The 72,089-nt window shown below is 27.3% G+C and overlaps 10 protein-coding genes and 1 non-coding gene across 14 annotated transcripts in view; 5 read left to right on the forward strand and 6 right to left on the reverse strand.

The window, feature by feature from the left end:
• Nucleotides 1-1,619, forward strand: part of LOC112602149 (alpha-N-acetylgalactosaminidase-like) — a 3,033-nt gene extending 1,414 nt beyond the window's left edge. Inside the window, exons 5-9 of the mRNA XM_025350096.1 lie at nucleotides 118-279; nucleotides 367-564; nucleotides 736-900; nucleotides 1,259-1,334; nucleotides 1,428-1,619. Coding sequence (XP_025205881.1) covers nucleotides 118-279; nucleotides 367-564; nucleotides 736-900; nucleotides 1,259-1,334; nucleotides 1,428-1,492 — 666 coding nt within the window. The 3' untranslated portion in view covers nucleotides 1,493-1,619. The remainder of the gene's footprint in view (nucleotides 1-117; nucleotides 280-366; nucleotides 565-735; nucleotides 901-1,258; nucleotides 1,335-1,427) is intronic.
• The window catches only part of LOC112602148 (oxysterol-binding protein 1), a 15,658-nt gene extending 11,048 nt beyond the window's left edge, over nucleotides 1-4,610 (reverse strand). Inside the window, exon 1 of the mRNA XM_025350095.1 lies at nucleotides 4,152-4,610. Coding sequence (XP_025205880.1) covers nucleotides 4,152-4,306 — 155 coding nt within the window. The 5' untranslated portion in view covers nucleotides 4,307-4,610. The remainder of the gene's footprint in view (nucleotides 1-4,151) is intronic.
• An 8,545-nt stretch (nucleotides 4,611-13,155) lies between these two features.
• LOC112602164 (lysosomal acid phosphatase-like) lies at nucleotides 13,156-17,495 on the forward strand. Of its 2 annotated transcripts, XM_025350120.1 has the most exons (7): nucleotides 13,156-13,571; nucleotides 13,814-13,906; nucleotides 14,685-14,927; nucleotides 15,947-16,126; nucleotides 16,231-16,360; nucleotides 16,784-16,989; nucleotides 17,138-17,491. In XM_025350120.1, the coding sequence occupies exons 1-7, from the start codon at nucleotides 13,413-13,415 to the stop codon at nucleotides 17,288-17,290; spliced, it is 1,164 nt and encodes a 387-aa protein (XP_025205905.1). In that variant the 5' UTR covers nucleotides 13,156-13,412; the 3' UTR covers nucleotides 17,291-17,491. The 2 variants fall into 2 exon arrangements, with proteins under 2 accessions (XP_025205905.1, XP_025205906.1); XM_025350121.1 differs by lacking the exon at nucleotides 13,156-13,571 and having other exon boundaries at nucleotides 13,818-13,906; nucleotides 14,672-14,927; nucleotides 17,138-17,495.
• Nucleotides 15,336-24,227, reverse strand: LOC112602163 (adenosine 3'-phospho 5'-phosphosulfate transporter 1). Of its 2 annotated transcripts, none has more exons than XM_025350119.1 (9): nucleotides 24,184-24,227; nucleotides 23,533-23,714; nucleotides 23,240-23,436; nucleotides 22,931-23,155; nucleotides 22,716-22,866; nucleotides 22,432-22,643; nucleotides 22,242-22,367; nucleotides 21,828-21,995; nucleotides 15,336-15,359 (listed from the first exon to the last, which is right to left on the reverse strand). In XM_025350119.1, exons 1-8 carry the CDS (start codon nucleotides 24,210-24,212, stop codon nucleotides 21,834-21,836), a joined length of 1,284 nt encoding a protein of 427 aa, XP_025205904.1. In that variant the 5' UTR covers nucleotides 24,213-24,227; the 3' UTR covers nucleotides 15,336-15,359; nucleotides 21,828-21,833. The 2 variants fall into 2 exon arrangements, with proteins under 2 accessions (XP_025205904.1, XP_025205903.1); XM_025350118.1 differs by lacking the exon at nucleotides 15,336-15,359 and adding an exon at nucleotides 21,608-21,699.
• Nucleotides 20,863-21,951, forward strand: LOC112602165 (transmembrane protein 80-like). Its single transcript, XM_025350122.1, has 2 exons — nucleotides 20,863-21,736; nucleotides 21,860-21,951. The coding sequence occupies exon 1, from the start codon at nucleotides 21,310-21,312 to the stop codon at nucleotides 21,730-21,732; it is 423 nt and encodes a 140-aa protein (XP_025205907.1). The 5' UTR covers nucleotides 20,863-21,309; the 3' UTR covers nucleotides 21,733-21,736; nucleotides 21,860-21,951.
• A 2,936-nt stretch (nucleotides 24,228-27,163) lies between the features above and the next one.
• LOC112602175 (YEATS domain-containing protein 4) lies at nucleotides 27,164-28,329 on the reverse strand. The gene is made up of 4 exons (XM_025350133.1): nucleotides 28,227-28,329; nucleotides 27,882-28,160; nucleotides 27,450-27,630; nucleotides 27,164-27,390 (listed from the first exon to the last, which is right to left on the reverse strand). The coding sequence occupies exons 1-4, from the start codon at nucleotides 28,254-28,256 to the stop codon at nucleotides 27,218-27,220; spliced, it is 663 nt and encodes a 220-aa protein (XP_025205918.1). The 5' UTR covers nucleotides 28,257-28,329; the 3' UTR covers nucleotides 27,164-27,217.
• Nucleotides 28,330-31,640: 3,311 nt separating this feature from the next.
• On the reverse strand, nucleotides 31,641-33,545 carry LOC112602189 (uncharacterized protein PF11_0213-like). The gene has a single exon (XM_025350148.1). It carries the CDS (start codon nucleotides 33,543-33,545, stop codon nucleotides 31,665-31,667), a length of 1,881 nt encoding a protein of 626 aa, XP_025205933.1. The 3' UTR covers nucleotides 31,641-31,664.
• Nucleotides 33,546-33,689: 144 nt separating this feature from the next.
• On the reverse strand, nucleotides 33,690-36,072 carry LOC112602184. The gene is made up of 3 exons (XM_025350141.1): nucleotides 35,980-36,072; nucleotides 33,794-34,398; nucleotides 33,690-33,722 (listed from the first exon to the last, which is right to left on the reverse strand). Exons 2-3 carry the CDS (start codon nucleotides 34,340-34,342, stop codon nucleotides 33,690-33,692), a joined length of 582 nt encoding a protein of 193 aa, XP_025205926.1. The 5' UTR covers nucleotides 34,343-34,398; nucleotides 35,980-36,072.
• Nucleotides 36,073-39,800: 3,728 nt separating this feature from the next.
• Nucleotides 39,801-49,251, forward strand: LOC112602146 (integrator complex subunit 3). 2 transcript variants are annotated; one of them, XM_025350094.1, is made up of 16 exons: nucleotides 39,801-41,199; nucleotides 41,415-41,582; nucleotides 42,279-42,544; nucleotides 42,617-42,885; nucleotides 42,954-43,099; nucleotides 43,156-43,387; nucleotides 43,533-43,612; nucleotides 44,205-44,397; nucleotides 45,310-45,480; nucleotides 45,727-46,000; nucleotides 46,354-46,557; nucleotides 46,631-46,869; nucleotides 46,944-47,151; nucleotides 47,224-47,408; nucleotides 48,611-48,960; nucleotides 49,027-49,251. In XM_025350094.1, the coding sequence occupies exons 1-16, from the start codon at nucleotides 41,107-41,109 to the stop codon at nucleotides 49,099-49,101; spliced, it is 3,153 nt and encodes a 1,050-aa protein (XP_025205879.1). In that variant the 5' UTR covers nucleotides 39,801-41,106; the 3' UTR covers nucleotides 49,102-49,251. The 2 variants fall into 2 exon arrangements, with proteins under 2 accessions (XP_025205879.1, XP_025205878.1); XM_025350093.1 differs by having other exon boundaries at nucleotides 39,802-41,199; nucleotides 46,628-46,869.
• Nucleotides 49,252-52,772: 3,521 nt separating this feature from the next.
• Trnag-ucc lies at nucleotides 52,773-52,844 on the reverse strand. Its single transcript has one exon. It is a non-coding gene; the product is annotated as a tRNA-Gly (tRNA).
• Nucleotides 52,845-52,958: 114 nt separating this feature from the next.
• Nucleotides 52,959-55,560, forward strand: LOC112602150 (GATOR complex protein NPRL3). Its single transcript, XM_025350097.1, has 6 exons — nucleotides 52,959-53,757; nucleotides 54,119-54,343; nucleotides 54,402-54,576; nucleotides 54,636-54,800; nucleotides 54,878-55,045; nucleotides 55,114-55,560. Exons 1-6 carry the CDS (start codon nucleotides 53,087-53,089, stop codon nucleotides 55,513-55,515), a joined length of 1,806 nt encoding a protein of 601 aa, XP_025205882.1. The 5' UTR covers nucleotides 52,959-53,086; the 3' UTR covers nucleotides 55,516-55,560.
• The last annotated feature ends 16,529 nt before the right edge of the window (nucleotides 55,561-72,089 follow it).

The following is a 72,089-nucleotide window of genomic DNA, read 5'->3' on the forward strand; positions in this document are numbered from 1 at the left end:
TTAACCGAATCACACCACAAATGGAACTGATACCAGACAAAAAAGATAATGTGGCTTGGCACTTAAATACTTAATATTAAATTAATATCAATTAATTACTTTAATACTTTAAAAAAGGTAAACTATACACTTGTATCACAATCATGTAATTTATGGAGAAACTATGGAGATATACAAGAATCGTATGATTCTTTAATTGACGTGCTTGATACTTTTGCGGTGAAACAAGATATTTGGGCTCAATATGCAGGTCCAGGACATTGGAATGACCCAGATATGGTAAGATTTCAAAATGGTTACAAAATAGTTTATCTCAAATTCTCGACCAATAAAAAAATATTAATACAAAATTATGTTTCTTTTAAGTTATTAATTGGAAATTTTGCATTGAGTCACGAGCAAAGCCAAACACAAATGGCACTATGGGCTATTTTAGCTGCGCCTTTATTTATGTCAAATAAGTTATCTACTGTCGAACCAAACTTCAAGAAAATATTACAAAATACTGAAGTGATTGGTATAAATCAAGATAAACTTGGCATACAAGGCAAAAGAATCTATAAGGTTGCATATAATTATACATATTTATAAATGTTGAAATAAACAAAACATGAAAATCATTCAATTAAAAAAACAAACAATAAACATTTGAAACAATTATTATTATGATTAATTTAATAGCAAAAAAACTACATATAATTATATTATTTAAAAATGATCAATAATGTTTTTTAGGATCAAGGAATCGAGATATGGTCAAAACCAATTGAACCAAAAGAGAAAGAATACTATTCCTATGCAATAGCTTTTGTTAGTCGTCGAACAATGGGAACACCATTTCCATACAATATTACATTAAATAATTTAGGATTAAATAACCCAATTGGATACAAAATAAAGGTATAATGATTTATTCAATACAATAATGCATAGGTATATACTAGAGTAAGTAATAATAGTTCATAAAAGACCCTTCATTACTTCAAAAAATATAATTTTATTACTTATTATTATTAGTTACATACTATTTTGGGTTCAAAATTAGTAAGTTTTCTTATTTGATTGTATTAAGTAAAAATTATAAGTCCTTATTTTCAATCACAAAACAATGTTGACAAAAGCAAAACAAACATTTGGAATTAATAATAACTATTTAAATGAAAAAAAAAAATAATTAGATAAATTTATAATCTAAAAGTTAATTACCTACCTAATAATATACCTATATATTTTTCTTGTTTCATGTATCTACCACAAGAATTTATTTGACAATATCACTACAAAAGAAATTGTAAAACCAGATTCAATTCTTAAAGTTGTAGTAAACCCATCAGGTAAATAAACATAACTACTAATATTACATAATTATTTTCAACAAATATTTTAAACATTTAAATTAAATATAAATTGTTTCTATAATTTGTCAGGTGTGGTCTTGCTAAGATTTAATATTATTTCAAAATTTGAGTACATACATGGTCGATACATTTGATGACTTCTTCATAACAGGTGTATGAATACCTGTACTGGAACAGTGTACATCATAGTTATAAGTTAAATTGGTTGTAAAATAATAAATAACATTGATAAAATATTTATACTACCAACAAATAATAAGAAAAATTACAAATTGGAAATAATAAATATTTTGAACAAAGACAGAATTATTTGTTTTCAAATGATATACTTTATTATATATATATATTTAAATTTGCCCCTAAACAATAATACATTTTTGGATAACATAAATTACAGTGTTATTTTGGTAATGAATATTATCATATATTTTTATAATTTTTAATTTTAGCCTGTAGATAGTAGGTTACTCCACTTTTAAAACTGTATCTACAAATTAACATAAATAGGATTATAACATAGGTACAACTACCTTGTTCTGTTTTCCAACAAAATTACCTATTTGGCTATTTTAAACCATTTAATAGTATTTATACCACTAAGCTATTCACATAATTCTACTGAACATTAACATTCACTTATAACTTAATATATTATGTAATAATTATAAAATAATATTAGCACTAATTTTGGCAAAAATTAGTTCAATATTCTGTATTACTAATAGAATAAAATAAAATATCTTTAAAAATGAGGGCTGACACATAATTTTCACTCTGAATATTTTTTATATGCATTAATATATCACTAAACTTAAAGATAAAGTGTTTATTACACTAATCTACTCAATGGTAAAATACACTCGAAACTTAATATACAACAAAATAACATACCCCGTTTTTAATATTATATTTTATATTGCAGTCTATAGTTTTTTTATAACTTAAAAGTTCTTTGCTAAATAGAAATGCCATAATTATTTAAATATTAAATTAATTTTATATTAATATTTAATTCACTACTTCAAATTCTTTAAATAATTGTAAAATATAAATTTAATTTTTTTAACAACACAATATTTTAATCAAAGTATTAGTTTCATGTTGTATATAATTGTTTGAAGTAGAATGGTAACTTATTTTCCTATCTAAATATTTATAGAAATTAACAATTTTTATGAAAATTTGGCACTAATGTATGTTTAAACTAAAAAACTACAGGAAAGTATTGTTTTAATATCATACAACATATTATATTGTACTTCAGCATTTAATAATTATTCATTTGTGACAATGTATTGAAATTAAATAATTACTTAACAAAAAAATATAAAAAGATACCAACCCAATTTCTATAAATTTATAACTGGTCAAAAAATATATTGACAAATATAAAAAAAAAATTATTCTTGAATACCTACCATAAAAAAATATTAACTTTTACAATGTTTGATAAAATAGAAGTTTTATAATGTTTTATTACTATCAATTTATACTTAATAGATAAATACATAATAAATAACATAAAAACATGGACAATATCATAAAATATGGGTAGTTATTTTGTTGATATAAACATATAACTCAGATATAATATATCAATTGTATAATATTTCACTTAAAATACACCTATGTAAAACATTTTATATATTAGGTATGCAAATAATATTTGACACCCATTGACATTGTAATATATTTTATAATAAAACAAAATAACTAGAAACTTTAAAATTATTGAATGATAATTTATATAACAAGGAGATGAACCAATTAAGTTTTTTAGTTTAAAAGACAATTGTTTAATATAGGTATATTTGTATTCAATTATTATATTAAATACATAATTATAAAATATCATCAATCAAATTAATTTTCAACTAATTAGTAAAAAGTACCAAGGTTTTTTTTTTTTTTTTTTGATATACAACATAAAATGTAATAACTAGGTCAATACTATATTAATACTGTTTATCTATTTTATAACAATAACTCTAGTTTTCAACAATTAATTCATTGAGTTTTAATCGAGGTTTTAACTAAGATAAACATAATATTGATTATAATTAGGTACTATAATATACACAAATATAATGTGATGTGTAAATTATACAAAGAAAATTTATTAAAACATCAAATATGAAAATGTTTTAAATTATTAAAATACTTAAAGTTATTAATTTTTAACTGATATATTAGATACTTATACTTATTGTATTTATGGATTATGTACATATTATATACCAAGATCTAAGTAGATCCAAAGTAGATACCTACCAACTTCAAATAATATATTGATCCATGTTAGTTATTGTACCTAATTTTCTCTTTCAAGATTCTTAAACTAAATAAAAAATCACTTAGATATTTTCAATTAAGGCTAATGGTTGATATTGTTGAGAAATCTTAAACTTTTAAAAAACAATACAGGAATAATCAAAATTATTATCTGTACTAGGTAATATGAATAATAGTTGTGTATATAGGCACATGAGTACAAACAGCCGTTTAAACGAGCGTTTGAATATAACTAAACACAATTTATACAACTGTAAACTAATTGAAAAAAAAAAGAAAAATAATAGTGACTTTTGTAATTAAGTAGCAAATCACAATGAAATAATGACAGGCTAAAATACTGAACAGCTCTATAGATGTAAGAGACTTCTAATTTACAACATAGGTACCTAAAAGCCAACATCTAAAAGCACATATTGGTCTAGGTTATCAATCTGAATATAGTAAGACACCGTGCCAATAAGTTCATTGTAGCAATCATAACATAGTCGTAACGTTTACCTGTAGTAGGATAGTACACCGTTGGACAGGACGAACCACCGTTTCTGATATCCTTTGATGTAATTTGTCCACTTGAACAGCCAACCTTTCATTTCCTCGTCAACTATCGACAGCGGAGGCGGCGGCGTCGAGCTTTTCGCGTCAGCTGCAGCCATCGCAACGAGACTAGACCACTATCAATAAAAATGATGACAGAAACGGTGGTAGTGGTAGTAAATGTCCAACATTTCTCTACTCTCTACCGACAGACTACAAGAGCACAACTTAAACGGACACAAACGAGAACAGCAGCAACGACGCGCAGATATATATTTTTACTTTTTATGTAATAATATTAATAAAAAATATTTTCAGTTTTCACTAAAAGATAATTGTTAACCCTTTGCCCCGACTACCGTCACATAAGTTGACGATAACGAAAGAATCGAACAGCTGACAGCACGACAACGACGACGCTCGGTATCGCCGAAGTGTCGAACTGAGCAGCTATAGCTAGGCCCGGCAATCACTCGCATCAGTGCGGCCAACGGTCTTATCTATTCGTCGCTAAGATATTTATTATAAATATATTACATTATTTCCTAATTCCGTGGTTGCCGGATTAACGAATGACGACTATGAGTAATGAACGAATGAACGTTATCGAAAATATTTTCGTTTTTCATTAATTCACAATTCACTATACTCACTATTCATTTTATGCCCTAAAAAAATAAAACCACAAAAACGCATTATCGAAATGGCTGTAAATACATTATTATTGCAAATTTTTACGTGACCAATCAGCTGCTGCAAGTGCAGTTAGCGCCCAAGGGCTAGATACGTGTACTTAACTTATCTTCATTAAATTTCCGACACCAAACGGACGTACGGAATCAACACCTAAGACTTGCGTCATACATCATAAATATTTTTTCCCAACATTTTGAACTTATACAACAATAGGGAATTAGTGTTAACTATATACCCACATTGCTGCATAATCATTGTCACTCATTCGTTAAACTACACAATGATTAATAACAGTTCATGGCGGCCCCTCAATAGTAAATTGGGTGATAACGAATTTGCTTTTCGTAGGGAACCATACTTGGGTTCAATGAGTGGTGTACAATAAAAAATTACAAATAGGTTTTATGGCCATTGGTAACCCCTCTGGCCAACAAATCTGATTGCAACAATGTTATTCCCATATTGGATAATGACAACCCGATTTCCATCGCCCTCCAATCATCTAGAAATTCTGAAGATAGGATTTACCAAGTACCGCAGCATAAGTCAACTGCCAATAAAATATGAATAAGTACTGCATCTTACCCGGGTATGTCCAGAGAACTGTATAGACTATAGACTTCAAGTAAGTTTGGTGTTTTTACGAAGATGCATCCAATGAGTAGTAACAATATTATAATAGACAAGCATCATCGAGGACTCAACGAATCCGATCTACATAATTTTTTAACTACCCATGACCATAGACATACACATACTATAGTATCAAACCGACTATACAAAAGTAAGAGCAATATCACTCTTTCCTACCACCCCATTCCTCCACACAACAATAAAATTCCAAAATAATCATTTTATTATTAGTATTACCTAATCATTAAAACCTTTACTCGTTTATACCTACCTATATCATTTCAACAAATTATTATTTTCTGAACCCATATGTCATACCTCATAATTAATTAAACTAAATATAAATATTAAAGTAATCTACATATAAAATTACCTATTATTGTTACAACTACTATAGGTACTAACTACTAATGGTACTATATATTAGGTGTTGGTTTTAAATTAAAACACAAACATTCAATAAAAATAAAATCATCTAATAAAACCTTATAGAAATAGATTAGTTGTAAACGTCTACTAAAAAATCAAACTAATAACTTTATCTATTCAGTCATTGGCGTGTTGTGATGGAATATTCCATACCAATATGAACTTTAGGTGTCAAGTTCAAATTCAATCCATGAAAGAATAATTTAGTTTTGTTAACCTGACGAACGATTTAGAATTATTATTTTTATTTCCTTTATTGGCCATTTTATTGAAAATCTGAATTTTAGATTTATTAATGATAGATTTAGATATTATCTCAATAAAAGGATTGATTCCTGTTAACAAAAATAAAAATAAAACAGAAAAAATATTAAAATCAGTATATTAATGTATAATATAATGATGAATAATGATACCTACCTATATCTATATGAACAAATTCTGATCTGGAGATAAAAAAAACTAAACGGTAATTCTGGAAAATTAAATGGATAAATATAAAAAATCCAAATCCCAAAACTTTGATGCACAATGATTTATTTCACTTGAACATTAAAATGTTACCTAGGTACTATAAATTTTTACAACATGATCATAAGTCATAACAAATAACATCAGTCGAAAAATCATTTCTTCTCTACGAAGATTGAAAAATTACCAAAGTCATTTTTATTTTTTATGATAGGAGACAAGCTAAATGGATAAGTATTTTTAATATTCACCGAGAAATACCCACTAATATCGTTGAAGTCGTCAATGTATTATATTCTCGACAAAAACAAAGGCGGAAGAAATTGAACATTTAGTCATCATTCACTACAAAACCACATTATTACCACTTTTACCGAAAAAACTGGTAGCCTAATAAAAAACGAAAACCAAGGGCTATAACGGTAAGAACAAAAATAAGACGTTTATAATGTTTATATCGTTTTCTTATTCCTTTTTATCGACGAAAGTTCGACAACATTGTGTTGGGTATTCCGGTTACGTGTCTCGAACATAACTGCAGCGCTATCTACCGCTTTTTTCGTTTTGAAACTGTCCACACGACTATCGCTCGTTCTAAATTCCGGCCGCTAGATGATGTTGCCATATTTGATTTTTGTTTTTAATGAAATGAATGCAAGCAATATCCGATTGAGCTTTGTTTAATTTTATTTCTTGCTTAGCGCGAGAATATTTTTTTATTGGACACCACTAGATTTACCAAATTTCAACAATAGAGCAAATCTTGATCATATCTAATAAATAAAAAATATATTACTGGTACATCATAGTAATTTATAATTAAATACCAATATTTTTTTCTTACTCAATATTAAATAAATATTAACTGTCTAATTTTAAACACGAACAAAACTTTTTAACTCTGTTGAGTTTTGCTTGATATGTGATGTTGTCAAAAAAACGTTTCGCTTTATTGAATATTTTACATACGATGAGTTTTTCGAAAATAAATACAAAATTATTGAAGCAAATATTATCATTTTTATCAATCCTTATTGATATTAATTGATCTTCTTGAAAACAATTAATTAATTTCATACCGATTTTTTTCCGATGCTGAATTTTTGAAAATATATAGAGCAGCAGAGCACGATCAATGATGCTGTTATAAATTCAGTTAGTGCTTTGAAACCCGCATCTTTGTTGATATCTTGATAATTTTTATATGTAAAATAATCAATTGATTTTGATTATTCATATTTTTCGTTGATTCTAAACCAGTTTTACTCATTTCACAGTTAAATTTGTCTATACATTTGAATGCTAAATACTCCAAAGAGTACATAACCAAACAGTTTTCTAAAGTAATGAATTTGTTTTTTTTTCTGTTTCGTGTACTTTTAACTTTTTGGGTGATAAAATGGGAGGTAATGAAGAAACAGATTCAGAATCAGATAATAAATCATTCATACTTTCAATTCTCATCGCACCATTATCATTATATACTCTAGGTACGCAGTACACTAATGTCATCACTCATCAATAACATTGTCTTCTGACTTCACACTTTGTTCCTAATGATTAACAAAGCAAAAATATATACGTACTGCTAAAGGAAGTATGTACTTAATATTTAATTTTTATTTATTAATTATTATAACCTTCTTTCAGCTAGAATATGAAAAATAAATTTTCAATTAAATCCTGATTTAAACGGTTTGTTAGTAAAATGTTATGTAATGTTTGATTCTTTTCTTCCTCGAAAAAACTTAACACTCCATTTATAGTTAGATTTTTAAAATATTCAGAAGCCTTTGATAACAAATCTTTAACTATACTATTATCTGTTAATGCACTATTTTATGGATTATTACTATACAAAGTTCTAGTGCTAAGACAATCAAACGTTTTTCTATAAATTCAACGAAATCTATAAATCAACAAAATTCGTTTTAACATGATTTAAAAGAAAATTCAAAATTTAGATTTTATTAAATATCATGTATCTGTAAATATTTTAAGAGAGATCGCGAAGAACTGATTTTGCTTTTTTCGAGGATACGGATGGCTCGTCAAAATATTCTTCTTTATCATCAGCTTTGTTTAAAATCTCATCATCATTATGAGAACCACAGTCAATCTACTCGTCGTCGATAGCAATAAATGTGTAATAGTCATTATTCTTTAGCAGACGTGTAACACTGTAACTCATACATATAACGACGACATGAATTGTATCTTATATTCTTATAGCATGATATTAATAGCCAATACAAACTTGTAAAATTCATTACATTGCGAGAGCTTTGGTCAAAAAAGCTTCGTTCTATCGAAGGAACAAAAATACATTTAATTTTTTGTTATTTCACGAGATTTTCAAGAGGACGACAATTTTATATGTTGTATTGAGCTTCGTATACCGCGAGTTGACTGTGTATAAATAAATCGATTTAGTTTTTAATTATAATATATAGGTATTCCTGAATTTATTTTTCGTATTTCTAATATATCTTTATCTTTAGGAAATCTAAATATACTTAAATTTTTTAATTTTCTGAATACCATTAGGAATTATCGCTTTTAAAAAAATATTTAAAACACTATAAAAGAAATAAAAATATATGGATGAATAGTGCCGATAAATATCACAATCATGCATTCACACGTCGACACTCTATATTAAACTAACTAGTAACTAGTAACTACTACAAAGTTCAAAGCACAAAAAACGAAATACAAATTAAAATCTTAACTCATTTAAAATATACATAATCGGAAATATCGCTTATTGAACATTAAACGATACACTCAGCTGTAAAATTAAAAATAAATCCATCGATATTAAATAGGTAATATTATTTTTGTATTGGAATTTGTTAATAAACATATTGGCCAATGACCATGACTCGTGAATCATGAGTATTATTAGTTTTTACTTTGTAGTTAGTCAATTATTTAATATTTAATGAAGACCGCACGGCTATAAAATTGTTAATTACCGTTCCTACCAACCGATTACCGCAAACCGAAACAATGGTCAAAGGAAATATACTCAATCCCCTATTGACAGCTGACTACTACAGGGCTCTATGATGGTCGACGGCACTTGGTCGTTCACTACTTTTTGGTTTAGATTGGCAATCTGCTTACTATAATATAATCAATGTCAATACTAAACGAAAATACAGTATTTAAGCTATACTAAACAAAATTATCTTATTTTGTGGTCACTGATCAGTTGCTGTCTTTTTGCTTAGCATAATATATATATATATATATATAAATATATTAGATACTGCTTTTTTGGTTAATATCCATGGCTGTGTTTAAGAGACAGTTCGTAGGAGGAAATAACCCCTCTTGGAATAATATGTTAGGAGGCAATATAATTTTTACGGCGACGATCAAAGATTTTTCAGTAAAATTATAAATTATATGTATATTTATGTATTATCATTGATTTAGTCCAAGATTTGCGATTTTTATGTAAAATTTGCATTGTCATAAGAGTTTTGGAATTAATGGGAGTAAATTGTGACTGGTTAAAAAATTGTTGAATGTCAATGTTTTTAGTAATATATTTTTATTTTGTTTTTTTAAACACTGAATTATAGTGCGTTTTCGTTTTAATTGTTATATTATATTATTTAATTTTTCTTGAAGCATCAAATTTCTTATAATGATTTTTGTTGGACTTGTTAAACAATGATAATTTTAGGCTTTTTAGTAGGACTTGGTAAGTGAGTAAGTTCCGATACATAGGATTTTGTATTTGGTGTAATTTCTGACTCTGGGTCATCATTAAATATCAATTGTGAAGTTGAAGTGTGAATTATTCCTGTGTGATATTTACGTTTCGGTGTCAGTACATTTAGTATTTTATTTATATTTTTACCTGAAAATATTGCCATTGACTTATTGTTTTTAGTCGGCATAGTATTCAGTAGAATATCAACATTTCTATTCGCATCTGTAAAATACAAATATGTGTTCACAATTACTGATTTTATTATTTAAATTTATTGTTTTAACTATGTATTTAGTATTTATCAATTGTATATATTTTCATCAGTAGTGTTTTATCGATGTCGAATCCGTATACATAGAAGAATGGAAATGATTCGAACAAACGCATTTTTTTCTCAATTTTTTTGGGCTCATCCCTTCTAAGTCTATGTTTTCTAGATTATATAAATATATAATTATATAATAGGTACAATACTTGTGGTTTTTAATTTTAATAGTATTATTTTGTAACTGTTTTTATTTTAAATACTTACCTGAACTAATTATCTATTGCTTGTGTAATTCAATATTGACTGGAAATGGATGTAAAATATTTTTCGATGACCTTCTTGTCAAATTACAGCCAAAATAGACACATTTATCTTCTGATATTTATATATATATTTTTTAAACAATTTATTTTATATCAATTAAATAAAAAACACAGGACAGTACACGGTTATAGAATTAAATATACATATAAATACTACCATTAGCCGGTGGCTGTTGAGTGTGAACGGTATTAATCATTAATGTTATACCAAAACAAACACTATTTGTATTTTGATAACTTAAAAATAGTAACAAAATATTTTAATTCGTTCAAAAATAAACTACGAGAATGGTCTTGGAGATCGAGAAGAATATTGAGAAAACTACTCACAATTTAATAGTAAGATGAATTGGTATATCCATATTCCCTTTATTTTTCAATATAGTTAATACCTATTTATGCAGTATTTAAAATATTTAATAATTAAATATTTTTAATGTGATTACTATTACATGGCTAATATATAAAATATTATTGTATATATATATCAGCATAATATTACATTGCTTATTTGTATTTTATAATGTAACATGCTTATAACAATCATAACTTTTTGTCAATTATATATCATAATAGTATAATCAGTATAGGTATAAGCTATAAACGTATTATAGACAATTTTTAATATATATATTAAACACTAAGCAGGTAGTCACTGACTCAAATGATAAAAATCCAAAGTCTAGTACTTAGTTGTGTATTCTCGCCTTCTCGGTTTCCTACTTTGAATTTCGATGTCGATTAATGTCACAACTCAGTTTAATTAGTCCCCACTTCTATGAACTTCTAGTGAGTATAGCGACATCCGCCAAAACTAATAACTGCGCAGAGCGCCTCGTGGTGACACCTGCCATTTAAAGAGCAGCGTAATTATTTGTATTGCAGTGAGTTATTGTTTATATCTACTATTTATAATCAATGGTATTATATAACTAAATTGTGTAATACTGATTCCCAATCTATAACCTCGAATTAAATTTATACTTCAGTCTCTGATGACGGACCTCAACGGACATAGCCGTTTTCAACCAAAAACGTACTCTTCTCTTTTCGGCTGATTCACTTTTCAACTAAACTTAAAATAGGTCGATTCCCTTTTCGACCAAAACAAAATTTAATATGATATATGTAAAAAACTAAAATAATTGTTATATAATTTTCATAAAATTAGAGCAATTATTATATAATTATATGATTTTGAAAATGATTAAAAGTGTAAAATGTATAAAATTTTGTAAAATAAAGTGTAGAAAATTATTTAAGATATAAGAATAACTATATATTAACATTATTTTTATGTTAATATTATGTCATAGTATGTAATATGTATAATTTTATAAAAAAAATAAAATTTAAATCATATAAGTAGGTTTGTGACATATTATCATAAAAATGATGTTAATATATAGCCATTCTTTTATTTTAAATAATTTCCGCATTTTATTTTATAACGTTTTATGCAATTTGTACTTTTAATCATTTTCAAATTTATATAATTATCAATTTCCCTAATTTTACAAAAAATTATATAACTACCAATTATTTTATTTTTTACATTAATTACATAAAATTTTGTTTTGGCCGAAAAGGGAAGAATACGATTTTGGTCGAAAAAGGAATCGATCTATTTTAAATTTAATCGAAAAGTGAATCGGCCGAAAAGGGAAGGGTACATTTTTGGTCCAAAATGGTTTCGCCTAGCTCAATACGAACCCACTCTTCTTGTTGCCACCGTTTCACCGACGGAAATTTAAAATCTCATTATTATGTGCCTTCAATTCCCTTAAATCCATTATTTGTATACATCAATCAATTATAAAATAATTACACTAGAACCCCTCTCATCCGCCCTCGACTGGTCCGCCGCTCCGGTTGATCCGACTATAGTATTATCGATATGAATACTATGTAATTTAAAAATACAATTTGGATTTTCTACTTTATAGAAAATATTATATAAAATTAATTGCTATAGTTTAATATTTCCCTTATCACTTGTCTTCTTTAGTACTCCGACCTCTCTCGTATCGTTTCTATTGGTGTGCGTATTTTGAAATATTGCAGCTAAGTCTAGAATGTCATTTGCTAAATAAAAATCTATAACTGAATTTTTTTCTAAGAAATGTAAAATATAATAAATTTCTGATATAATCTTGTATGTAATATGTAAGTAAAAAAATGTTCTGTATATTCTGATAATCCGACCTTTTTCGCGTTCCGACCACACCGCCCCAGTCCCGAAGGTGACGGATTAGAGAGGTTCTACTGTATATATACATATAATCATTAACCATCATAGTTGCTTCTCTAGTTTTACTTAGTTATTAAATTATCAGTATTTAGATACAAAAGAGGATAACCTTCATCACCTGTATGGTATTATATGATAAAAATGTATTAGTATTCAGTTTGTTACCGGTAGGCAGTGCTACTAAATACTAACGCAATTATAATAAATCTGTTGAATGTACCTATAATATAAATTTATTTTTTAATCTGCGAAAATGTATGTTCCTTTCCTTGTATACAATTCGAACAAACGCATGATGCTTATCTTGAATACTCACATGAATAGTACTTGCGAAATTTTGTGAAGATAAAGAAGAGCAAATTTTACGTGAATCGACTATAAATATTATTTTTTATTAGTTTTTTATACTTTTATAAAATTATTAATTATGGCAATAGATTTCAAAAAAGTTTTTTTTTACTTTGGCTTGTCTATCTTTTTTGTCGGTAGTGCCATTTGCATAAACAATTTTCGATCGGGACGACAAACCAACAACGTCATTGAACCGGGAATATTTTCAGATCCTACACTCAAATTTGTCAACATAGTATGTATTAATAATTTATACTGAGATGACCAAAATGTATACCTCAAAACTAAAAATATTTAAAATTTAAAAAAATAAAATTTAAAAAAATAAAATGAGAAGGTACTTTACCGTTTTATTTAAAATATATCATTTAAAAATTATATTATTTTAATATATTAAACAAAACAAGATATTAAAAATTAAATTTTATAACTTGTAAGTACATTAAAAAAAAAAAAATCAATGTACATCTTTTACAGTTATTTCGTCATGGAAATAGAGCGCCAATATTCAAGTACAAAACAGACCCACACAAAAATGCTTTTCCTGAAGGAAACGGAGAATTAACTAAAGTAGGTATAAACTAATGATCATTGCAATGTTATAAAAATATTTGTATGTGTCGATAGAAATTTAAAATATGCTTTTATATTATAATATACGTTGACATTGATTTGTGTTTAGATTCTGAACAGATTAAAAAATAAACCTATTTTATTTTAACGATGAATAATGATATTATTTATTTTGTTATAATTCAAAAAAATATTCATGGGGGACATACAATTTTTATATATACTATGAATTATACTACACACAAATTTCCAAATTATGTAGATTAATTTAATACAAAATTAAATCATGCATTGAAAATGATAATGTACATAAACATTTTATAAGAATTTCAAATATTTACAAATATTCACTTTTAAATTACAAAAAAAAAAATAAATAAATAAATAAAATTGATTTTATCAAAAACTGATTTTACATAAAAAATTCCCATTTTCTTTAATTTTTTCAGTTTTTACCAATTATTTTGAAAAATACTTATTTTTAATTAGACCTTTCAAAAATATAAACTATATTTGATTTACTATCTAAAACCACTTTCAAACCTGAAAATCAAGTATTTTATTGACTACTTATTATGTAGGTACACGGTAGGTACACATTACAAAAATGAAAAAAACACATTGTATTCGAAAAATCAATAGATTTATGGCTTGGTTTAAAATCTATAAATTCAAGATTGATGTAGCCTACTTCTTTCATAGTCACAATTTAATGAAAACGTATAGATTAAAAAGCGTTTACTGTGTCATTTTCTCAAATAGTGTTAATCAACAGAAAGGAAAGCAAAATATGTACAAAAAAGGACAAATATTTCGACGCTTATACAATGGTTTCTTAAGTGACTTATATTTGGATAGTGAGATCTTAACCAAAACTACTAACAAAAGACGGACTTTCATGTCAGCAGCAATGGTTTTAGCTGGAATGTATCCACCAAAAGACTATCAAAAATGGTCAGACACGGAAACTATTTGGCAGCCTATTCCTATTTACAACGATTCGCCAGACCACGGAACAGTATGTATGCTTTTATATTAATTACTTTAGATCAAAGACGGATTCAGAAATTGTCCATGGGGGGAGGGGGCGTATAAACAGCAAAAAAAAAAGCAAAAAGCTTGGCCCAATAATATCTTTTTTTATTTAATTTGGGAAAGGGCAACCATTCGACTCCTCAACCTTGGTCTGTCCTTGCTTCATATATGCGTACAATAATTCTATTCAAAATTAATATATGTTAAAATGAGTAAATTATATGATGCAATATTTTTATTTTGATAAACTTACTGATGAACACATATACTTTTTTAAAACATGCACATATTGATGTCTCGCAGAATTTTGGATATAAAGAACAAAAAATTAACTTGTTAGCTTGTTAACTTGTAGTAAATAGTTGATCACTAGCTACTGCACGGACGGTCGGTAATTGGGCCACATTTTATTTACCTGAAAAAAAAAATAAATATTTGTTTACCTTTTACTACTCGGAGATTGGACTATAAATAAATCTATGTTTTTATAGTGTATCTAGAGATTGGATCATAAATGTATAATACTGCAGGAATATACGAATATAATATAACGTTTATTGATTATTTTTACTCCTTCTTCGTATTTTTTAATTTCATTGGGATTATAATTTTTTTCGAATTTTATTAAAGTTCGTTTTCTGGCTTTTAATGTTCTTATACGCTTTTAATATTAGTATAAACTTATAATTTAATTGTGGCCCAATTCCCGGGCGGCCCTACATGCACTAGTGTAGTCTCATCGCAAATAGTTCATACTTTTTCCAATAAAACCTTATCACTCATCAAAAATATCTGTAATTTTTTCAAATCGTCTCCTTCAACCCTTTTAATAAATTAATTTTTCCATGTTTAATCACTAGCAGAGTTAAAATAGAAGTCTTAAGAGGCAATTATCAGTGCTGAAGGGCAAATTGTTCGAAATAATAAGCTACTCAAGATCTCAGTGTTCTGTATATTAAATACCTAGGTAATAATTAATTTATACCATTTATTTTTCTGCAGTTGTTTGATGAACGAGGAAAATGTCTAGCTTTTGATTTTATGATGAATAAGTTATTTATTCAAATAGGCAATCTTGCCGACGAAAATACAACAACATTATTGTCGTATTTGTCTGAAAAATGTGGACAACCGATCACTAATACGAATATAATAAGGCTAGACGACCTATTTTTATGTCAAGTATGTATATATAAAACATAAATTTAAATACATTATGTAACTATAGTGTGTTTAAAGCACACTAGGTACTAGTAATTTATTTTTATATGGTGTTATTCCTAAAGATGGCTGAAGGCTTACCACTGCCGGAATGGATTAAGCCTTACCACATTGAAAAAATAAAGTCAATTTCTAGAAATAAAAAAATAACAAGAATGTGTTTTGAAAATAGTAGATTTCAGAAAATTATTATAGGTGAGTAAAATTGTTTATTGCGATAATCGAATATGATTCATATTCAATATTTATTCATTCAATCTAAAATGACCTGATCCAACATATATGATCCATTTAGTATAAGACACTTATTATTTTAAAAACCACTAATATTTTTGAAAATATATATTTAAAAAAAATTTAAGTCATTACAAAACATCATTAAAAAAAAAAAAATGTCTTACAAATATTAATTGTTATAACTTTTAATTATTTACTCAAAAATGACAGCTAGCATACATTTTTTATTTTATATTCCAAAACAGTATTTCGATTTATCAAAATCGAGTTTTCGAACAAGTAACATATTAATTATTGGAAACATTAAAAGTTTTAACAATTAAAAAAAAAAAATTAAATATTAATTTTGAAACATATTAATTTTTTTTATACGTGTTAAAGGATCTCTGCTAAATGAAATTGGCTTAAACATGGAATCACGTTCAAATAATAATGATACAAGAAAAATGTATCTTTATTCAGGACACGATATTAGTGTAGCAATGGCAATGAGCTTTCTAGGCAATACAAATATTGACATGCCCAATTTTGGTGCTTCGTTACATTTTCATTTGTATTATGACGAAATTAATGAATACACTATCAAAGTATGATATTATAATTGTTAATTAATAACTAATATTTACAGAATACTTAACTGTTAAACGAGTATTCTACTCGCTAATTTCTATTTTATAGATTATAGTTTATACCATACAGCTATTATCTACTATCACTAAATTAAACTTTTTATAGGTGTACTTTTACGATCGTTGGGACAATGAAAAAGGAATAGAAGTTCCAATATCTACTTGCGGTAATCCATGCAAATTTAAGGACTTTAAAAATATTTTAGACAATAATTTTTCTGGAAAATTTGATGATGAGTGTCAACAATTAGAAAGTTAATCTCATTTATTATTATTATCATTTACATTTAACCGTATCTATTAAAGATTTGTTTTGAATAATCTATGATTATTTTAGACACTTATCTAATTCTAAAAAAAAAGAATAGTTTTAATATTTTACAAAACTTTGTCTAGTTTGTATTATTATTACCTATCGGCTATCTGTCTTCTATGTAGTTAAAACTTAGATTTACACTTTTTTTTTCATGCTATTTAAATAATTTAATAATATACGTATAAATGTATTATAACTTTGATGTTTTAGAAATTATAGATGCATGAACTACGACGTATAAAATGAAATTGGTTACACATGATTTTTTCTTTTTTTTTATCTTATTAAAACACTCAACTATTTAACAAAGTCAAAAATTTTAACATTTTTATCAGTCATTAATCATTAATAATTGGCTAGATAAAAATAATTTTGCTTTTAAATTTAAAATACAATTGAATATATAATCAGTAGCGGGTGTAACATTAATTTACTAATCGGTGTTTTCTTTTGATTTTTTTTTTATATTGATACCAATTTAACTTTTATCGGTTTACATTTATAATGTATTATGTATTAGAATAAAAATAAGTACCTATTAAATTAAATTTTAATCTATATTCTATATTTCTATAATATCAATAATATGGTCATCAAAAATATGTTAACACTCGTCACTATAAATAATTTACGTGTACGTTTATATTTATTGGTGGACAAACAATTCAATTATTATAAACAAATGAACTCATATCATTACCGCTTCAATAAAGCAAATGTTTATACAACGTAAAGTATTTTATCTTAGTATTTATATTCTATAAACAATTAGATAAACTATAGTTTATAATAAAAAATAATCGTCGTCGTCATCGATGATTTTCTGAGAGAAAAATAAGTACATACTACTTTGCTACAAATAAATTAATACATAATATATCGTTCAAAATGTTGATATATTAAAATAAATTTAAGAAATTATGTAATTTTATTAATAAATATTTAACACAATTTTGCCGCCTGTGCGACCGCATAGTTTGCATTTTCTTAAATCCGGTCCTGTATATTATAATACACTAAGTACCTAATAAACTACTCAAGCGCAAAATAGGAGTTTACTAAATCGTACATATTATGTAATAAATAAAAATTGGATAATATGCTTTAATGTAATAATAAATCATCGTATTGCACAAATATCGATTCCGAGTGGTTAGATAAATAAGTATAGGTACTTATCATCAGACTCGTCAGAGGCATGCAGATTGGGATAAAATCAGCTTACTGTTTTGCAAAATAAAAATCGGCAAGTAAGGTAAGTACAAAATAACTAAGTAACTAACACCTAGCTATAAAAACATTTAACCTCCTAATTTTTAGTTTTCAAATTTGTCATTTTTATATGCATTTAAATAAAAGTATCTAAAAGATGTTTGTATTTTTTTGTTGCGTAATTTAAGTTTGACTTTTTTAAATTGCACTATGTACCTATATTGTAAGATCAACATTTTTATTTTTACTTATTCTTCAGAAAAAAATTTATGAAACAAGTTTTCAAATCATAATTTGTTGATAATGTGAAAATAAAAATAAAAAATAATACTTATTACAAATAGTGTAGTCTGATGTGGTACAGTGGTTGGCCTCAATCATTAACGTGATCTTATGTCATCATCGACTATGTCGCTAGCTCTTGGATGGGCGATCATACGGGTTTTTAGTGATAAATCCTCAACACATAATATTATGTGATAGAATTGATAAATTGTAGATACAAAGTATATGACTTTATGTAGATTTTACGGTTAAGTATAAGAAGTAAGAAATAAATTATTTTTATATTCGTTTCGTAGGTAAGGAAAATCTTGATCAAGCTTCCTACACCAGACTTGTCCAAGATGAAATCTACATCCATATATATTGCATAGAGAAAAAGGTGTATAATTGCCAAATGTGCACTACTTTCAAAATCTACTCTGTCATTGATTTTGGATTGAATACTAAATTCATTAAATCATATGTATTTATAAAAAATCCCCACATTCTATTATAATCTGTTGTGGTTTTTCTGGCTAAAAAATAATAAGCCAAGGATAACTGGTAAGTATAGACTGTTTTTGTAAATATGTATCGTATATAGTCGATTAAAATATTTTGGACAATATCTATAGACTATAGGTCCTTTGCCAGAATATATTCTGAATTGTCATTAAGTTTTTAAATTTGTTTCAGAAGTTAATAATACAATTTTATTGTTATAACTTATTAGTATAAAGAAATTGTTTTTTTTTTTTTTAAGCTATAAGTGGTTCCTACGAAGAAGATAATTGCAAAATAGCTTTATTATCATATAATTTCAGCAACATTGGTAAAACCTTCCTATATTTTCTATAGGTAGGTATATATTTTGTCTATAGTTAGAAATATCATTGACCATTAAATGACCTGCTTCAGATATTGCTTTCCGTATAATTTTTTTAGGCTTTTCTTTTTATAGTGTTTTTGATCTGAAAAGAAAATGATTCTGCGCATAATTGCACGCATGTTTACTTTTTAAGTTTAAGCCGTTCACCCTTGTTGTTAAAGGGAATTGATTTACCTTTTACAAAGTTATTTTAAAAAATGAATTTATAATTCTTAATTTGACTTACTTCGTGTCTCTCTACCTCCGATTCCGTCAATTTGATATATATGTGTTCTCCGCATATTTCTAACATCACTTTTCGGTGTTCATTGATTTTTATTGAAGCATAGCAATCTTTTTTTCGGACACAATATCAACATGATCTCACAAGTTTTCAGTATTTCTTTCCGTATAAAAATACTTTTGGAAAATTATTCCAGCTTTTCCACGATTTGATTTAACAAATTTGAATTTACTCATGATTACATGTAGGTACTCATGATTACAATATAATAATATAATGTTCACGTCTCGATAGTGTCTCACGCGTTTTATTGTCCAGTAATCTACTATCTCGTTTGATACACTTTGCGATAAAAATCGATTTATCAACCATACATTTTAGTTGTGTTATTAATAACTGATTACCTACACAATATTATTATACCTATTACATATCTTAACACAGAAATATCTGTAAAATATTTGAAAATTAAATGTTACGAAAGTAAATTTGGAGATGTATGAATTTTAATATAGAAGTTAGAAAACAACTAGCACTTTTAGGCATACACCTTTTTTAGTCTTATTGTTAAATAATATTGATGTGCAAGTGATGTAAGACGTTTTAAACGGTTGATACGCAAATGATGTATAACCCAAAAATTGAACGATGCGCAACTGTCTAACAAAAAAGGTCAAAAATACAATAGTGGTGCGCAAACGACAACCGGCAATAAATAGGTATTACTTATTTAATTTGTTTTTATTAAAACTAATTTAAGCTTAAACGCAACAAAATTCAAATAAAGTTACAACAATTTACGACGATAAAGGTTTACTATTTTTAAATTTATTATAGTTTCAATCAAATATAATTAATAGTTTATTTTATTGAACAAAAATGTTGAGTATAACATAAATAATAGTTTGTTTTATTAAACAAAAATGTTAAAAATAACTTAATTTTAAAAATGGATTTTCAAACGCCCTGTATTATAATATACCCACGCAACGAAAGTTCAGGGGTACTCAAAATTCGGCACGCAAAACTAAATACCAAACAACAAATTAAGAACATTTTTGTTTTACAATTAATTATTAATAAACAATCACATCTAAAACGAATTCGAGTAAAAATGAAATACGTATTACATTTTTATGAGGTTTTAAAACGAAAAAATGTGTTTTAAGTTTTAAATATTTCCCTTGTTTTTAACTTAACATTTTGAGATACAACTCGGGCAACATTGTAGTTTATTGATTACCAGGGTCAGACCATGTGGACGAAAATAGCTAGATAGCAATAAAGTATTCGAGTGTATTAAGTTAGTAACTCTGCAGACTGCGTGTCAAATCAAACGTTTCTATTCATATTTAAATAATTTTGTGATGCGAAATGGAAGCACCTCTGATGTTTGAAGTGTTAATGTACCTTAATTCCTACTACTTTGGTATGTTTTCAACGTTTGAGTTCTCACTTATATGTGCCAAATCAATTGATGATGCTCAAAAAAAGACGTTTACTCGAAAAGAACTTGGGACTGATATGACAGTATTTGTGTTTCTATGTCTCATTGAAGTGTTTCGCACGTTTTTATCGCGTCGGGACAATGCAGCCGACAAAGCAATATGTGTCGTTCTTTCACTCATTTTGACTGTGCCATCAGCAATAGGAGTACTGTATTTTTTGCTGTGGCAAAAAAGGACTTTCGTGCTGGAAACTATTCTAGGATGCATACAACTTATGCTTCAAGCAACTCAAGTTTTCTTTGGCATTGTATCATTACTGACATTCAAAAGCAGTGATTCAACAACATGAAATTGTAATTTAAAAACAATTATTTGTTATTTTTTATTTGTACATAAACACAAAATATTTTTTTTTTTAAATCATAAACTAGTCAATTTTATTACCTTGATTTATACTTTGAATGTTGTATGATTAGGAACTTTTTTTGATTTAACACGGAAATGACAATAGCAACGTACAAATACTGAAATGAATACAAGAACAATTCCGAGCGCAGCCATTATGCCAATAGGGTGATGATATCTTATGCAGGAAATCACTATTGATAGACCCTGAAAAATAATATTGATAATTAAGTTTTTTTTTATGACATAAATAGTAAAATACAAAAAAAAAAATTATATATATATATATAAAACATAGTACAAGTATATGATTTGATATTTAAAAAAAACAATAAGTAAACATTAAGTTAAGAAAACTTAAAAACGGCTATAGTTTGTTTTTAATTACTAGTATAACTAAATTTAGGTTTGATAAAATATATTTAAATACTATTAAATAATGGTTTCTTTTACTTGTCTTATGGTCATTATAATAGTCAACACGATTGGTCCGAACTTAGAAATAGTTTTATATATAAATAGTTGCCCACATGCAGAGCTTACAGACAAAACTATACAGTCAGTTAAAAACGCTGGATACTAAAATAAAAAAATATGTTACTTTTTTGTGCATATAATAATAAAATCAACATCAATTAAACACCTCTATAATAAATTCATATGTTTTTTTGAATGAGCCCACTTGATATAGTGGTATAGTTGTAAGAAGTGATGATAGTAATGAATTAGCAAAAACCATTTGCATAGAAGTAACTTGGTATTGTGTGAACATTTCCCCTTGCCATGTTGATGTGAAACTGTCTGTTGCTAAGTATCCTACAAGTAAGATGACTCCAGCTACACAAGTTGTGATGTCTAAAGAAAAATTTAAATAAGTTGATGTGAGTAAGCTAATCACAAAAAATAAAAAACAATTAAAGTATTTACCAGAATGTTTGTTTTCTGTAAAAAACTGAAATATAGCCATACCAATCCAAATTCCTATCGCCGTAACATACTCGTAATATTGGTATTTTTTACCAGACATTAATTTTCCCATTAACATGACAGGGATAATTTTACAAGTTTTTGCTAATACCTTAATAATATTCACAATATAAAATAATTTAATTATAATATTGAAGATAAGTTCAGAAGCATACCTGAGTAGGAAAACTGACATATTTGAGAGACTCATATTGACACCAAGAACTTATAATGTTGGACACAGTACAATAGCTGTATTTATATAATGGTGGTGATTTCTTAGATCGAATTCCTTCATTCATAAATAAAAATATACCAGATAAAACTGTAGATAAACCTCTATTCAAAAACACCAACATTTGAGAATCATGAAACTTTGAAGCTTCGTTTGTCCCATAGCACTAACAAAAACAAATAAATAGGTATAAAAGAAGAAAAGATAATCAAAATCGATTACTTAAAATTATTATTAATGGTTTAATTACCTCGGACATCATTTTTTCTTGAATTACGCCCCAAATTAAATAAGATGCTTGCAAGCCTCCAAAACAGTATACAAAGGTTATTATATCTTTTCTAAAATTAGCTGGTCCATTGTAACTAGGTGTTAAAGGTTGTTCTGGTTCTAAATCATGCTTATCCCCAAACAATGTTTTTAACAATCTACTTGTAAACCGATTATCTGCATTCATTAAAAAAAGTAATTAAAATTATAATTTCAATTCTTCACAAAACTTGAATATTAAATTAATTTAAATAATCTACTTAAGTTCTTTACCTCCCAAATCTTGTTTTTTTGCAAATTTGTAAAGCCAATATCCAGGAATTAATATTAAACAATATCCAAGACTATTGTTAATAAAAGTACTTAATGAAGATACATTTTGATTCAAATTTGATAAAACTGGTAATACATTTTGTAAAATAATTATTGTAATAATAGATACCAAAATGGAAAACCTAAAAATTATACATAATTTATGAAATTAATAATTACAAAGGTCTTAAATATAACATCTTAACTATAAATATTTTCCAGCATAACTTATTTAAATGCTTATCACATACAAATTAGTAAGTAATTACTTTCACTAAATTTTTAAACAAACAATAAATTTGTGTAGATATAAAAATTGAATACTATTCAAATTAGCCAATAATTATCAAATAAAAATAAAAATAAATAATTTAATTTAATTTATTTTTACTAAGAACAAAAATATTTTACATAAATAACTTATTCATAATACAGAACGTAACTATTAAAATAAAAATCTAATTTTTTAATCTTTAACAAAAATAAATTTAAGTAAAAACAAAGGCATTAATACAGGTAATATAAAATAAATATTAAGTTTTAAATGCAGCACATACATAATTAAACTAATTAGAATTAATACATAAATATTTATTTTTATCAAATACATACCATAATTTTATACATGAAAGAAATGCCATTGCAGATGTTACTTTTTTATTGAATAAAACAAAGGGATGAACTTATTGATAAATTATTAATTTTTTTCATACAGTAATTAACAATATTAACTGTCAAAATTATAATATTATTTTTATACATTTTAAATTGTGTTATAAAAGAAATACAAAAATGTTTACAATAATTAATTAGGAAGGTATCAAATACATTTTTCAAGTTAAATTGTACATTTATTAAAATCGAAAATAATGAGAGACATGATAATAGTTAATCTATTAATTAATAATTTTAATTCTTTTTTTTATTTATATACCTAATATTTATATTTTTTAAACTATAAAACTATAATAGCCGTTTAGGTATATTACTATGTTATCACTAAATAGTATGAAGTAAAGTAAACGTTATCTTAAATAGTGCATTATCCACAGCAAATTGATAAGATGTCATCACTCGGACAGTCAGACATAAATATTAAAAGAACTTTTAATTCCTTTACATCTATTATTTATTTGTAATATTATTAAATAAGATGAAAAATCAAGATTTATTTATTGCTCTCTCTAGTAGTCCTAAAGCCATCCAATTTTTTTTTATTAGAGCTTATACATTATTTTAGACTGTAGAGTATCTATTAATTTGTCAGAAATATATTACATTGGTTTATATTTTCTATTTATTATTATGAATTACAAAAGGTAGATACAGATTAATTGTTCGTACTTAATTAGTATTTGCAACTGGATTAATTTTTGTTGAAATGTATTTTAAATACTGATGGGTATATAGCGATTTAATCAGTTGTCGTTTGAGAACAATGACTAGGTGTATAATAATAACTAGTTTTAAAAATGTTCTCAAATTTTATGAAAAAAATATGCCACAAAGTACTAAATAATTTTTTTGTTGCAAAAGTCAAATTCAAATTTATTGAGGTATTAAAAATTCAAAAATTATTTCTTAATTACACCACTACACAATTGGTAGTTAAAATTTATGTGGTTACTTTTGAAAATATATTTTGCAATATTACCAGTAAGTACAAGTATTTATGGTTGAAAGTTCATATTTTTATAAATCAAAACTTACCTCATAAACACAATTAACAATCGGACAATTATGTTTAAATGGGCTACCAAAATCTTTTATAAAATATAAATACAAGTGTAGGTGTTTATTTCTAGTGTAAAGGAAAATAGAAAACTTGTAAGCTTTTTCTTAAAAAAAAATCTTGGATGTACACTTATTTAGTGTTTATCAATTATTTTAATTATCAAGATTTAAATAATACATTAATTTAAACTCATTTCAAAATTGTTTCAAGTTAGTTTTGTAACAAATAAATTTTCTTTACTTTCTATTGTTGCATTTGTACATTATAAATGATGGTAAGTATTTAATGTACATATTTTTGTTTAGTCTTGATTTATATATTTTTATAGATTTTTCTCTAAGTACTTAAACTGTTATTATTTTTAATTAAATTCCTTTTAACTAACAAAAATCATTTGCTTTTGAATTGAAATAGTATATCCTCATAAGTCATTATCAAGTGAACAACTCAAATCATTATTAAATTGGACTTTTGTTCTTACAATTCATGTAATATCCTATGGACAACTGTAGAAGAAAATCCTTTACATTGCACTCAACAGCATAGATATTCAAAACATTTTTTAAAAGAAAATTATTAAAGTAAATAAAAATAAAAATAAAACACAATTTTTTAAAAAGATTAAAAAAAATAATTTTTTTTATTATTTTTGTATAAAATATAATGTTAAACTGTCATGCAAAATATTTTTTTTTGCACTTTTATAACTATATATTTAGTCTAATATAATAAAAATCAATTTTTATATCTAAGATAATATAATACTACCTATTCACAAAGTTTTATTTTACAAACATTATACTTGAAATTTCTATATTTTTTATTATTTTTAACTTAATTTCATATATAATGTATAAATACCTATGTACAATCTACAAATCTAATATTTACAATAAGTATATGTAAATTATTATACATAATATGACTTGACACTTAAAAATGTTAACATAATAATAAAAACCAGCCACTAGAGGCTCAATGGTGATACTCTTAATTTGAATAAGTCAATAAATAATTTTTTCTCAACTTGGGAATTACAGTCAGTTCAAAATTTCAAACTTGGTTAAATAGAGTTGTATCAAAAACAGCTGAACTGTATTTTATTTTTAAATGAGTTGGGTATGGCATTATTAAATAATAAATGATGTATCTGATAGTTGGTTGAATAGCTTAAGTCAAATTGGTCTGTGAAATAATTTATTTGTTATTAATTATAGAACAATAGGACTAAGTTTTTTCATAGTTTTTGCAGAGACAGTAGACTTATTGATGAGATTACACTAAGTTAGGTTAGATATCAGTAATCTCAGATAAGATGTTAAATAGCAGATAGTTTCTCTGGTTTTAACATTAGGATAATAAATGAAGTTTTCTATTATAGAGGGAAGTAAGAGAGTCTTTTATTAGAAAGTCCAAATATACTATATGTACTTATAAGATGTATAGGATCTTTTTTAGATACTTAACAAGCTACTTAAGCGGGATTAAATATAATCTAAATGATTTTTTAAAAGAAAAATACTTTAAACAATATTGGACCTCACTAAATATAAAATGTATTATTTCATAAGGGAGTTATTTGAATTATAAAAACGTTAATCCCATAAGCCATAAATTATCTATTTTATTAAACATCATTTATAGAAATGTTATAATCTAAACAAAGGGATTGGTAATAGCATTGATTATAGATCTAGATAGAATAATCTATTCTATAGCTAATGGTAATGGTTATAAAATTAGTTTTAATTACTAATAAAATATGAATCAAATTTTATAATTATATTGTCAGTGATTGAAATTAAATTCAAAAATAAATACAGATTAAAATATAATAATTATAATAGATACCTAATATTTGTGTATTTAATAAAAGATTTCAATAACCATTATGTATCTATTTATCTTTATTTATCGCAATGCTGATGAACTACATTGTGATTGCAATGCACAAATTTCATCTTTAAATTTGTTTATAGTTTCTCTTAATTTTTTTAAACGTTCTTTGTACATAACTGTGTGTTCTTGTACTCTTTTTCTAGATTTTATCATTTTTTCAACTGTGGTCTTTTTTATGCGCTCATCTAAAAAAACATATGCAACATAAAAAAACTAAGCTAAAAATGACAACAGAGGTACATACAATGTAAATTATTTTCATCGATAGGAGGATTTTTACTCAATGTATCATTTAATACATATTTCATGTAAGTTGATGGATCTTGAAAAATAATTTCCTCATAAAATTCTGACAAAACTGGTTTTTCACTTAGTTCTGAGTCTTGTCCATTGCTATACAACTTAAGTACATGATAAAGTGTAACCTATAAATTATACAAATAAATGTATTTTTAAAACAATATACCTAGATACTATAATAAAAAATAAATACAAGAAAACTACTCTACATACTATAAACATAATTTTTGATAAAAAATAATATTTAATACTATATGGAAAAGAATTTATGTTAATTGAATAGTAATTACAAAATATAAAATTAATGTTAAGTTATGGTAAATACTAGAATAAATATATTTTAAATATAATTTTTTATATTATTTATTTTTATTACTGGTCTTTCACTTGTATCTTGAAAAAATATCTTGATAACCAATTCAAATTCACCCCAGCCTGTTTCAGACACTTCAAACGGAGGTTTTTGTATAACTCGAGTTGGACTTTCATAGCTGTCATGTAATTTAAAATGAACTTTTTTGACCCAGGTACCAATGTCTTCATTAACATAAGGCCTTACATATACACACCATTTGTGAGTATGACCATCTTCGTGTCGTTTGCCAAAATATGTAGCAGTGTTTCCATATATAATTGGTTTAACGATAGAAGTTCCCTAAAGATAAAAAAAAAATTTTGTTTGAAGAATTAAAAACAAAAAAATAAATATAATTTAACTTACTTTTACTCTAGTCAAATCATTAGTCGCCATTTTAAAAAGTTTAAGCGTAAGTGAATAATTTACAATATTTAATTGATAATCATTATTTAAACATGGGTACACGACATAGTCTATAGTTAATATATTTTTTTTAAACTAATAACTATGACCAAGTTTAAAAGTAAAAATTAAATTATTTGAATACGCTTGTATCTTATCATTAACTGTATAAATATTATAAGCAATATAAACACTATAAACAAAGATCTGGTTGCGGCCTTCATCTTTAAATACCGCGGTATTGGTTAAAATAAATATGATAAGAATTTTGAAGTTTTGGTAAATAGTTCTGTAGTTAGTTACATTTTCGGTTAGAATTGATCACGATTACTATATAATCACAACTTAATAAGATAAGTGATAACACTGATAAAATAAATAATAATTAATAATTAAAAGACCGAGACAAAACGTAAAATTAAAAAATGTTTTTGAATTAAATCGATTTTATTTTTATTTTTTGGTTTTAAATCCAATAATAAAGACAATTAAGTACTGTGCGGACTAAAAATGATTACCATATAATCATATTAGCATTTGCCAAATTTATTATTTAATATAATTTTCAAAATTTTTTGTGTTATTAATAAGTATTTTAAACTTTTATTTTTTATTTACCTAATTAAAAATATTTTATAAAATTTTTATGTTCGGGTAAAAACTTGAAAATGAAATTCATGATTCTTCAATATTTTTTCTTTTCGAATATAATAGATAAAATACATGATTTTATCTATTTTAAACATGCTAAAAAACTAGTAAAAGTTAAAATTTTTATGAAATTCATTAGAACCACGAAAATTTGGAAATTCTTTTACTGTTAAAAATGTATATAATTTTACTTTTTAACACTTAAAACTATGTTAATTTTTACAATAATTTAATCAAATAAATTTTTGTTGAAATATAGCCATAATGCCATATAGACTAATAGACCATCTCCGCTCACTATTCAAAATCGTGTATTTTGTGTACAATAATACAATTCAAATTTTTTAACACATCACTTACAGTCACTTACAGTTTCATTTTCCCTTTCAGTTAAATATCTGCGGTTAACGTTTAAACGACGTCTCACTTGGGCACTACACATAGGAAAAAACTTGCTTTAAATGCAAATTTTCAGTTGCTTACAACATTAATATCTTGTAAACATATTAAACTAAACACCAAATTACTTATTTAAAAATTCTTAAATAAGTTAATGTTAACAGATGGCCTTCATATCTGGGGTAAAACCAAAAAATCCAACTTGAACAAAATTCAAACAGTTCAAAACAAATACTTCGTTTAATCGCCAATACATCTCTTAATATTTTCCAATATAGCTCTTTACTCTGATCAGTCTGATCTAAAAATTAAAATTATTCATAAACATTAATTATAAATGATTTTTAAACAGGTATCCCTCTCATCCAAACCTTTTGATATCTGATTTATTAATAAGCACTATCTCTGGAAAATGGAAATCCTCACGGCATTTGAAAATAAATTAATATAGAAACCTTCTTAATAATTAATGATAATAACTAACAAAAACGGTTGAAAAAAAAATAATTATAAATATATATATATATTTATTATTAATATACCTAATATATATGTATAAAAAAAAGGTAGTGCTATCACTGGATGGCTTCTTTTCTCATATTTTCATACAATTTTTCTTGTAATACACATTCTTTTGTGTCCTAGGGGCTAGGATACATATAATATTATATTTTCTAATAAAAATAATCAGTATTTATTATTACCTATGTATAACCATGTAGGAATTTGTATTCATGAATATTGAGTACTTATTTATAAGCTCTTTTTGTATTTTCAAACATGTATTCCTGTATTTTTAGACTTTGGATTGGTTGTTAGGTTCACGATAAGATACATTTTTAATATCAGAAGATTCTATCTAGTTGTGTTTAATTATCATTTTATTGGAAAAATCAAAAACTATCGTGTCTTTTTACAATAAACCTTTTTGTTTTTACTGTCTGCTTGTTCAATAAGCCTTGTTGGCATTCTAACACTTACCAACTAAATTCTTATATAAAATATTTTTAATCGTTTAAAAAAGATAATAGGTATTAGGCACAAGAGCGTCATCTTACAATTTTTCATGAAATTGACACGAATAGTCTATAATTAACAAATAGTCGACTATAATAAGAATCGTTCTCAAAATAGGTACTTTAAAATTTTAAAATGAATTTTTAATATTTTATCATTTTTTATTTTATACAAATGAAAACGAGTCGATACATAAAGAAAAAATTATTTGCATATTTTTAATTATAAATGATTTAACATTTGAGCATAGGAGTCCTCAGAATATAATTTAAATTTTAAGATATTTATTATTTAAAAAGATATACAGATATACTTTGTTAAAATCTTCAATAAATATATATACATATTACCTTCGCAGAATTAAAATTTAAAAGAGATCACTTTTATCATTAAAAATGTCTAAAATCATTAAAATGTTATTAATTGTGTCAAAAAAATATTTATCAATTTCAACAAAAATCCATAAAATGTAATAAGAGAATCTATAGTAAATGCACACACTTACATTTCCCAAATGATGGCCCTAATTATGTATAGATATATCACAAGAGTATAAGACGTAGAAAATAGAAATCACTATATTATATCTATAATAAGTATTTTACTTTGATACAAATCTACACAGGTTTAGATCAAAACTATTTGAATATGTAAATAAATACCAATTTAATAATATTCAATGTTTAATTTATTTCAAAATTAAAACAAATATAATAAAATAGATTTATTTTCTACAGATAAAATAATATATTATAATACATTGATAAAATCAATTATATTAAGTTTGATATTTAACTAAATAGTAATAGTTATTTTTATCCCATGTCTACGATCTACTCGTTTATAAATCACTAATCACTAATCAGTATAATAAACCCATTGGCTATTCCTCATAACACTATACATATACTGTATATTATATTGATTAGGTTGCGATAAAAATAATGTACTTATCTATTTAAAAGTTTTAACCAATCATAAATTGTCAATCGATTAAAAATTTGAAAAAATATTTAAATGTATATTTTAATACGTAAGAAGATTCAAATTATTAACAATTATAAAAAAGAATTATTACAAAATAAAACATAATTTAATCAACAAATAAATTATTTGCATTTTGAATGCATATTATTGTTTAATTAATGTAATGCTAATAAGTATAATAGCTATTAATACAACACTTACGTATGTAGTTTATAGATATTAAATTTTTACAAGCATAAATTACAAAATACGAAGTAGATAATATTCAATAGATACTAACTTATAGCTAATATTATTATAGTCAATAGTGCATAATATATAATCAAGTAATTTTTAATTTATTTTTCAATCCTTATAGGAGTGACGCCACATAGAAAGATGACAGAAAAACTTCCAATCATATGCTGCTTCGGCTTTTCGAATCATTAAATCAGGGTTTTTACTTAATGGCAGAGTAGATACAAAAAGATCGACAGCTTCGGCTGAATACCCAAAGCTCGCCAAAACATCTACCTTGCATAAGGTTTTCAATCCATTCAAACGACATTGTTCCTTAAATGTGCATCCTACATACTCTAAACGAGCCACAGCCGTCTGGAATGTCTCCTGCCGTTCCTCCCACGATTCTTTAGTCATACTATCCCAATGACGATTGTATTCTTCGTTTGTCATCGACATTTCAATGCTGTTTAATTTTTCTCCACTGATTCTGGTAATTTTGTTTCCAATTTTATTTAATTTCTTGTCGTAATCTGATGTTAAGACTAGTAGATCGGTATCTGATAAACTTTTCTTAATCTCACCCGAAGATTTCCGATTTTTCTCCACGTCTAAAATTGCCGTGTCCATTTTAAGTATTTTATTATCAATGATTTGATTCGATATGCATTGGTAATTATTTACTCGGATATTATCGGTACTATTTTGTTCTGTAGTTTGTTTAACCAAAGTACCCATGTCCATAGTACTTTTTTTTTTATTGAGCAATTTGAAAAATTTGTTTTTTTTCTGCTTTTCCATTTCACTAAAATTATCGTTAATCTCGAAAAATTTGGAATTATTATAATCGTAGTCATCCATCGTTTTCAAATCGTGAAAATTTATTTCAGAAAATCTATACTTAATTGTATCTTCCAAAGGGTTATACATTTTTATTTTAGAAGACTTTCTTTGTCTAATATCTTCTAAACAATTCAATAAACTTTGCCATGTATGCAATTTGTGATTGATAAATTTTGTGTAGTCATCTAAAATGTGTGTATCTAATTCGTTGTGAGTTCCTCGAAAAGCATTTTTTAAAAAATATTTAAATTTATTTGATGATCCAAATTTAGTCGATTGCTCATTTATTCCTACTCTTGAGAACAATTTATCTTTTTCATTTAATGATTTGATTAGTTTTCGAAATTTTTGTTCCATTTCTTTTGCTTCAAAATCTAATGAATATGTATTGCAATTATTTGTTTTATCACAGTATGCTTTATCAGAATAATTATTTTCTTTAATATTTTCATCATTAATATTTATATCTGAAGTATATTTTTTAACTTTATCAACTGAATCCAACCATTTTTTATATTTCCATAAGTCTTCTAAACTGCACGATGTATCAAAAGTTAATGGTTGTACTTTTTTAGATGATTTGACTTGATTGCTCGTATTTTTATAAAAAGAGAATGTTTTCAATTTTTTTTTAGTTCTTTTATTTACCCTGTTGTCGACAATTTTTATACTATTTTTATTTTTTTCTCCATCTATATTATTATTTATAGCTTTAGAAGAGCCTTGAATATCTGGGTTGTTTTCATATTTACTTTTTAAAAATTTATCATTAATCTCGATGCATACTTTGTTTTGAACTTTGTCTGAAATAATAATATTATCGGTAGTGGGTTTTGATTTAAATTCAATGATATTTCTGTGACAATTATTGGCAAATAATGATGACGGCGTTTGTAGCTCATTTGTTGAATCAGACTGTAGACTATTGTTTACTTTAACTTGTGTTTCGTTTACTTCCCAAAATTCAAAACATACCTGTATAAGTTCTTTTTGATAATTCTCCCAACCATCTACAGACAAAAGTTGTGAATTATTAGATTTAACTTTATTATCTACATCTGAACCAAGTGAATTTAAATTATGTGTGTCACCAGTTTTGATACTGTTAATTAGAATATTATCGTTGTTTGACGTAATAGATTTTCTTATACCACAGTTATCCATACTTAAATAAAATAAATATTTTTATGAAAAAACTGATTACTATTATTGAATAATAAACTACAAGACGGATATATGTTTTATATATATATTAATATATTCTATAATGCGTATATTAGAAAATTAAATTATTATTGTATGGCATAGTTAATTTATTTTAATCATTATAGATGACTGATTCTAGTTTTTTTACAACTCATTTTTAATAAGCTTTTTTAATTATTTACACTTGAATAATTTGTATAGAATACCCAGTTTTTGTCAATTTTCCAATTATTATAATCAGATTTACTGCATATTTTTTTTTTTGATGATTTGATTAACTCATTTGATGTTTGTAGATGTTCTTTAACACTTCTCGTGCTTAATTTTAAGGCTTTATTTTTTGGTAAAGATGATATTTCAAATTGTTTTATTTTTTCGTTTAAGTTATCTTTTTTATTATTGTTATTATAAAAGCTCTCAATACTATCAAATTCAAGTTTATTTGTTATTTGTATTCTCTTTGATGCTGTTTCTTTATTCAGATTATTAAATTTGTTGACAATTTCAGTATTATTACGAAATTTTTCTACAATTTTTTGATGTGTTCTCTTTGTTTGATTATCACCAAATGATTCAAATTTTTTGATTTTTTCTAGAAAATTGTGTTTTATGTTACTTGACGGTACACTATTTGTTAACAATATTGGAGATATTTCAATATTATTTATTTTATTTTCATAATTTATCGAATTTTCCAAAGAATTTTCTAAAATCAATCGTCTTCGAATTAATTGTTTGGTTAACTGTGGGTCCATTTCCACTTATTGTAACCAATACAATGCTTATTGTAACAATTTTCCTGTACCATTATCTGAAACAGAATCATAATAGGTACGTAATTTATTCATTATTAATTATTATACTAAATAGTAAATATATTGACCTAACATTACATCTGTATTACTGTGTTTATAATATGGTATATTATTAATTTACTAATAATAATTAAAAACACATTTTAATGAGCGAATTAAGATTAAAATTAATATTAAAGTTTTTTATTAATGAAAATGATTTAGAGGTAATCTAGCAACTAGCTATCTACATAAAAATAAATGCTTATCTATCTACTTTATAGATTTAAAAAAATACTCGGCTGTTAAAGTTATTTCAGTAGTTTTTTTGAGACTCATAGGGTATTTAAAATTTATTTTTTAACTCTTATAGACAACTAGACAAGGTTATGGAGAGTAATTAAGAGGCAAGAGTTCTAAAGACAAAGTTATTTAGACATCTTCCCAATAAATATTAAACTTACCACTAACACCTAGCGTCGTCATTTAATGTATAACAAAAAAAAGTTTAAAAGGAAGTTAAAAGGTTCTGCATTTAATTTTTAATATTATATGTATACGTTTTTATTTAAGTAAAAATTAGGTAAAATATTGGATCTGGTTGATTTGACCAGGCCCGGGCCCTAGAGCTACAGCCCTGGCTACCCACCTCCTCGTCGTCGGGCTTATTTATAGGTTGCCATTGAGTAGATCACAAATGAATTTAGTGGAGTCATAAATAAGTTTATTAAATTGTATAATTTTTATATTGTGTTTAGACTTTCAGAAACGTCAAAATAATATATAAAAATCATACAATATAAATTATTACCAAAGATCAATATTTGCTGACTCGCTCACTTTTGTAAAACTACTTTGCCATATTATTACTTATTTATACTATTTAATTATTAAATTATCTAGCCAATATAAACCAATAGATAACTTTTTATGACTTGTAATACAATATATTATAATATACTATGCTGACATACCTATGTATCGTAAACTCATAGCCCGTAGGACATAGATAAAATTTGTAACGTTTAAGGTTCAGTTTTTAGAAAAAGATAAGATAAATTTAAGTTCCAAACCTCTGATTATTAGTATTTACTATTTATTATACATTATACAAGGTATAATTTGTACACAATTATAGGTAGGTATGGGTACTATTACTATAGAATATAGATAATAGATAAAATATTACACTAATATATTATTACAATAGCAAATAAAAGATAAAATGATTTGAATCTATTTATAACAAAGAGTATTTTAAGTATATGACTAATGACTAATAAGTACGTAGGTACATGGTTAGTAAACACCGAACAGTTAGTATTAAAATTTCGAATCATACTTTTTAGGCAATTTACAAATAACATTTTCGAAAAAAAAATATTTCAAATAACATAATATTTATATAAATAAATACAGTCTACAACTTTTTAACTAATGAACTTAAATTACAGTTAAGTAGTACGCTTGTCGCTTAGGTAATATATAATATATATATAACTTATATTAATAAACCTATGATTGAATTAATTAAAGAAATCGTTTCTATTAATATTAATTATCGAAAATAGAAAATACTATGTTACGTTTATACTCACACTTAGGACAAATAATGTTTTGATAAATAAAAAATTCTTCGTAAGTAATTGAAATATGAAACATTGAATAACTGCATTTGATGTACTTCACAAGTGATAATAATGTATGTAGTACCTAGACACTTTTATTTAAAAAAAATAATAGTACTTCGTAGATAACATCGACCAAAAGTATACTGCTTTGTCATTTAAATTTTATTGTTTTAAACATTTCACAGTTCAGAAAAAAAAACTATTTAAAACATTACGTTAGAGAAATATCAATGCATTAAAGACCAATACGATTTATTGTTATAGTAGGTAGTACCTACCTACCCGACTATGGTAGTATATTATAAGTAAACGATAAACTATAAATTATAACTTATAGAGAAGTCGCAATGTGTAAATGTTTAATACTTACTCATAATTCACAACACGTTTATTTATACCGATAATAATGTACGTGTACTGTTAAACTTAACATGTATTGAAACAGGTACGTGTATTGTTTATTTATTGATTTTATTCTACAGTAATTATATTTGTATAAACCTCCTTAAAATTATTTAATCATTATTGTCTTTGTTATTATAGTTTATGTTATTTGCTATTTAATCGTAACACTAATATAAATATTAAATATTTTGTGATTAAAAATTAGTGATTACAATTTATAATAGAACTTTCTAGTTTTTATTATGATGTTTATTTTATTATTTTATTTGTAACTGCACCTTTGGTAATGTATACATTTTAAAATGTAGCAGCTGTAATGTGTTTCCTACTTTCATAATTATTTACGAATGATTTTAAATTCATACCTAACTAATGTAGATAATTACTTTAAGAGTATTAATTTTCAGTTTGGCTTTTTAATAAAATAGTTTAACAATAAACTATATTTTGATTTTTCTGAAATGAACGGCATTCGGCTTTTAACAGTGAGCATACATTATATTGTACAAAAATACCTAAACCTATTTGTATAGTTACATTGTATACAACAAAGAAATATCAATAAAATATTAGGCCTAGATATAATTTGTATTGGTCACGCACAATGCACATCAATACATCAATATAGTTCTAATTAAATGCACATTTGCGATGAAATTAGATTGACTTACCGGTAACCAGTGATTAGATAGAGCCTAAAGTTTACTATTGACATATAGGAGCTGTAGAGCCTTACTAATAAACACGGCGGTCAATGTGACCATCTATCAATTCTAAAATGAAACATTGACAGAAGATTCACAGCGTCTGACAACTTGTGCTTTAACATAACCTTCTAAACCTCATTTATAATTAATTATATATGTCTGTAATTGCGAGTAGGATGAGTAATATTTTAACAGTAAACCTATACCCTGCAATTAACTCATTACACAGGAATGAGTTTGAATAACTGGACCATAAGTATATATAATTATTTAAATTATCAGCATACCTACTTATTAATTATAAGACTAATTTATTTGTTCTTGGATTTAACAGGTGGCATTATTTTTACATTAGAAACCAATAGGTATTTAACCATTCAGATATTCTAGCCTCTAGGGTGTGGGGTACCTAAGTGTTACTATATTTTTAATCGTGTGAAAAAAGATTGCGTCTGTGAAAATATTGAATAATTTATCTCTCGAATTTTGTTTTTAATATTTTATACCTAAATCCAAAATACCTCAAAATATATATAAATTTTTTTTTTATATCTATATTTTCAATAACTGATTTATAAATATAAATACTAAATCATGTTGTATACGAAATACTGAATAAGTATTAATAATACATACTATATGTTCTTATTTATTTTATAAAATATTGTACTTATCCATACAAGTGTAAATCACCAACGTTTTTTGGGTATTGGTGGACTGAAACAATGGTAAAGGCCGAAGAGGGGGTAAGTTTAAATATTTTTACCTAATATAATATAATATATCATACTAGATGTAGGTACTTCAATGTTTCACGCGTCTGATTTTAAGAAGTCAGAATGTCAGTCTTTCCCTTTTCAAATGTAAACGACAACCAACAGGAATGTATTTTTTGCACTGATGAACATATAACATATCCATAATGAGTATATAATATTATGAAGAATTTTTTCCAAATAAAATATTAAACTAATAAGAAAAAAATTAATATTTAAATACTTTTTGAGTGTTCTTTGTATGAATAAATATTCTGAGATACTTTCATATGATGAATGTTAGAAAACTTATTCTGAATACAAAAAAAATAAATAAATATTCTTTATTACACTGGTGTGTCGTGTACGTGCCATTTACTTATTCAAATAATTGTCAAAAACGAATATGCGTATAATGCATTTGCGTGTCCCAGTAGGCAGCTGTTGTCTTCTTCTAGATAAACTTTTTAATCACGAGAGGGAATGACATAATAATATAGGAACCAATAACATAAAAGGCGAGGAAAATCATCTCAATGGCACATCTCACATGCAATTTAATACATAAACTGCTTTACTCTACGACTCACATAGCTGAAATGTGCGGGTTATGCGAAACTAAACGGTAAATCGTTGAAATCTAAAAACTAAAAATGTTTTATCGATTATCAGACACGACCGTGTACTCGATGTTCGCGGAGCATAACGGCGATGTGAACAGAGTGTCTGCAGAGTGGTACCGAAATCGTATCGACTGACGCGGTTCGACGGTAGCCGACTTTGAGACTTCGTGCGCGCCTCGCTCACAGTGCTCATATTATGCGCCAGTTCGAGACGGAGCGATTTTCGAGAGGAGTGTATGTGTACAAGTCGGAGACGCCTTATTAAAAAGCCGACCGGTCACCCGGCAGAGTGAGCTATACGCTCTCAGCCATCACTCCACCCGTCGCCGGAAATGAAATCCATACGTTGCGTGTCGAGCGACGACAATACGAGTAGAGTAACTTTACTGCAGTCTGCAATTAACGGCAATTATTGTTGTAAGCCGATAGCTCTACTACTACGACGGTGCCTAATTAATAATTATGACGATTAGCAGGACAGCAGGCAATACGGCGTGCGCAATACGCCAAACACTGGCGTATTTACGGGGGAGGGGGATCAAGGGGATAAATCCCCCCCCATGGGCTGTATACACACAAATAATTATAGTCATCATATTATTCATATAATATATTTAAACATTCGATTTTGTATCAATAAAACATTTAATCACGAGTAACGTGTTATATATTATAATTTTGGCAACATATTTAGACATAAGATGTATATTTAATAACTATTAATTTATTGTAAAAAGATATTATAATTTTTGGAAATTTAGGGTGGAGTTGGTAATTGCCGTATAAAGTCATACCCCCCCCCCCCCCCTGGCCAAAAACCTAAATACGCCACTGACGCCAATACGCATCGATGATTGCGGTTTATCATTAAATATTGATTAATTAACGGGCGGCACGGACTGTTTATTATAATATTATATAATATATTGTCATCGCGTTATTGTTTTTGGGCAGGACGGTAACGTCGTGACTTATCGGCGGACGAATAATTCATTGATGTCGTAGTAGCACGCGGTTTTGTGTCATAAACGGAATCGGTGCGTTTTATCACGAGACCTGGGCGGGAGATGACGCGGCAGAGGAACCGTAAAAACGGAACGTTTCGGCGGCGTTCGTACGAAAACAAAATTTAACATTTATCGAGGGCAGGAAGCAAAGAGAAAAACACGACGGCCGCGTCACGACATGGCCGCAACACTACACAGTGACGGTGTAGTGTACACCGTCCGTCCGTCACTTGGCCGCGGCAGTGCCGGAGCGAGCCCGGTGCGTCGGTTGACGCTCAGCAGCAGTCGCTAATCGCTATCGAGACGGTGCGCGAGTTGGCCGCGCGCGCGTATCTACGGTGAAGCCGGACCGCACCAACGCTGTCGTTGTCGTTACCGAACGCGTGCGCGCGCACGCTCTCTCACACTGGCCCAGTGCGCTATCACACGCAAACGCACGCACGCACACTCCCCCTCGGTCCTCGCTCGCTCATTCTTTATCTATCGCCGTCGTCGGTTCGTCGCGGTGTGTTTGTGTTTCTCTTTCTTTCGAAATTTCGTTTTTTTTTTTTTTATTTATTTATTTATTTTTTTTATTATCACGTTAACAAACACACACAGTACACACTACGCACACGGATATCCCACACGCGGCGTGGCCCGACATCGGGCACCATCGTAATATTGTATTGGTATAGGCGCGCACAACACATTTTGTGGGACGCCAAAAATCCTCTCTCCTCGCGCCACTCTCCCACTAATTTCCGAACACTAGACCGTTCCGTCGCCGTCTCACTGGTTGTCGTCCGCCGACCGACTCGTCCGCTGAGACGTTATATCATTATTACTATTATTATTATTATTTATTATTATTATTATTATTACTATTATTATTATTATTATTATTATTTTCATTATCGTGTACAGTGTACACGCTCGCACGCACATAGGCGCGTAAGGGTCCGATCCGGTGCGCGCGCGACGTTATCGCGTTTCGAATTGTCGACGGGGGAAAAAAAAATTACCGAATAAATAAATACACGAAAAACGTTTTAGTGAACGTCATCCCGAGTCCCTAAGCGACTCGCCGGCCACTGCCACAATACACTATACACAACAACAGCAACAGCACTCAGCAGCAGCAGTAGCAGAACCACCGTCACCGATCGACCGTTGCATTGTTCGCGCGCGACGACAACGATCAAATCTCGAGACGACGTCCTTGGCTCGATCGTGTCACGCACGCGTTCGCATAACTTCTGCTCGGTCGACCCATAGCCGTCACTCGTCGCTCGTCACTGTCGTCAGCCGGACCAGTCGCCTGGACGCGAGTTGCGTGCGCGCGCCGTCGAACACGTAGGTAGTAACTGTAATATTATTATCATCGCGGACGGCGCACAATCTCGTGGTCTGAAGGGACCACCGACCTCCTCCGCCGCCGCCGGATCATGGGTCTGGCCACCAATATTCTGGTACACGTGCGTGTCGACGATACGTGAGCAACAGCGACGGGCGGCTAGCCGTCGTGTGCGGACGTTTTGGTGATATTATGTTGGTGGCGGCGGTGGCGTTACGCTATATTGTTGTTTGATGGTGGTAGCCGTATTGCCGTGGAACCATGACCGCACAGCAGCAGCAACAGCAGCAGCAGCAGCAGCAGCTGAAGTTGTTCACGTACTCGATGATCGAGCGCAAGGACGAGATCGAAGAGGTAAGCGCAGTCGTCGACGATCAACCGCTCTGTCGCGCCGTACCTCGCTCGCACTCTTGTACGAAACGATACTATAACAATGCCGTGCCGTGTGTGTGTGCACGACCCGCACGTCGTCGTCGTATATTATTGTACGTTGTGTGCGCGAGCCTTGTGCGTTGACCGTCGTCGTAGTATCCATCGATGTCGGGTCTTTATTTTGTTTTATCCCTTAGAAATACGAACGGTGTTATCAGACTCTCCAGAGTCTAACGACTGGCTTCAATGACCGCGAGTACCATGATGCGCTCACTAGCCACATCAGCAAGGACAAGAGCCAAGAGGAAGTCATCAGTTTGGGGCTGTTGACTGCTATTCTTTTGGATACGAAAAACGCTGACAAAGTATGTGTGGGTGTGCCACTTGTTGTTGAAAATGTCTGTTTAGTGTGTACTTATTCCATATGGGATCATGGGGTTCTCAATTACGTTTTTTTTTTTTTCGTGGCGTATTGTATAAGTATTATTTTTCATGGTATATGCGCCTCAATCATTATACATGATTTATACCTATCTTCTATCTATTGCATAGTAATAATACAAATTTAAAATTTTTGTCGTTGAAAACTAAATCATGTACAAGAAATTTGTTAAATATTAATTCTCTTTTGTTTGTGACTATTATTATTTTTTTCTCCCAAAAAGAAATATTTTAACTTGTATTTATTTTTTTTTGTTTTTCTTGAATTAAATTACATAACTACTGGTTCTTAATTTTGGTGTGTTAAGTTAAAAATCCATGATGAAGGGGACCCTTAATATTTATAATATATAGTCCATGGATATGATATTAGAGCTTATTGGTAGTTATATTGTCAGCATTGATACTAGTTACTGCTTTTGCATGAATATACTATATTTTTTTAAACAATTGAATAGAAACCCGTCTAGCTAGCTTGTCTTAAGTACTACACAAACATATGTACATTTTTAAGCATACTATTTGTTGATAACTTTATTAATAATAAAATGTATCAATCTATTTATAATTCATATTTTTTTGTTAAAATAATCTTATTTCTACATTTATTCTTTCAACAGATATATAGAGATTTAACTTTGTTATCGCGTGATGGTCTACAAAGTGTTATATCTCATTTACAACAATTTACTTTAGAAAAATGGAGTCGACTTTTAGATGCTCCTCGCAAACAACTTTTGTGGTTAGTTCGCGAAATGGTACGCAACAACATTGCTGGTGTAGATAATCTTTGTTGGAACCTGATGCGAAATGCAGCAGGTGGTGATATTTCTACAACTAACATTGCACTCATTGAGTATTTCCTTGATCTTTATCAAGACCATAGGTATTATATTTTTATTGAAATTTATATTTTTATTACTCTTCAACTCTTCATATAATATTTTTTGTTTTTTAGAAAATGGTTAGAGAGATTTCCTTGGTTGATAGCATCCGTTGTGTATTCTTTTTTACGTTTTATTGAAGATCACAGTAGTTTAATTCCTCTACGCAATCGAGAAGTGGCATTTACTATATCTTTACTACGTGATCGTTTCACAGATTGTTTGGTTATTGGTCGAGATTTAGTTAGATTACTACAAAATGTTTCACGTATACCAGAATTTGAAGCATTGTGGAAAGATTTACTTCATAATCCTCAATCATTAAGTCCGACTTTAACAAATGGTAGTTATATTTATGATTAAAAATTAATCTATTATCAAAAAAATTGTATTTATTTATTTAATGTTAAGGTATTATACAAATATTGGAAACCCGAACATCTCGAAGATTTTTACAATCACGACTAACACCGGATATGGAACGTAAATTGGTGTTCTTTACTTCTTCGGTTCGATTTGGTCATCATAAAAGATATCAGGAATGGTTCCAAAACAAAGTAAAAATAATTTTTTTGTTTTATTTTCTCCAAAATAATATTGTTTTAATTTCTAGTACTTGAACACACCAGAAGCACAATCTCTAAGAAGTGATTTAATCCGATTTATTGTTGGATTAATACATCCTACAAATGAATTGTTGTGTTCAGACATTATACCTCGTTGGGCTGTTATTGGTTGGCTTATTACCACGTGTACATCAAATATAGCTTTAGCTAATGCCAAATTGGCTCTATTTTATGACTGGATTTGTTATGATCCAAAACACGACAATATTATGAATATTGGTAAGTTATTAGTAGCTATTTTAAAACTTTAAAATATACTTTACCCTCCTATATTATATATATATGAAACAAAACAAAATATTTATATTAAAAAAAATAAAAAAAGTATGTGTATATATATATCATTTTTTTTTTTTTTTTACAGAACCAGCAATTTTAGTTATGCTTAACTCTTTACGTATTCATCCAACAGTAACTGCTAGTTTGCTGGACTTTTTATGCCGAGTAATTATACATTTTAAAATTTAAGTTTTTAATAGGTCTACAGATTTAGTATTACTAATATTCAATAATATGCTAACGTATTACAATTTTTCTGCTATATGTTAGTTTTATCAATTAATTCAAAGTGTGTATTGGAGATTATTAGGTTAGGGTAGGTCTAGAAATAGGAAACACAAATAACATTTATTATAACTTTTAGCTTTTAAGTAATAAAAAAAAAAAAAAATTGATAAAGAATAAAATGTATGTAATTAATAGATGGAGATAGCGTGGCTATTTGGAAAATTCTGTAGTTTTTGAACAAATTGTATTTATAAAAAAATGGAAAAGAAAGTTGAGATTGTGTTCAATGCTTACATGTTTTATTATTTTTTTAAAGTAATAATTTTTTAATAAAACCTATAAATATTAATTTTATTTTGTGTCATAGTTTTAAAATATCCTATACATCTTATTTTTTAGTATTAGTTTATTCTTTAAAGTTAATTTCTAGCGGTAGACGGTAATAAATTAGTAACTTAAATAAATTTCATTCTATAAAATAAAAAATATTTACTATTATTAATTTTTTTTTAATTTTTTTTAATTTCAGATTATTCCTAATTTTTATCCAGCTCAATCAGAGCGAATACGCAATGGTATTTTTGTTTCATTGCGGCAAATTCTTGATAAAAGGGTGTTAGCATCATTAGTTCCTTTGTTTACAAATCCTCGATTAGATGGTGAACTTAGAGCTATGATACAAAATACTTTCCGAGAATTTTGTGATCCACCTGCTGTTCAGGGTAATATATTTCTTTTTATTTATGATAATTTAACAAGTAAGAATTGTTCTAAGCAAATCTTTTAACTTAAGATATTCATTACTATTAAAAATATGTACTTTTTTGATGAATTAAGACATGAAATTTTTACATGTTACATTGTTTTTTTTTTACACACAATCTGAAGTAAATTGATTTAAAGAAATGATGATGCAAATATTAAACATTATAATGAGTTTAAAAAAAAAAATCAATGGTAAAACATATGTAGTGAATACTGTTTATAAGACTCACTTGGGGACCAGCATAAAGTGAGTTTTATAATCAATTGAATCTTGGGGGTTAATTGGGGGGGAGGGGGGACAAAAAAATATTCATGAATTTTATTTTATTATTTTGCTTCTATTATAATCATATTTACATTATTATAATTAGTGAATAAATAAAAAAATTAAAATTTTATTATTATAAAAATTATTACATATTAATAATAAATTATAAATTATGTTCTAATATTCTAGAAATGGAATTCCTGAAAATTTTTAATATTTCTTTCATAATTTTTAAAAATAAATTTGTTTCTAAATCTTAACTAAAAGTGTTTAATTTTTACCATTTATTTTTACGAAATTTGAGTTTTATAACCAAATTTTTTGTAATGTATTCGGATATGTCCTGACCGTTCCAGATAAATTTAGTCTATTTAGCGATTGAATCTTATGAACCTTTTATTCATGATTGTTATAAGTGGTGTTCACTGTATATTTCTTGTTAATAAAACGCTTAAATTACTAATGAGTTCTGAATGTTATAACTTCATGTATCTTAAATTTTCTAAAAAGTTTATTCTCATTATTATGAGAACACTGTTAAAAAAAATTGTACTGTATATTAAATATATAACTAAATTAATTCAGCCAATTTTTATTTCAGGTGATCCTGTTAAAAATGATGACATAATGGATAATTTACTTTCTACACTTAAAGATGAATTAATAGCAGAAAATGATGATATCTCATTTAGTGACGAAGAATCTGACACAAGTCCTAAGAAAAATATTATTCTTGAAAATAACAGTATACCTGCTATTAAAACTACCCCATGTATGTTAAAAAATTAAAGTATATAAGGTTATCTGAATTATTAATAATATAATTTGGGTAACTTTAATAATATGTAATATATATTCTGTTCACTGTAATAAAGATCCTGAGCGGCGATCAGTTTAGTTAAAAACTGATAGAGTTCCACTATGTGGATGGTACACCTTTGTTCCCAAGATCCTTCTCGTTTTGTTCAGAAAATGTATTCATTCTTATGCTACATTAGTTAAATTATTTGTATTTCAGTGAAAGTTAAACTAAAAGAAAAAAATATTCTTCCACCTGATTTGGATAAAGAAGCTTTGCAAACTTTAACCAAAGAATTGAGACTGGAGACTGAAACTTTATATTTTGAAAAGGATAATGAAAGAAAATGTGAAGCTATGGAAAAAATTGTTCAGTTAATTGTACAGGATGATGATATATATCCTGAAATGATAGCAGCATTAGGTTCTTGTATTTCATGTTTATTGAAAAATCAAATTGAAGAAAAGATCTTCCCATCTGTACTTAATGACAAGTAAGTTATTAAATATTACTATTTAGTATTCATTAAGTTTATTTAATATTACAATATGTATAGTATAAATTTGAACTCAATTGAGTAGATTGATACTTATGGTATTAATCTTGTTTTTGAAATAAGTTACTTTATATAAATTATAATATCTCTTTAAATTAATATTTAATTTAGACTAGGTAATTTATGATTTGTTTTTATTTAAACTATAAATTTATATATGTGTTTCAAGGTATTTATATCTATACTTTAAGAAAGGATACTCTGGGAAACAAAGCACCAATAATCATTGATTATTATTTGATATATTTGATACATACTAATTATTTCTAATTTTCTATTGAATTTCATAGTGCATTGGAAGACAGTATTGGAAAACCAATATTTGTAATGTTTCGTAGTCTAACACAATTTACTGAAGACGACTCTCGTAGGTTACAACTTTTATCATTGCTAGCTGAAATGAGAACACACCAAACTAGAATTGGATATTTATTGCTTTATTATTTGCAAGTGAGCAGCTTAATAAACAACAACGCTGATAGGAAAATGAATAAGTAAGCTATAATTTGAACATTAATTTTAATGCAACAATTATCTTAATTTTAATGTATTTTTTTTTTTTAGTAGTATCAAATCTCATGTATACAAAGAATTTTGTGAAACCCAAGAAGTTGAATTAAATGAATGTTTATTGAGTGATCTTCAGCTGTGCCAAGAAGATGATACTTCAATGTTTTGTTGGCTAATCCCAGCTGTATATAATCAGTTTTCCAAGATTGTTGTTGGAAATGAAGATTTCTTACACTTAGTTGTGTCTTCTACTGATGGCTCACAAATACAAGAAATAATTTGTCTAATTTTGCAAGGTATTTTTATTTATCTTTAAAAACTTGATTAATGCATTTTGGTTTAATTAATAATTATTGCAATTATTTAATAGGTAAATTAAACATGTTCCGATCTGATGCAGTACCGTCATTAGCAACTAGTTCATTAGATTGGGAAACAATGGAACAATATTTTTTTTGGCAATTAGTGTCTGCACATGCCATTGATATAAAAGTGATATTATCAAATATTACAAAATTAGACTATAATAATCACCCTGAAACCCTGACTAGCATTTTGCTCACGCTAAAAAAAGAAAAGTAAGTTAATCTTATTTTAAATGCATGACATCAAAATTAAATTATTAATAACATCCAATTCAATTATTCTAGGCCTACTTTAGATTTATTGAAACCCATACTATGTAGAGAAATAAAACCTTTAAATGATCAATTTGTTATATCTGTGATATCCAGTTGGTATTTGGAACATGGAGAAAATGTAGCTAATCTAGTTTCTCAACTATTAATTAGTAGATGTCCAGTTGTATCTCCAACTAAACGAAAACGTGGACAAGGTAATTGATTTTTTCATACATAAATGATTGATATATGTTTTTAGATTCTGAGCAGAGCAATTAATGTATTGATTTTATCATATGTTTTATTATGTATAAGCAGGAAATGCTTCAATTTTAAATAATGGAAGTGGTTTTATGATTTTAAAGATCATATTGGAACTAGATTGACTTACTAGGTTAAACTTAAAAATATGTAGTACTTATTTTTATTATTGATTAAAACACACAAAAAATTATAGAAAAATGGGAATTTTTATGTTAATCCAATTTTGATTCTGTTTTTTTACTCAATTCAAAAACGGAAAACTGTAAATACTTGAAATTTTCACTAAATGTTTAAATTATTGTTTTAGTTACCAGTAAAAAATCCAAAATATTTTGACTATTTTTGAGCTATTTATATAGACATAAAAATTTCAAATTTTTAAATTCCAAATTTTATTAAAAATTATTTACTAAGTAGAAATACTTGAAAAATTAATACAAAACTCTTCATAAATTGTTAATTTCTTAATCAAAAAATATCAAAAATCTCTAGTCACAATATTTTAATTTTTTTATAAGGGTTTAAATTTAAAATTCATAAAAAAATTTAATTTATTTCAAAAATTGTTTTTCAAAATTTAATACAAGATTCCTCTTAAGTAGTTTATTCATAATGGAACTATAAAATCTGAAAAATGTTTAAAGGCAATTATTTTTTATAGATATTTTTAGTTCCAATTTTATTTAATTACTTATTTAAACAATAATCAACGATATATGTTAATTATTTTGTTATAATTTAAAAACATAATTTGTGGTAATTCAATTTTTTATGAATTTTACTAAGTAATAACATTTTTGATCTGTTTTTATTGTTTTTACTGTTTTACAGTATTTAAAGAAATATGTTATTAAAAGTTAATATTATTTGTTATAATTATAAATATATATTATAATAATTAAATACAAATAATATTTTTGGAAAAAATTGTATCTATCTACTATTTATAATACTATAGTATTAAAACATAAAAACGTTACTTAGTGATATTGGCTGATTGACCATTTCTGCTCAGAATTATTTTTTGTTTACAATAATATTATTGAATTCAAATTTAAAAGATTTTAAATAGTGAACCACCTACTGCCTAATGTATAGCAGTATGGTACCTACTTATCTACCTTTTTTGATTATGTAATTAAATATATTTCAGGACAGGGTTTAGGTTCTAGAGGTGGTGTAGCACCACCCAGTGCTGAGCGAATACTTGGTCACATGGAACGCATTCGCAGTCGGGGTACTTGTCCTGTACTGTTTCGCGCTGAAGGAATGCAAAAAGCTTTGCAAATTGCACAAGCTGCATGCACAGATACACAGCGCATGTTGTTTAGCAACCTTTTTCAGTTGCTTGAAGAGGATGAACCACATACACCAACAACCAATAAAAATTCAACAAGTGGTAAACGTGGTCGTAAAGCAGCTCCAACATTTGGTAATAGTAACAAAAAAAATGCTAAGTCTGTGATAAAAGACCTGTCGGAGAGCTCCGAAGAGTCTAGTGAAGTGAGTTAACAATTTTTATAAAACATGCTTGTTCATTCAAATAATTTTGTGGTTTTTATATTTTAGGAGGAAGAAGTTATAAAACCAAGACAGACAAAAAAACGGAGAAAAATAAATGCAGTCGCATCTGATAGTGATTGATATAAGGTATCTTTACTCCATGGTAGAATCATTTATACTCTACCATAAGTTATACAGTGATAAACAGACATAGCTGTTTTCCAAAATTTAATTCCTCCCCTCCCCCAATTTTAATTTAATTGTAATAATGTTAAAAACAAATATATATATATATATATATATATATTTATGTGTGTATATATATATATATATATATATATTTATATATAAAAAAATCGGTGAAAAATTATTTTCTTAAATTGTTAATCGATTAACATATGTTAATACAGTGTAGTACAATATTTTTATTGTTTGTAATGTGACTGTTTTTGTAAATACTAATATTTTTAACTGAATATATTTAAATGAATTACATTTTTTCATCATTTATAATCATACATTTTTGTGTATCCTAAACAAATTACCTATCAATTATATAAACAATTAATGATTGTAATTTGGTGAAAATGATCTTTTGTAACTAAATAAGAATATATAATATTCTTTGCTAAACAAATTTAACTGTTTTTTCATTTAATAAAAAATAATATTAAGTATTTTAGTATAAATTATTCTAAAAGTGCATAAAGTACATTAATTTTTCTCATCACGTAATTAAATATTAAAGTACGCTAGAAAAACATAAAAAAATAATCAACAATATTTTCAAGTTAAAATTTTACTTGATTACTTATTGATATTATCATAATGTTGAAGCAAATAAAAAAATAGACTACAGAAATTGGCTGGTGTATTTAAGTATATAATCTACTGAAAAATTGTTTTTGAGCAAAAGTTAGTTCAATGTAGATATTTAAGAAATTGTTATAATAGATTCCATTTTATTATTTGTTCACTGTTTTTTTTTTTATGTATTTTGGAAAATTTTTAAAATCAAAATACCCCTCCTCAAATTCTTTATATTTTAAGAATAAACTTAAAATTTATCATAGTATAAATTTATACTGCTACACAAAGTATTTTTCAAAAATAACAAGTAAACAATATTTTAAACTTTAAAAGACTTCAAATATTTAACTTTGATACATGTCATAATTTTAATGAATGCATATAATAATTGATTATATGTTTGTATTTACATTTATAAATTCTACATAAAACTTGCAGAATATGTTATTAGTTATTACTCAATTACTCTGTGATTGTATGCATTGTTTTAACCATTATGGCTAAATTATGATGGTATTCTTAAAATAAGTTAAATGATAATTTTATTTAAAAATAAAGTATTAAAAATTAAAAATTAATATTTTTCTTAAAAATGTTCTTGGATAATGAGTACAATTATAAATATATATATTTTTAAATTAAACAATAATTTGTAATATTATACATTTTTTTATTTATTAGACACTTCAGGTTAGACGTCTTGTTCTGTGATTTTGAATATTTAGCATATTTAGGGTAAATAATTATAATATGATTTAAATTTAATAAAAAATACAAGTTATTATTTTACATTCAAAAAATAATTTTATTCACATCAATTAATTTTTAATAGTTCCTCAAATATCATATAAACATGACATGCGTATACACAGAAAAAACAATCATATAATATATACTTATATACTAACATAATTGTTATACATGAAAAATTGATCTAACGTAACAAATTAATTGTAGTATCACTAGTATCATTAATATTTTATTGTTATAATTACAATTTTAGTTTTACTCTTGTCAAATATTAATAATTGGTGATGGGCGCCTTAATAGTGTATACTGTATATAATAGTTGATCACTATACTCCAGGATGTGTGAAATCTATATATTAAAAAGAAAAACAATGATTGTAATTTTCGTTTTATAGTATTTATTACTTCTTTTATTAGTTTATACTAACTTATTTATTCAATATATTAATACTAAAGAAAAGCTCAAAAGGGGTTCCAAATCAAAGGATATCAAAATATCGTAAACAACATACACATGATAGGTACCACAGTGGATGTCTAGATAATGTGTACTTTTATACCCTTATTTTAAAGTCTTTAAAATTTTCTTTTTCATGTAACTATGTAAGTCTCCAGAGTTCAAGATTCGGAACTGTATAGCTGTATAGCACTACATTTTGTGATTTGTGTATCTGACATACATCAAAACTAAATTTATACAGAAGCATCTTAAACTACTGAAAAGTATAAACCATCTATTTTTAAATTTATTAAATTTTAAAGCATTTTTTAATAAAAGCATGGGTATTTGTGATTTGCATCATTAATGTTAATATCAAAATAGTTAAAACTATTGATTTTAAATTGAAATACTAATTTATTTCTCCAGTACAGCATGTTTATGTATTCTAATAGGCAATAGCTAGTTTCTCCAGATTATATTATTATTGTATTAAAATAAATTTCATGTTAGATATTCTAACAATTACCTACCTACAATCTGCATTTCTGCAATGTTTCATTTAACATTGGCAGTTCTTTTATCTATTGAAATTTATTCTTTATTACTGTATTCCAGAATTGCATAATCGTTATGTTTTTATGAAGTATACTATATATATATTATATATATAACAATGAGCAATGACTTACATAACTAGTTTATGCTAACGTTATTTACTATGACAAGATTGGGTATTAAAATAGTATAATTCGAAATAAAAATAAACATTTAGAATCTCAAAGCATGATTTAAGATTAATATTATAACCATGGCAGAAAACACCATATCATACAACATTAAAAATGAATAATTGGTTAACACTTAAGTGTTTAAAAACTCTAAAATATTATATGAATATGTACACTTATTGTACCATTATTTAATTCCTTTTTGAATTAGAAAATATTAAAAATGAATAGCATTTAAAAAAAGAACGACATTAAGACACGAGCAATATATTAGTGAAGTTGGTCACTCAGATTCTAAATTCACAACTACATGTGCGGAGGCTTTCAAATAATTAAATTGTAAATTATCTTATGATTATTTTGATAAACGTTATTTTAAAGAAAATATTATGCTTTAAAACGCAAAATTAATCATAAACATGTCATTGAAAGCGAAATTAGTAGTTTCGTTAGTTTAAAAATTAGAGTGAATCGACCTAATGAAACATGATGGTGTAAGAACATTTTCTGTGTTTGTACGTGGGTTTTTACGATAATTCTATTTTTTACCCGACTGCGGAAGAAGGAGGGTAATGTGTTTTTAAATGAGTTATCAGCATTTTTAATTTACTATATTTCACAAACGAAATACTTGCTAAAAAAATTGAACTATTGTAAAAAACCCACATACAGACACAGATAATGTTCGTACCATCAGTTTCATTATAGGTCGATTCATTCTAATTTTTAAACTAACAAAGCTAAATTTAATCTGCTGAACGTAAATTTGCCATGTTACGTACTTATAAGACGGAAATAACAAATGTCTGTGTAGCATCCTCTCAAGCATGTATCTGCATATTTTATATTTAGCTTTACTACATATACACATCAGTAAATCACTCATACAATTTTAATAAAATTGAAGTTGGTTATGAATGTTATGAATTTATAATAAATATTATATTTTAAGGTTTCAACACGAAATATTTTTAATATTAATTTACATAATTACAACATAAGGTATTAAATATTTTTTTTAGTGTAAAAAGTTCACAATATAAAAATTAAAGAGAATTGGGAAAAAAATGTAAAAAAATGACTGCGATGGCCGGGAATCGAACCCGGATCAACTGCTTGGAAGGCAACTATGCTGACCATTACACCACCATCGCAAGATATAAATAATACGAAAAGATGCTGTATCTAAACAACAAAACTGTTGTGTATTTTATCACGTTTTTATTTTCAAATGTCATGATAAGACATGTTCACGGAATTATCGAAATCCGTTATCTGATTGACGTTCAACGGAAATAAGAATAACTAATAAATATAAGTAATGGTATTATTCACGATTATTAGGAATTAATAAAATAATATTAAATAATACGTATTCCGGAATGTGTCCTGGCTAATGTTAATCCAATTACTGAGAACAACTCAAACATTTTATTTCATTGCACGTACGAAAATATTTAAAATCACGATGACTGCGAACCCGGGACCGGCACATTCAACGTCGGAGGCGCCATTCCGTTTGACCGACTCGGAAACAAATCCGATGTGTATTTATCTGGTGAAGAACGATAGTAAAGGCGACAAATTGTTGTTTCGTTACCCATTCCATAGTTTCGGAGGACCTGTCAAGGTGAGTCTAAACGATCACAAGCGGTCTTTACACAAAGACGCGGGACTGGAAAAGACTGTGCGACCGCACGATCTCACAATCTTTACGGACGACGTCATATCTAGTTTGTTCGCCGTCAAGATGGAGTTGTGTGACCGCAAGTTTGAGCTGAAAGTGAATAACGTCCGATTTGTCGGTCATCCAATGCAACTGCAGACGGGCGGTATCGAGGGTAATGAAGGCAATGGCGAAGGTGGCAACAAAAAACCGCAGAGTCCTTCAATCATAATGATCAATATTGTTTTTGCGTTAGACGCATTTGCCCGTCGTCAGATATCTAATTGCTACTATGACCTGAGTAAGATATTGGGTGTTGCTCTGCGACATGAAGAAAAGCGTTGTGGGTACCTATCCTCACAAATAAGAGATATGCTTTACATACATGATACTATGGCAAAGTAATAAAATGTTTCATAATTGAATAATTTTTTTATTTTAAGTAAAATCTTATTTCAATAACAATATATCAATGTAATAGTCTTCTATAAAAATATATTTAAATGATTTACATTAACTTTGATAAAATTTAAAGTAGGTTAGGTTGAGCAGCTAGATGATCAACTGCTATTTAGTATTGTATGTACTACTAAATAAGACTGTTATTAAAATATCTATTGATTCTAGGCATTGATATTTTCTTAAGTAAATAATAGTTAGATACCCACTAATTAATATTGTTTGTAAACTTAAGAATTAATCACTTAAGAATTATTGAAAACATTTGTTTATTTTTAAAATTATATTTATTTTTACTTGTAGTGAATGTGACCTAGACTCATCTACTATCAATAATAAACATTTCGAAAAAATTCTTGAGAGCAGTTCATTAGCACTGGATTTGAAATCGGTGTTTGAAGGTGTAGTTACTAATGGTTTGATCAAATTAAAAGTGAATGACTGGGTGGATGTTAGCTTTTGTCTGCCACATAAAGTCCATCATTTCTATAGAGACGGACAATACTTTGAACCGGAATCTATTAACAAGTGGGAGCATGTTTGATTTGATGATGTGAATCAGTATTAGTATGTTTTATGCTTGAAGGTGCTTAAAAGGGCTTAGGCCGTATCATGGTTTGCTGTTAATGGCTGAACGTAAGGTTCTACTGGACAATTTGCCACAAGATTCTAGTCCATCAATTGTTCGACTCATCAATATGTATAACCCTGTCAAAAGTTTAGAAACCTTATCTGCTGATTCTGATCTTACCTTAGCTCAGGTAACACATAACTATCAATGTATTTGACTAAATATTATTGTAATTCAATGTGTCTACAGGTATTTAATATAGCTGGACATTTGATTTACTGGGGTGATGCAATTGTTATATTTCCATTATCTGAAACAAACATGTATGCAATTGCTCCTAATGTCCCAACTGAACGCAACAATAAATTTGCCAAAAAATTTGAAAAGAGGTTTCCCGGACAAAAACTATTAGAGGTAATTGTTTTTTTCAAAATAATTTGTAACTTATATCTTGTAATTTAATCTTATTAACATATAATATTTAAAATTAGGTAATGAGTGAATTTTCCTTTCCAACATCATTGCAGTATAAAATGTGTCCTATTGAAGATAAAAGTAGTGGCTCAACAACAATTCAAATGCTAATTTGGTTGTTACAGCACAAAATGTTATTACAATATCATACATATGTGTATTTTATGCCATCCAGTAAAGGACTTGTAAATATTATTACATTTTTTCTTATTATTATGATTATTGAAGTATATTATACAACATGTTTTTGTAGGGTTATTATAATGATGAATCAGAATTTCATGACTACAATAATAAACACCCTTCTGAAGCACCAATGACTACATATCAGACTCTATCTGAAAATTGGCTGCAGTTGTCATCAGGAGGATACAGTTCTTCAATGTCAAGTGCTGAAGAAATGTTTCACAGTTTAGATGAAGATGAACAAATAGCATTGATGCATATACCTGCATCAGCAAATCCTGATGATTTTCGTTTATTAATGAGATTATTAAAACAAGGTTATCTTTCTGGAGAACATCATTTAGAAGAGATAATGTATTTAGAGAATATAAGACGGTCAGAATTACTAAAATTATTGGACAAGTTCAAAGATGTACTAGTTACTGTTGAAATGGAAGATCCAATAATTAGTAATTTTTATTCTCATTAAAGGCATAACTATTTAAAGTTATGTATACTATTTAACTGTTTAAAATTAGGAACTTAAAAATAAAATGTCTTCCATTACATTATAGTTATATTTTTTTGTATTAAAATATATTAGTATAGTTTTGATGGTTGAACAATTTTTATATTTTTATAAAATAATTACCTTTAATAATAAACCATTTTTTTTTTTTTTATTATTATTATAAAAATGTTTTTATAAATATATTAGTTGAAATTCTTATATGGATTTGATTTCTATTAGCTATAAATTTAATAGATTTTTTCCTCTACTTTAGTGTTTACAAGATGATTAAGAGCAGGTTAGGTTATATTCATATTTACATAAAGGGTACCCAAATTTTAATTTTATAGGAATTTGGGCTGAGTTGGTTTGGTTAGATATTCGGTATTTTGGTTGGGTAATAAATGATGTGTCTATTTGTAATGCAAATCTTTAAAATCAAATATTAAACACTTCAAATCTATAAGTCGAATTGACATTTAGATTCTATAAATGTCTTATATTTGTTAATAAGATAATAAAAAATGTATATATAATGTGCTAATGGATGTATAATTTATTTGATATTTTTTTTATGTCTAATATTGGACACATATTTCAAACAGCAACAGAAAATATCATTTAAATCAAAGGCATAATTTGGAATTGCAGGGTGAACATTTGTTTCTCCCCTTGTCATTGGTGGGCTATTGACAGGCCGAATATGTGTTAGTTTTGGGTCGCAAGCCCATAAACATAATTCTTGTTATAACGCAATTAAGGTTAGCAATGGGCGATGAACGGTTGAGTGATTTATTGATTATAGCTGTAGAGAAGAAAACAGCTTCACTAATAAATTTAAATCAAGCTGTTGACATGTTTGGAGCTGTGAAAACTAGAAGATACTTATACTTGGCACAAGTAAAACTTAAATTGGGCTAAAATTTCCCTCAAAATAAGACATAAGTTATTATATAGTAGTTAATAGCATTAAATATATACTGTAAAATATATACTCAATGCTAATTGCTAATAGGTTATATTGGGTATCCCTGTACATATTATGTATTATTTAGTCATTGTTATCTCTTAAAAAAAATGAGTTATTTATGCCTAGAGTAACCAGTAACTACGGTTGTCTCAGATAATCGTGATAGTAACTACTAGTTACTAATTAGTGACTAGTATGTATAAAATTATGTAAGGCTGTTTATATTGAAATAAAAAAGTAATTGTTAGCGAGCGTTTTTTTTTTTCATTATTATGAGGCGGAAAAAATTTTGCCTCCCCTCTCAAAAACTGAAATGACGCCACTGATCTAAACATTTAAACATATATAAAGTATTACTGATGTTATACTAAAGTAATATAGCATTGTACATTGCTAAAATATTTATAATGTAATTTAAATACCTATTAGAAAATATGTTTAAAAAAAAAAAACCCCACCACACTCCATCAAGCACTCAACGAAGACGATACGACCACAATCAATCTATTCTTTCATAATATAAACATAAGTCATAAATTGTAAGCACGCTTAACATGTCAATTGTCATTATTAGTAAAAATTATAATGTATACTTATTTATATTAATCTAATGCAGGCTAAAGGCTTTTGATGCCGAAGCCTTATAAAATTAAAAAAAAAAAATAAATAAATATGTTTAAAGTAAATCATTTGGAAAAAGAAATATTTGCACATGTTTGTAAATTTTCAAAAACTATCTTTGGCAGTTCATAGCACGTGGTTTCAAAAAAAATAAAAAAATATTGATACAACGTTGACCCGTCTTATAGCCATAAGTCTAACTATGCTTTAGAATATTTTATTTTTTTTTTTAACCGTATGTATAATCACAGAAAATTGCCTATATCGTATATCAAACTCCTTGGAAACGGCGCGTTTGCAATTTAATTCCCTAAAGGTAGGTACGTTTTCTCTGCAGCGTTCAGCCGCGGCGTCTAGACGCAAAACCTAACCTAACGTTGTAGCTGCCGTTCGAAACGATATACTGGTAGGAGACCATTGCTGTCATCGCCAGACGCCAAATGATCTAGACGCAGCGACGAACGTCCATAAAAAAACGGCTACGTTCAAAACACTTAGGTTCAAAAGTACAGGGTTCTACGCCGCGGCTGAACGCTGCAGAGAAAACGTACCTTTATACAGTTGTACAGGTACGAATTTATTATTTAAAACGTTCTACCTGTGTCTTAAGTCTTGCTGTTGCACGATTTCGCGTAGCCGTGGATACGCCTGGTCACCGAGCCGTGTGAACAACAACCATGCGTCTGCAGGCTGCGTGTCGTTCACTCGCGTTCATTGCTTCTGTTAAAATTGGCGGTCAAAAATGTTTACTTCTCTTTTGACGTGGAATATTATGTCTACGCTATTAAAACCTGGAATTGCGCTCCCCCTCCTTCCGGTGGGTTAAGAGGACGTAATGCCCGCTCATGCTGTTGTATCAGTCTTACAATAAGAAGCGACATAATAATATTATGTTATGATATCTGTGTTTAGTTATGCAGAATCCGTTTCGTGATGTTGGTTTTAATATATGGCAGTAAATCTAGGGGCGCATTAAAGTTTAATATATGGGGGTGGGGGCAGAATTATTTTGCGCCATTGGTATATTTTATGAATATTCTTATGAAAATATGAACAACTTAAATATAAAATATTTAAAATTTGCACGGAAAAAACTTATAACGGTAATCATAATTTGCAGCTAGAATAGCTAGATGTAATTGACTGTGAAAGTACAAACAATAAATAAACATTGAAATTATCTTGAAATAGATATTAAATCCAAGGAAATATATAACTTGGTTCTAGTTATTATATTTTAGTACCAATGATTAATATGTGATACAATTCCGCAATTTGATTAGAGACTATAATTATCAATTATTATACGCGCGAGTTACAGAGTTAGTTTTACATTTTGGGAAATTGAAAATAAACACAACAAACTGATAACTGCTATTTGTTATAATTTTAAATATGGAACTATTATGAGTTGATTGTTGACTATTGTTTTACTAAATATTTATTACGAGTTATTTAACAACGATCACTGACCACGGACTCGGCGTTATTATATTTAACAGATTTTATTTTTTTATTAAAATCATAACACCTTGAAAGTGGTTACAAACTTACAAAAAAGGAAAGAAAAAGTCAAAAACAATTTGGAACAAACCGTAAGTAAATAAATTATATAATAGTAATGTTTAAGTACATAGACAATGACTACTAGTCATAAAGATACTATTAAATACGAAATGTAAAAAAACCTAAAATATGTTTACTATTATTTCTTTCTATACATTATTTATTATTATTGAATTGAAAGTGAGTTACTTACTTAATAAAAATAGACGAAAAACAATCTAAATAATTAGAATTGTTAACAAAATATATAATCCAAAAATAATACAAAAAAACATAAACATAATGATAATTTAAGTAAAAAATATGAACTATAATAATTAAAACAATAAATGGTCAAGTAGAAACTAATAGTATCATTAGTTGCGATATACTTTTAGCTCTACCAAGTATTAAATCTGTATTATATTATTTTTTTACTATACAAAATGAGTATAACATAAATTAAAATATTTATTATTATTATTATTATTATTATTATTAATGGTTAGAAATATTATATTCTAGTTATAGTTGGTGATGAATATACAATTTGTAATGTTTATTCGTACATTGTAATTTATTAAATGCCTTGTTAAAACAGGCCCAAGTTAAAAAAAAAAGCTAAAAAATATTGTAGGTATCTCCTAAAATTCAGGTCGGAGACTATGTATGAAGTACATATAGATCCTATACGTATTTCATAGGTATATATTGTGTTATTTATTTATAAGTACATTTTATGTATATTACAATAACATAGCATTTACAACTGTCCACAGAGTAATAATTATTATCGTTCTAATATTGTATATTATTCGTTCGTCTTCGATTTGTTACCTTTACATAATAATATACATACAATTATTATTATACGTTTCTACAGTTTCACACATAAGTATCAATTTTATAATTAAACAATATTAAAAATGATAAAAAAAATGTATCAATCTATTCCTAATCAAACCTATACATAGCTCTGGCTTCCTAATGCAAATACTATACATTCAAACGTAAATGTTATAACACTTACAAGTCTATTACATTTATAATTCAATAGGCTTCCAGAGGACTTCAAATTTTTAAGTAGTATTGGTACATATTTAAATATTTTAACCTATACGGCTATTTATAAGCCGTTTGCTGTGCTTACAAATAACTTCCTCGCTCCTAAAATATTATCCAATTTACGTATCATGCACCAATTATTCATAATAAATCTACTATGGTTATTCAATCGGGCAATCTATACAATTATTATATTCATGTCATTATTTTTGTATCATCACTATTTATGCTTGAAATAAACCATGAAAACGATCAAACATCAATTTAATGGTAGAAATGTAATCATAATAGATTATACATCAAATATTGTTTTTATCACAGTCCACAGAACAAGTTAAAAAGTCCTACTTTTTCTAAACATATTTTATTAAACTACATAATATGTGAATATATAGGTACATTCAATTTTTCCGACGAGGCATTTAAATGTTTATATCAAACAATAATGCTTACACACGAAATTGGTTTGTCCTATACAAATCTGTGTGTACCTATATATTGTATATATACCACTGACTGCAGGGCTGGGTCGCCGCAGCAACCACTGTGGTAATCCAATTTTTTATATCATATTATAATATAATAATATATTGTCGACACCCGATGTTGTAAACTCGGTAGTTTTCAATAAAATGCATTAATGCATAATATGCGGTAATATTAAAATCTGTACCTATATGTCTTATTATATTAATATATTGTCGCGTGGTTTACACGTATGCGAAATAATTTCACTTGAGCACGCGATGCTCGACACGGTCGACTTAAACGCGTACTTTATAATAATACCTACATGATATGTTTTTATTTAATGTCGTATATATATTCATACACACACACACACACATTAACTCACGTGCGGTTATAAGTAATTTACTCGTCGTTTTTTTAATATACTATATTGTATAATATGCTGTATTATATATTTTATTGTATTTTTGAACGCTTATACACGGGATTTCCCTATAGGTAAGTATATATCATATAGTTTATGCATAGGTTATTGTCACGTACTGTACAACTAATAATAATTAATTAATATCAAGTAGTACATTATATTTTGTTCTGTATAGTAAGAAAAGGCAACAGCTATAAATAGTGTATAAGGTACCTACCGACTGTAATAATGTGTAGGTAGAGGTACACGTTACATTTTAAGAGCATTCAACGTTTTCGCTCAATGGCTAATAATATAATGATTAAAATTTATATAAATGCCCATCATGCATGTCGTTATGACGTTATGTCCTATTATTGTGTACACGCACGAGTAACGGAGTAGTACCTATATGTATACCGCTGAATGTGTTTGCTATTATCATACTATTAACGTTGTCATAATATTGTACTAATGCTTGATAATGTATTCTATGTATACAACAGGCCGTGGAGTGTACATGACTATTTAAAGCTTATAGGTGTTCATTATAATAATATTACTACCGTCTACCTGAAATCTGAATACCTGTAGATATATACTCTACCGTATGGCGTGTAATTTGTAATCGTGCAGGTAAATATCCCAAGCTATATAGTATATATATATATTACGATTATACCACAACAGCTTGTCGTGGTTAATAGTGCCACATTTTCAGCGGTGTCACTATAAAATATAGTGGGATATGAGACTGATACCAGGGTATATTTTTGCAATTTCCCACGATTTTTTTAATAGGTACCTTTATGTATATTTAAATTATAATACATACTTGTATTATGTGTACACTTTCTTTGCTACAGTATTATAGTAATAAAGCTGTATAAAGTTCTTTAGTTATTTAGTTCTTAGTAAGTGTAAAACCCGTTTCCACCAAATGAGATATTGACCGATTTTACGTTCCCATTCGAACAATTTCTATACCTTCCATTAATGGGTAAATGTTATTATGTAGGTACCATTTTATTTTTAGTTCTACAATAGTTTTTGTTTTAAATGTTGAAAAATTAAAAAAAAAACTTTTAAAAGCTGTTTTATATTAGATTTAAATTAAATACAATAAAATATTGAAAAACTACTATATTATATGTATACTACTCCCTCCAAATAATAGTAACCCATTTCTGTGGGAACATGTATTATTCTCCTAAAAATTAAATAGTAAATTCTCTTAAAAATTCGCCATATTTCCCCTATAAACATTTTACTATCTTAAAAAAATTACAATCATTCAACATAGGTACCCGAAGGATACCACTACACTACTTGGAGGTGATTCTATTTATCCTTCAAAAATATTTGTATTTTTAATTGTATTTATATTTATATTTCTTTATTCATACTTCATGTTTAAAAAAATTTATATTCACCATTAAGTAATTAAAATAATTTAATTAAAATTATATTTATTGTTATAATAATGTTGAACTGCTTTTACATGTAATGACATGCAGTAATTTTTTGTTATTAACTATTTGATTATATTTTATTTTTATATATTTGTATATATTACACGAAAAATCTTTTTTGTTGTTAATATAATTTATAATAGAAAATACAGTAAGGTAAGTAATAAAGTAAACTTAGTAAAATAAACATAAATCAAGAAAATAGAACTAGTAAACATGAAACAGTAAGTTGTGAGTAAAAAATGTTAATAAATAATTTACAACTGTGATTTCCGAAAATAAAACTGTGAGTAAAGAATTAATAATGGTGCAACACGATTGCGTCCGGCTTACCTTTTTCTGTTCAAAAAACGCAACACGATTGTGTCCAAGGCCAACTAATTAGCACGATCGAGCCCGTTTTACCTTTTTACCTGTACAAAACACAACACGATTGCGCTCCAATATATATGTATATGTATTATATATATATATATATATATATATATATGTGTGTTTCCGAATTGCGCTTGAATATCATTATTTAGGATGAATAAAATTAATTAATTTTTAGTGCATATTTTTGTTATTAGTTAATATTTGTATGCATTCTTATTTATATAAAATATTGTTAAATATCGTCAAAATAAACATAAGTTTTAAAAATTTCTAATGTATAATAAAGTAGACTAAAAAAATTGTTAATATATAAATAATTGTGTGCAGCAATATATTAAAATAATATTAACAATTTGATTAAAAAAAAACTAATAAATATAGAAATGATTTAAATATATATAAAATACTATAAAAAGTTATAAAAGTTATAAAAGTTAACAATAAATTAACAATAAAATATTATCTTGATTACTCAAGTGTACGTACCAATTAAAATACCTGGACACCTAGTTATACATATTCGGAAATAAGTCTTAAGGAAAACCAAGTCCGGTTTTTAAATAGTGTATTAGAAAATTGTTAGAATATATGAATATGTTATAAATATAATATATTTATTAGGAACACATATATATTGGAGTGCAATCGTATTGCATTTTTTATAGGTAAAAAGATAAAACGGGTTTGATCGTACTAATTGGTTGGGTGCAATCATGTTGCGGTTTTTGAAGGGAAAAAGGTAAGCCAGGCGTAATCATGTTACAGCCGGAAACAAGCAGAACAAGCAGTTATGAGTAAGAATCTAAGAAGTTTGGATTATTGGCACTAGTCATTAGACGTCCAGTGGTTCCAGGAGATTAATTGTGAGGTTCATGTGGAATACCTAAAAAAAAGCCAACAAAGCTCAAAAATGTACATTGTACGTGTTTGAGTTGGTTTGAACCAGCGTAGAGGCCATATAAGGATTTCAGACTAATGATTTATATTCTAAGATGGGTTGAACTAGAGAACTATATAAAGTTTTAAGTGATTTCTAGATCACTTACAATTTTTAAAAAATCGCGTAATAAAACCTAAAAATTTAAATGATTATTATTTATTGACTATCAAATAAAAGTTAATGAATCTTATAAAATATGAAACACAAATAAATAAATATATAATAATGTTGCACATTATAAGAAGTAACGACGGATCATTATACAATGCATATAAATGTGTTCGTATTTTAATTATAGAAGTGGGAAATGATTAGATTGTATATATTGTTGCAATAAAGGCAAAAAGTGAACTGCGAAGCTGCTCAAATATTGTGTAAAACTCATCACGTGGATCACCAGATCCCGACCAGGATCAATCTCGGTGGACAGCTTAACAACGTTTTTGTCGGTTTTTACTATCAATCTATAACTAAGACTGTTACAATTAAAATGATTAATGGACATTCGAAAACATTTTGCGCGATATCGGTTTTAAAATTATTGCCGTCGGTTACGATGTCTGTAGAGCCCAAAAGCTGATGAAAACTTGATCAGCCTCTGTATACACGTTTTATATGTAGTGAGGACAACTTTATCCGGTCGCTAGCGGCAAAGTCCCGGCGACACGATTCGGGCATGATTTGTGGCGCACAAGACGTCGTAATATACGGCCCGAAACGGAATTTTAACATGTATTACATCTACGAGTATATTATATTATACAAATGTCATGTTGAATGTTTATACACGCAAACATAGGTAAATAATTAATGTCTAAAAATGTTGGATGTGTTTAATTAATAATATGCACGAACCTAAGCAGTGTCAAGTGTTATTGGAATTTATCCTAACGAGCTTTTTTTTTTTTTTTTTAATACGACTGTAGGTTATGTTACCAAACGATAACTTAGATTATGGTATTTGTAACACGCCTTCGTATAATATTATTTATTGTACTAATATTATTATTACAATTTACAATTATTTCTGTTTAAAACGTTTTTGCTATGTTGTATTATTATAGTCTTTAAACAAACGGATTTATATTTTTCGTAACTATTGGTGAATTATTATATCTATATTCTACTTATTCATACGGAAATATTAATTGCATCGGCGTGTTTTATATACATTATATAAAATTATTTAAAATGTTTATTTAGTAACTTTTTCCTAACTTAAGTTTTGTGTGTACGATGGTCGATGATTGAATTTCATAAAATAGCATCTATAATTAGAATAAGATCGTTTTTTTCCGTCGATCAAAATAGAGAGGTGCACTTAGATCGCGTCGAGCGTATCTATGGACTATAATAAATTAATAATCAATAAGTATACATAAAATATTAAAATGTATGCCCAATGTTATATATCACTTTAGGTAATGGTTCCTTTTAAAGTTTGTCAAAAATTTCTTTTTTTCAACACTCGCCTTACCACGCACAATATCTATATTATTATATTTGAACATTTAATTACGTATATTACAGCTTTTATGCTGTTTCATAAGTATTATATTAAAATTCGGATTAAACTATTTATATTATAGATGGAAAATGGCAATAATACATTAATTCGGTTTTAATAATTGTGTCCATGCATTTAAAACTATAATAATAGTCAATATAGCTTCTGAGCGTGCTGATTTTAATTTTTATGCGATTTTATTTAAATTATATAAGATGATTATTTAAGTCATACAGTTACCTATAATAGTGGTTTAACGTTTTATGATTATCGGATTATTCGTGAAAAAAAAATCTTTTTAAAAATATTGTCGACTTAATAACATTAATAAAACATAGAAATAAAATAAATGTTTAATAATTGATTTATCATAATTTTGGTAAGCATTCCAATGATTTTATCGAGAGGAAAGTTGAACGGTCATTGGTTAGAAGGAATAAGAACGGGCATAAAAAAATTTCTTACAGAATTTAATTTGAAATACTTACGATAGCGGTATAAATGGTGGAAACTCTTTGCTGAGACGAGAAACATTAAGTCGTTAGTGACTCGAGGCCGCATATAATCATTGGTAGAAACAATAAGTTTTATCACCACAGACCACTATTACTTGTTAGTTATTACTTATTACATATTTAAATCTTTGACGACAAAGATTGTTCAGACTATATTATCGCTGTTCAGACTATATTATCGTAAAATCAATTAATATTATATTATGAATTATGATAAATGGATTATAATTAGTAATTCAAATATTTGAAAAGTAAAAATAAAAATAAAAAAAACATATGAAATTAATAATTTGGTAATGAAGCGTAAACTTGAGCGCAAACCACTAGATGGACACCTATACTTATATGGCGGAAAAGAACGAAGTACATTTTTAGTAAAAAAGTGTTATGCCCTTTAATAGTGTTGTATTAAACAGTATAATATAGGCATATAGCGCGTAGAACTATTATGCGTTTAATTTGTATCACATTTGTATTAAACATAATATATAAAAAAGTTTTGCTGAGTGATGAAGCACACTGTTTGCAGGAGGGGGAGAACAATCCTTTATATTTTTGTACCTCATAACATTATTTAACAAATTTAAATTAAATTAAAATGCTTATAATATTATAATTTGAGTAGATCTATTCTAATCAATAATCATTATCTTCCAGTTGTCGAAGAGTCTTCAAATTGCATTGCGTTCATAGGCGCGCGCAGACTTCAATTTCTAGTCGAGCCTGAAATATTAATTAATGCCTTATACTTGGACAGTGCCTTTATTTATTTTTTTTAACACATTGATGTCAGGGCTTGCAAACGTTATAATAACATTATTTTTATTTTTTATTTTTTATTTATTTAAATTAATATCGAATGATTACTGGGCCTCACTGAGAAAGCAAAACTCGTGTGGAGGCCCAGGGTTATCTTAGATTACAAATAATTCTTATTGTTTAAGATACATATTACATTTTTAAAATACAAATAAAAGGTTTTTCATAGATAAATCACATAAATAATTCTAGAAATATTACAGGCGTTAATTAGAATGTTACATACAATCAAAATATCGTTATAAATTATGATTATAACGTTATATTTGATAAAAAAACGATTGAAATTTGTAAACGTAATTATAACGGAAAACGATAAACATAAATAATTAAATAACACAAAACAAAACATAATGCAAAACGTTATATATAGCATAAAATTAAAAAAAGTCAATTTCAATTATTTAATTAATAAATTATAAAATATAATAAAACTTTTAATTCTGAATAACGATAAACGCAAAAGTTGAACAACGTTTTAATTCTGAATAACGATAAACGCAAAATTTGTAAAACGTTTTAAATTTTTTTTTCAAATGTAAGCCCTGCATTTGATGTATATTCCAACTGTAAATTAAAAAATGTGTGAATAGAATCAAGTTGTATGCCGTATGTGCACACAACATTAATGTGCTAATTTCTAGACATATATTTTTGAATTTAAAAATAAAATGATATAAATATAATTATACATAAAAAGAAGAAAACACAATACCAAAATTTAAAAAAACTTGATTTAACGAATAACAAATTGTACACACAACTATTATGTTATATAAACTTAATTATGTAATAATTTTAATTAAAGAATTATAAATGAATTATCCTATTTACTATACTTTTGAATTCGTCAATGGTCATGCCAATATTAATACTAGATATATTAGTATTGCTTCAGTAAACATTAATAATAAACAATTAAGTCGATCTTAATGTATACAGTTCTCCTTAATTTATATTTTAGTATTTCTAATTTAGAATATACCCGTTCGCAGGAATCATTGAATAATTTCAGTTTCAGTGAACAATTTTTTATGATTATTTGCATTCATATAATCTAGCCACGAATGTATTGTTGGTTCATTATTACTTATTAGTATTAGTATCTGATTGAAATTGTATTATGCCCCTAAAAAGATCTGGTGGAGTCGGGGCGAGCCAGGCTCATGCCTACCTATATAAATATAAACATTGATAAATTGTATGATTATGAAGCGACAACGCGGCTATATAGGTGTATAACATTTTAACCATTGTCATAACGTTATGAACTATTGAGCTCGTAAAATTGTATAGATACAACGGGAGAGGTATAAAAGGTATAAATGTGTATTGCATATTTGCATCTACTAAAACACTAACCGTAGAGGTAAAGATAACAAAATAATTGCACTGCGTTCCTCTACGCTCCAATATCTATTCTAACTGTCAAATTATATTTAAGCTTTGTGCAAAAGTAGATTTGGGTTAGAAAAATTTTAAAAACGATCGGCCTTGCCTGTTCCGCTGGTAGATCACGAGTAGTGGTGAGCCGTGCGCTTCGAGAAATCGCAAAACAAGAGCACTATAGCCCTGCGCCTGACCGAGCATCCAGTGCGTCCCGCGAGCTGTGTAATAATTATCCACTAAACCACCACTTACCGATATATATATAATAAAACATAATAACGTGTATGCCTACAGACTGCATAGGTATATAATACAGTATGTACACAACCGGTCGCCGATCGAACTATAGGTACGCACCGTTTTTTCTTGCCATGTAAAAAATATATAAATAAAAACAGCAACGAACCACCGAGTGCCGAGCCCGGCAGTTAATAATTCGCGTTGTGCGTATGTACGGGTTCGAAGGCGGCTGCGCCGGGCTGGGGGTGTGCCGCTTGATGCAAAATGTGTAGGTATAATGTACCTATATACACGTTATATTATATTTTTTTATAATATGATATTGTATATTTACGGGAGGGAGATAAAAGCCACTAATAAAAATATCATACATATTATAATATATATGTATATTATATTTATATATACGTGTGTGTGTGTGTGTGTCGCGTTTCGCTGCAGTCATGAATCTTGCGACCGCGCTACAGTTATAAGGTACCTACCTATGTTATATGGGCAGGTATACGGCGCGTGTGAAATTAATGTTTTTAACAACCGGCAGCCCGCGTGCCAATAAATGAAAAATGAACGGTGCCCAATCAACGGAGGCAGAAACCCTGCGGCGCGCCGTAGTCCAGGACGAGGTGATCACCACTGCAGCTATATAGCTGCCGCCTGCCACTGCCCCGGACGACGTAGTAGTCGCGTCGTCGCATTATCGCAATTTCCAATCGTCTACGCGCGCTCGCACAATATGCTCAATGGCCACTACACATGGCACACACACACACAATATTATGTATAATCTACTGCGGCGAACCCGATCGACATTTTTATACTTCCTACCCGTTTGTATATTATTATATTTATATACGAGTACACTGTACAAAATTATTACCGATATGTTATGTTTTATGTAGCTGTAGAAATAATGTTTTTAACCTCGTGAATTCAAAACGTTTGTAGGTTTTTTCCTGCGTAACGTTACACAAATTTGTATACATATACTTCATAATAATATATAGACATGTAACGCGATGCACACTATACATAGTACAAAGGACTTTAGAATATTATATTTTATTGTAATCACTATTTATGGGCAAGGACAGTGTCAACGTGTAATTATGGAAGAATTGTACTCGTATATTAATACGCAATCATAGGCGTGCGCACGAGGCGAGCCAGTCGAGTCCCTGCTCCACCAGAATCTTTTTTGGGACATAATACAATTTTAACCAGATACTAATACTAATAATGAACCGACAATGCGTTCGTGGCTAGATTATATGAAAGCAAATAATCATAAAAAATAATTTAATGGATTTTTCACTGTACCTACTGAAATTATTCAGTGTAATACCAGTTACAAGTTGTTCCTGCGAACGGGTATTTTCTAAATTAACAATACTAAAATATAAATTAAGGAGAACTGTATACACTAAGACCGACTTAATTGTTTATTATTAATGTTTACTGGAGCAATACTAACATCTAGTATTAATATTGGCATGATCATTGACGAATTCAAAAGTATAGTAAATAGGATAATTCATTTATAATTCTTTAATTAAAACTATTACATAATTAAGTTTATATAATATAATATTTGTGTATACAATTTTTTGTTCATTAAATCAAGTTTTTAAATTTTGGATATTGTGTTTTCTTGTTTTTATGCATTACCTATTATATTTATATCATTTTATTTTTAACTTCAAAAATATATGTCTAGAAATTAGCATATTAATAATGTGTGCACATACAATTTGATTTTATTTATACAGTTTTTATTTTACAATTAGAACATCAATGTGTTAAAAAAAAAAATTAAAGATACTGTCCAAGAATTAGAGCATTAATAATTGTTCCAGGCTCGACTGGAAATTGAAATCTGCGCACGCCTATGCAGTTATATTTAAATCATTTTATACAGTGTTTAAAGTTTAAACTCACGGCCATGAGTAACATCTATGTATCTTTGTAAACTTTTCCCTAGATATTATTTGGTCGTAATAACTAATACGTCAGGAATTCGGGAAATATAAACAAATTATTTTACATATTTTTATTTTTGTTTCCATTCGACGTAGACTAGTAAAACCCATTTTTCGACGCTTTTTATAATATTATAATACCTGCGTGGTATGTATATTATTATTTGCCACGGTAGTCGTGAAACAGCGGGTTACCGTGTCCTTAATAATTTTGGCGTCATAAATTTTACCAGACGAGTAAAAAAAAACATCTTTGCAGCAGACGAATTTGCGTATTATTACATATACCACTCGTCACATTAAAAAAATAAACCTTACAGACGGCAACCATTAAACGAGCGACGAACGTCTATATTAATTTTAAAGATTTATGACGTTGAAGTTGGCGTATTTAAACATTGTTTATCTTTCAATATATAAAGTGGGGCGTTTAATGTTCAGGCAATATTAAAGACAATTTACTGAATAAAATTATTATTTATCAAAATCTTCAGTATGTTTCATTATGATTTATATTTAATATGCTTAGCCGTTTAGGTTAGGTTATATCAAGGTATCATGTTGAATCGTTTTATAATTACAAATACAAACAGATCCCAAATGGTATAAAGGTTCATTTTTCATTTTAAGGGTAACGATTTCTCATTAGTATTATAAGCACTCTCGAATTTTCATCGGTATTTTAGTTTATTCTCGGATTATTTGTGTGACAATTATCGGAACGAGTATTTTATTTTTTTCTCCAGTATTTTCTCGGCTTGTACCGGATACAATATCAGTAGACTAGTAACGAGCAAACGTTTTTTTTCTTATATTTATATATTATTCTCTGTTCCCAGACGCGTTTGCGCTGATCCGCGATTAGCAGTAATTATAACCGACATCGGGCAAATCAACAGCGACGGCTGCCTATGGTGTCTGGTGGAGTAAAATAAGAATCATCTCGGGAAAATAAACAATTCCCTTTTTACCCGCTGTATACTTTTATACGTACCTTCATGTGTATACCGACGTAACGAGCGCAATTAAAGATGAAGACGATGGAATATTTTTTTTTTAAGTTGTGAACGCTGATTATTTAAAATTTATTTATAGTTTCTGGGTAATGGCGTCGATGACACTTTCAAATACACTGTAGCAGGTGAAGATTGTATGCATTTTATAGGAGGGTACAATAACCAATAAATGAAAATAAAAGAGGAAGTGATAGAATAAGGTATAACGATAAAATTTAACATAAATGTTATTAGTGCACACTGCACAGTTATATACTCTTGATTGTTATTGAACCAAGTGGACATTCGTAAAAAGACGGAGGGACATTGTTTCTTTTAAAAATCGGGTACCTATACTCTTGTTGATATGTCTTACTATTTGTGTATCAACTCGGTCAATCGGAGTGTTTTATCTTCTATGCCATACGTTGTACAGCAGTAATTTTTAAGTGTAATTTATACTTCTAAATGCGAATACATAAGTAAATAACACAGATATAAGTAATAACTTTGATAAAACAGTTTTTCGAGTTTTTAATTTTTTTTAAATTGTTGTAACAAATTAATATATATATATATATATATTTATTATTTATGTATATAGGTACATCAAAATAAATATGAATTATTGGTAAGTAATATTTATAGAATAAAGAAAATTTTATTAAAATTAGTATGTGTTTATCATGTTAGATTTATTTTTATACCTAATATTGTATTTAAAATATAAAATATCCAGAAATTCGTACAATATTACCAAATGCGTAAATAGAGAGGATAAAATTCATGAAGATTTAGTAACTATCTACCTACTATACGCCTATACACAGAATTATTGGCGGTATACATTTTACAAAATAATATCTATATACTACATTATAATATTGTTGGTTTGAACTTCGTTGAATAAGCATTATTATTATACTTGGTTATTTTATGCAGTTTCTTGCTGTAGTAATATTTAACCTTCACACTTATCATACCATTAATATTATTATTACACACGTGTCTCATAAATGTTAAAATGTATACATACGAGTATATACATATTAGTAGGTATACGAATAAAACATATACATCATGTATATGTATAATACATGTATAATATAGTATTTTTACTATTACATTTAAATGGTTAACTTGTAAATATTATTTTACGAATTATAGCAGCAGCTTGACAATATAATGTAATAATTTTGTTGTATAAAATAAACATGATGAATATGTTTATATGTAAAGGTATT

The sequence above is a fragment of the Melanaphis sacchari genome, unplaced genomic scaffold, assembly GCF_002803265.2.
Source record: "Melanaphis sacchari strain LSU unplaced genomic scaffold, SCAv2.0 Contig84_pilon_pilon, whole genome shotgun sequence".
Lineage (NCBI taxonomy): Eukaryota > Metazoa > Arthropoda > Insecta > Hemiptera > Aphididae > Melanaphis > Melanaphis sacchari.

What these genes read in the sequence shown, in the direction of transcription:
- LOC112602164 (XM_025350120.1), top strand. Translation starts at nt 13,413, where the DNA reads ATGGCAATAGATTTCAAAAAAGTTTTTTTTTACTTTGGCTTGTCTATC. An exon ending in ACGACCTATTTTTATGTCAA is followed by an intron (nt 16,127 to 16,230) that starts GTATGTATATAT and finishes TTATTCCTAAAG; the next exon opens with ATGGCTGAAGGCTTACCACT. An exon ending in TTAATGAATACACTATCAAA is followed by an intron (nt 16,990 to 17,137) that starts GTATGATATTAT and finishes AACTTTTTATAG; the next exon opens with GTGTACTTTTACGATCGTTG.
- LOC112602165 (XM_025350122.1), top strand. Translation starts at nt 21,310, where the DNA reads ATGGAAGCACCTCTGATGTTTGAAGTGTTAATGTACCTTAATTCCTAC.
- LOC112602163 (XM_025350119.1), bottom strand. Translation starts at nt 24,212, where the DNA reads ATGGCATTTCTTTCATGTATAAAATTATG. An exon ending in CTTTCATGTATAAAATTATG is followed by an intron (nt 23,715 to 24,183) that starts GTATGTATTTGA and finishes TATAATTTTTAG; the next exon opens with GTTTTCCATTTTGGTATCTA. An exon ending in AAGAAAAAATGATGTCCGAG is followed by an intron (nt 23,156 to 23,239) that starts GTAATTAAACCA and finishes TGTTTTTGTTAG; the next exon opens with TGCTATGGGACAAACGAAGC.
- LOC112602175 (XM_025350133.1), bottom strand. Translation starts at nt 28,256, where the DNA reads ATGGCGACTAATGATTTGACTAGAGTAAAA. An exon ending in AAGATACAAGTGAAAGACCA is followed by an intron (nt 27,631 to 27,881) that starts GTAATAAAAATA and finishes TATAATTTATAG; the next exon opens with GTTACACTTTATCATGTACT. An exon ending in CGATGAAAATAATTTACATT is followed by an intron (nt 27,391 to 27,449) that starts GTATGTACCTCT and finishes ATGTTTTTTTAG; the next exon opens with ATGAGCGCATAAAAAAGACC.
- LOC112602189 (XM_025350148.1), bottom strand. Translation starts at nt 33,545, where the DNA reads ATGGATAACTGTGGTATAAGAAAATCTATTACGTCAAACAACGATAAT.
- LOC112602184 (XM_025350141.1), bottom strand. Translation starts at nt 34,342, where the DNA reads ATGGACCCACAGTTAACCAAACAATTAATTCGAAGACGATTGATTTTA. An exon ending in GGAAAATTGACAAAAACTGG is followed by an intron (nt 33,723 to 33,793) that starts GTATTCTATACA and finishes TAAAAAAACTAG; the next exon opens with AATCAGTCATCTATAATGAT.
- LOC112602146 (XM_025350093.1), top strand. Translation starts at nt 41,107, where the DNA reads ATGACCGCACAGCAGCAGCAACAGCAGCAGCAGCAGCAGCAGCTGAAG. An exon ending in AAGTCCGACTTTAACAAATG is followed by an intron (nt 42,886 to 42,953) that starts GTAGTTATATTT and finishes TTTAATGTTAAG; the next exon opens with GTATTATACAAATATTGGAA. An exon ending in TAAACGAAAACGTGGACAAG is followed by an intron (nt 47,409 to 48,610) that starts GTAATTGATTTT and finishes AATATATTTCAG; the next exon opens with GACAGGGTTTAGGTTCTAGA.
- LOC112602150 (XM_025350097.1), top strand. Translation starts at nt 53,087, where the DNA reads ATGTTAATCCAATTACTGAGAACAACTCAAACATTTTATTTCATTGCA. An exon ending in GAACCGGAATCTATTAACAA is followed by an intron (nt 54,344 to 54,401) that starts GTGGGAGCATGT and finishes TTATGCTTGAAG; the next exon opens with GTGCTTAAAAGGGCTTAGGC. An exon ending in TGCCATCCAGTAAAGGACTT is followed by an intron (nt 55,046 to 55,113) that starts GTAAATATTATT and finishes ATGTTTTTGTAG; the next exon opens with GGTTATTATAATGATGAATC.